Here is a 72,089-nt window from a genome sequence, read left to right as displayed (position 1 = left end):
CTAAGTGCATGAAACATTCTAAATCCTTTCTTATCATTTAAGTAATCTTCACAGCGTCTTTACCAGGAGGAGATTTCATCTCAGGAAACCACATTCTTTGCTCATCCCTAAGAAGCAATGCCTCATCTATTCATGCTTGATCATAAGATTGCAGCAATGCAGTCCCAACTTTAAGCCCCACTTCTAATTCTAGTTCTCTTTCTATTTCCACCACTTCTGCAGTTAATTCCTCCACTGCAGTCACTTCCTCCACTGCAGTCTCAAAGCCCCTCAAAGTCATCCACAAGGATGGGAATTGACGTCCAAACTTGCTAATGTTATTTTGACCTCCTCCCATGAATCAGAAATGTTCTCAATGGTGGATTTTTTCCAGAAGAGACATTTGATTTTTTGCCAGGTTTTTGTTTTGTTTTGTTTTGTTTTGTTTTGTTTTGTTTTTAATGAATAAAACCACTATGAACATTCACATACAAGTCTTTTTATGGATGTATGTTTTCATTTATCCAAGGCCTGCAAGTAAATAATTATGTATGCTTTCTTATGCTAATCCTTATCCTGATCCCCACAGAGGGGAGCCAAAAATAAGGAAGGATCACATCCACTGTCAAGATCTTGATTTCTAATAACCATTATCCAATAAAAAGAACCAAGTTTTCTTAGAGAAATGGCTGATTCTAAGATTGGAAAAGAAATATACAAGAAAAGCCTGAAGCATCTTGTAGTGTCAGAAGGTAAGGAAGTGTTCAATACACACGTGCAAACACACACACAGTGATTGAGATGTACCAAAAGGACATAAAAGCCAACATAAACAGTTCCCAATACTCAAATCTGCAATAATTTGAGCAAGAAAATAAAGTAGTATTGGATTATATTCAAAAGTATGAAATAAATATTTATGAATGCATATTGATATAAACAAGTGATTGAATAAGTTGAATAAATACATAGGTGGGAAAAAGTACATCTTCCATGTAAAAGAATGCTAAATAATTTATGTAAACAGTCTCCCCTCCAGAAGGTGTAGCATTCACTTCATGCTCTTTTTTAAAAAAAATATTTATTAATTTTGAAAGCAAGAGAGAGCCCAAGGAGAGGAGGGGCAAAAGAGAGGGGAACAGAGGATCTGAAGCAGGCTCCATGCTGACAGCAGCAAGCTCAGTGCAGGGATGTAGGGTTCAAACTCATGAACCCATGAGATTGTGACCTGAGCCAAAGTCAGATACTCAACCTACTGAGCCACCCAGGTACCCCATTAATATCACACTGTTAATTGTAAGCTGCACTGTTGTTTCTTTCCAAAGAGTAAAATATAGAAAAGGAAAGAAAAATAAAAAATTTACAGTGAAGAAACCTGACTAGCACTGCCTAAGCCAAGTGATGAAAATTCACACAAACAATGATAACTCATATTGATAACATGTACCTTTACTATTATGAAATGAAAATGGAACTTTACCCTTGTAGTCTTCCCTCAAAAACCCCATGACCACCCTTTAATGGTGAGGAACACATCAGACAAATCCTAACTGGGGGACATTTTACTAAACAACTGATCAGAGGGGAGGAGCCAAGATGGTGGAACAACATGGAAGTTTTTTTTGCGTCTTGTGTCCATGAAATACAGCCAGATCAACACGAAACTATCCTGCACACTTAGAAAACTGATTTGAGGATCAACACAACAATCTGCACAACCTGAACCACAGAAATCAGCAGGTATGTGGCCTGGACAGGCGAACTGGGGGAGAGAGAAGCCATGGAGGGCAGGGAGCTGTTTTGATTGTATAGAGGACAGAGATGGTGGGAGAGTACAGGAAAATCACCCCCCCAAAAGCAGCTGGAGAGAAAGTAGAAAAGTGAATAGAGTTGCAGGAACTGAACTGAAAAGGGAGAAAGGAGAAAGGGTTTCAATTCCACTAAGACTCTATAAACAGGAGGAGTGCAGAGTCTGAAACTCTGCAGCTCAATACCTAGTGGGTCTCTGGTGGGAAGGATGAGTCCCCAGGAGCAGAGTGAGGTCCAGGGGTCCTCCGGTCACAGGGGAGAGGTGGTTCTCCTACTAGGAGGATATTTGGTAGAGGATGGGCACCCACACCACAGGCAAAAGTGCCAGCAGACCCTGGAGAACAACCACATTCACTGGTGCTGGAAAAGGTCACTAAGGGTGAAGCCTAGTGCCAGATGTGTGCTGAGATTTTCCATAATCCCTGAAATGCTGCTGCTACACAGTCACATGAGCATTTTCTGAGATAGGCTGGCACCCAGCTGCAGCCTCTGGGCATCAGCAGCAGCACAGTCCCACAAATGTTCCTGGGTGCAGCCAGCATCTGGCCATTGCTTGTAAGACCCTCCCCCAGAAGGTCTGAGCAGGACAAAACCACACTCCCTCAGCAGTGAGGAGTTGGGAAACACAGCCATATCTGAGATGAAACTCAGGAGGGAGGTGCTGCCTGGCAACCTGATGGCTTGGTCATGGTCAGTGTAAAAGCAGGTAGTGGACAGAAGCCGAAGACAAAGGATGCGTGCATGATTGCTCATCCAGAACAGAGTTCTGATACTAGAGACTGGGTAGCTGGGTGATGCCATTTTCACCCCTCTCGCGCATGCACATACACAACTACAAGCACCACAACTATCCACCCCAGTAAGCAAAGCAGTGCCATCTAGTGGACAACAGAGCCATTACATGAAGCCCTGCCCAACTAGGCCAACCTTGATCTTCAAAAACACCACAAGTCTGTCTGGCTGCTTACTTTATGGACTATACATTGCTTCATAGTTTGACTTGTAGGGGAAAACATTGTAATTTAAATCATATTTCAGTCTGTTCACTGGTCCATCTATTCAATTTTCTTCTTTCTTTTTTTTCTTTTTCATTTATTTTCTTTTTCTTGAATACAGAAAGATAAAAAATTTATTTTTATTTTCAGTTTTTATTAAAAATATTTTCTTAATTTTTCTACTGTATTTTTAACTTTTTTGTAAATTTTTAAAATTCTATTTTATTTCCATCATTTCATTCTATTTCATTGTATTCATTTTTTTCAAATTTTCAAATGTTTTCCTTCCCCCTCCCCTTTTTTCTCTAATCTATCAATCTCCTTTCAACAAGCAGAACAGAACACACTTAGGATCTAGCATGATTTATTTTATTCTTTTGTGTGTGTGTTGTTTTTAATTTTATTTTTTTACCTTATTAATTCCTTTTATTCCTTCAAAATGATGAAACAAATGAATTCACCCCAAAAGAAAGAGCAGGAAGAAATAACAGCCAGGGACTTAATCAACACAGATACAAGTAAGATGTCTGACCCAGAATTCAGAATCACGATAATAAGAATACTAGCTGGGGTCAAAAATAGTTTAGAATCATTCTCTGAGGAGATAAAAGAAGTAAAAACTAGTTAGGATGAAATAAACAATGCCATAACTGAGCTGCAATCTTGAATGGATGCCATGGCAGCAAGGATGGTCGAGGCAGAATAGAGAATCGGCGATATAGAAGACAAACTTATGGAGAATAATGAAGCAGAAAAAGAGGGAGACTAAGGCAAAGGAGGACGATTTAAGAATTAGAGAAATTAGTGACTCATTAAAAAGGAACAACATCAGAATCATAAGGGTTCCAGAAGATGAAGAAAGAGAAAAAGGGGTAGAAGGGTTATGTGAGCAAATCATAGTGGAAAACTTTCCTAACCTGGGGAAAGACACAGACATCAAAATCCAGGAAGCACAGAGGACTCCCATTAGATTCAACATAAACCGACCATTAACAAGGCATATCATAGTCAAATTCACAAAATACTCAGAAAAGGAAAGTATCATGAAAGCAGGAAGGGAAAAACAGTCCTTCACCTACAAGGGAAGACAGATCAGGTTTGCAGCAGACCTATCCACAGAAACTTGGCAGGCCAGAAAGGAGTGGCAGGATATATTCAGTGTGCTGAAGCAGAAAAATATGAAGCCAAGAATTCTTTATCCAGCAAGCCTGTCATTCAGAATAGGAGAGATTAGAAGTTTCAAAGACAAACAAACATTAGAGTCATCTGTGACCACTAAACCAGCCCTTCAAGGAATTTTAAGGGGGACTCTCTGAGGGGAGAAAAGACAGAAAAGAAAACCAAAAGCAACAAAAACTGTAAAGGACCAGAGAACACCACCAGAAACTCCAACTCTACAAGAAACATAATGGCAATAAATTCATGTCTTTCAGTACTCACTCTAGACGTCAATGGACTAATTGCTCCAATCAAAAGACATAAGGTAACAGAATGGATAAGAAAACAAGATCTATCTCTATGCTGTTTACAAGAGAGCCACATTAGACCTAAAGACAACTTCAGATTGAAAGTAAGGGAATGGAGAACCATCTAGCATGCTGATGGTTGACAAAAGAAAGCCAGAGTAGCCATACTTATATCAGACAATCTAGACTTTAAAATAAAGACTGTCACAAGAAATGAAGAAGGGCATTATATCATAATTAAGGGGTCTATCCACCAAGAAGAACTAACAGTTGTAAACATTTATGCTCCAAATGTGAAAGCACCCAAATATATAAATCAATTAATCACAAACATAAAGAAACTCATTGATAATAATACCATAAGAGTAGGGGACTTCAACACCCCACTTACAATGATGGACAGATCATCTAAACAGAAAATCAACAAGGAAACAATGGCATTGAATGACACACTGACCAGATGGACTTAACAAATATATTCAGAACATTTCATCCTAAAGCAGGGGAATATACATTCTTCTCCAGTGCACATGGAACGTTCTCCAGAATAGATCACATACTAGAACACAAATAATCCCTCAACAAGTACAAAAAGATCAAGATCATACCGTGCATATTTTCAGGCCAAAATCCTGTGAAACATGAAATCAACCACAAGAAAATATTTGGAAAGATAACAAATACCTGGAGACTAAAGAACTTGGATAAGTCAAGAATGAATGGGCTAACCAAGAAGTTGAAGAGGAAATTAGAAAGTACATGGAAACCAATGAAAATGGTAACATCACAGCCCAAAATCTCTGGGACACAGCAAAGATGGTTATAAGAGGGAAGTATATACCAATCTAAGCCTTCCAGAAGAAGGAAGAAAGGTCTCAGATACACAACTTAATCTTACACCTTGAAGAGCTGGAAAAAGGACAGCAAATAAGACCCAAAACCAGCAGAAGACGGGAAATAATAAAGATTAGAAATCAATGCTATTGAAACCATAAAAAAACAAAAACAAAAACAGTAGAACAGATCAATGAAATCAGAAGGTTGTTCTTTGAAAGAATTAACAAAATTGATAAACCACTAGCCAGTTTGATCAAGAAGAAAAAGGAAAGGACCCAAATAAATAAAATCAAGAATGAAAGAGGAGAGATCACAACCAACAGAGAAGAAATACAAACAATAATAAGAGAATATTATGAGCAATTATATGCCAATAAAATGGGCAATCTGGAAGAAATAGACAAATTCCTAGAAACATGTAAATTACCAAAACTGAAACAGGAAGAAACAAAAAATGTAAACAGATAAACAACCAGTAAAAAAAAATTGAATTACTAATCCAAAATCTCCTGAAGAACGAGTCCAGGACCAGATGGCTTTCCAGGGGAATTCTACCAATCATTTAAGGAAGAGTTAACACCTATTCTCTTGAAGCTGTTCCAAAAATAGAAGTGGAAGGAAAATTTCTAAGCTCTTTCTGTGAAGCCTTGATTCCCAAACCAGACAGAGACCCCACTAAAAAGGAGAACTATAGACCACTATCCCTGATGAACATGGACACAAAAATCCTCAACAACATATTAGCCAATTGGATCCAACAATACATTAAAAACATTATTCACCATGACCAAGAGGGTTTTACCTGGGATGCAGGGCTGGTTCAATACCCACAAAACAATCAATGTGATTCATCACATCAATAAAAGAAAGGACAAGAACCATATGATCCTCTCAATAGATGCAGAGAAAGCATTTGACAAAATACAGCATCCTTTCTTGATAAAAACCATTAAGAAAGTAGGAATAGAAGGATCATACCTCGAGATCATAAAAGCCATATGTGAAAGATCCAACGCTAATATCATCTTCAATGGGAAAAACTGAGAGCTTTCCCCCTAAGGTCAGGAACAAGACAGGGATGTCCACCCTTGCCCCCGTTATTCAACATAGTATTGGAAGTCTTAGGCTCTGCAATCAGACAACACAAAGAAATAAAAGGCATCCATATCAGCCAGGAGGAGGTCAAACTTTCACTCTTCATACATGACATGATACTGTATTTGGAAAACCCAAAAGATTACACCAAAAAAACTGCTAGAACTGATCCATGAATTCAGCAAGTCTCAGGATATAAAATCAATGCACAGAAATTGGTTGCATTCCTATTTGCCAACAATGAAGCAACAGAAAGAGAAATCAAGGAATTGATCCCATTTACAATTGCACCAAAAACCATAAAATACCTAGGAATAAATTTAACCAAAGAGGTGAGAAATCTATACAATGAAAACTATAGAAACCTTATGAAAGAAATTGAAGAAGACACACAAAAAATGGGAAAATATACCATGCTCATTGATAGGAAGAACAAATATTGTTAAAATGTTGATACTACCCAAAGCTATCTACATATTCAAGGCAATCCCTATCAAAGTAACAACAGCATTCTTCACAGAGCTAGAACAAATAATCCTAAAATGTGTATGGAACCAGAAAAGACCCTGAATAGTCAAAGCAATCTTGAAAAAGGAAACCAAAGCAGGAGGCGTCACAATCCCAGACTTCAAGCTATACTACAAAGCTGTAATCATCAAGACAGTATGGTATTGGCAGAAGAACAGACACTCAGATCAATGAAACAGAATAGAGAACCCAGAAATGGACCCACAATTGTATGGGCAATTAATCTTTGACAAAACAGGAAAGAATATCCAATGGAATAAAGACAGTCTCTTCAACAAGTGGTGCTGGAAAAACTGGACAGTGGCATGCAGAAAAATGAACCTGGACCATTTTCTTACACTATACACAAAAATAAAGTCAAAATGGATGAAAGACCAATGTAAGGCAGGAAGTCATCAAATTCTTGAGGAGAAAGCAGGCAAAAACCTCTCTGACCACGGCCACAGCAACTTTTTACTCCACACGTCTCTGGAAGCAAGGGAAACAAAAGCAAAAATGAAGTACTGGGACTTAATCAAAATAAAAAGCATCTGCACAGCAAAGGAAGCAATCAGCAAAACTAAAAGGCAAACGATGGAATGGGAGAAGATATTTGCAAATGACATATCAGATAAAGTGTTAGTATCCAAAATCTATAAAGAACTTATCAAACTCCACACCCAAAAAACAAATAATCTAGTGAAGAAATGGGCAAAAGACATGAGTAGACACTTATCCAAGGAAGACATCCAGATGGCCAACTGACACATGAAAAAATGCTCAACATCACTCATCATCCAGGAAATACAAATCAAAACCATAATAAGATACCACCTCACCCCTGTCAGAATGGCTAATATTAACAACTCAGGAAACAATAGATGTTGGCGAGGAGGCAGAGAAAGAGGATCTCTTTTGCACTGCTGGTGGGAATGCAAACTGGTGCAGCCACTCTGGAAAACAGTATGGAGATTCCTCAAAAAATTAAAAATAGAACTACCCTATGGCTCAGCAATTGCACTGCTAGATATTTATCCAAGGGATACAGGTATCCTGTTTCTAAGAGACACAGGCACCCCCATGATTATAGCAGCACTATCAACAATAGCCAAAGTATGGAAAGAGCCCAAATGTCCATTGATGGATGAATGGATAAAGAAGATGTGGTATATTTATACAATGGAGTATTACTCAGCAATCAAAAAGAATGAAATCTTGCCATTTACAACTATGTGGATGGAAGTAGAGGGTATTATGCTAAGTGAAATTAGTCAGTAAAGAAAGACAAATATATGACTTCACTCATATGAGAACTTTAAGATAAAAAACTGATGAACATAAGGGAAGGGAAGCAAAAGGAATATAAAAACAAGGAAGGGGACAAAAACATAAAAGACTTAAATATGAAGAACAAACAGAGGGTTACTGGAGAGGTTGTGGGATAGGGAATGGGCTAAATGGATAAGGGGCATTAAGGAATCTACTCCTGAAATCATTGTTGCAATATATGCTAACTAACTTGGATGTAAATTTAAAAAAAAATTAAATTTTAAAAAAAGAAAAAAAAACTAAACAACTAATCAGTAGTTTTCAACACCAGCAAGGTCGTCAAAAACAAGGAATGTCTAGCACCTATAACAATCTATAAAAGTCCCAGGAGACATGATACTAAATGTAAGCAGTGTCCTAAAACCAAAATTTTTCAAAAGGATAGTAGACAAACACTAAGGAAATATGAATAAAGTATTTTAGTTAATAATATGTATCAATATTGCTTTGCTAATTGTAACAAGTGTAACACAGTGATATAAAATGTTTAATAGGGGAAACTGGGTATGGGTTTATAGAAACTCTGTACTATTTTACTGTTTTTTTTCTTTAAATCTAAAATTATTCTAAAATTAAAAATTTACTTAAAACATAAAGAAGGAAAAACTGGATATATTTTAAACTCCTTCTTTACCAATATATCTTCGTCACCTAAATGATAGGATAAATTTAGAAACTTAAAAAAAGTGTCATGAATCCCTTCCATTCAAGTACTGGGTTTGATTCACTTCGGATATAACTAGATTGGGGAGCCAGGGTGGCTCAGTCAGGTAAACGCCAGACTTTGGTTCAAGTCATGATCTCATGGTTCATGGGTTCAAACCCCACATCAAGCTTGATGCTGTCTGTCTGTCAGTGCAGAACCTGGAGCCTGCTTCAGATTCTGTGTCTCCCTCTGTCTCTCCCTCTCCCCTACTCACACTTTGTCTCTCTCTGTCTCTCAAAAAAGAATAACCATTAAAAATATGTTTAAAAAAACAAATATAATGAGATTGTAACAGAGGAAAAATATTTGTTGAATTAGTTAACTTCTTGAGTATCTGGTTTGAGGACTTGTCCCACATGCAATTCACCTTATTAAGGTTGATAGGTCCACAAAATAACAAGCAAGTCATAAAATCAAGCTCATGTCATAAAATTGCATACAATATGGAGAAGTGTTTTGCATTGCATTTAAGCAACTTTTTAAATGCTATTTTAAATTTTTTTTTTTTTAATGTTTTTTATTTATTTTTGGGACAGAGAGAGACAGAGCATGAACGGGGGAGGGGCAGAGAGAGAGGGAGACACAGAATCGGAAACAGGCTCCAGGCTCCGAGCCATCAGCCCAGAGCCCGACGCGGGGCTCGAACCCACGGACCGCGAGATCGTGACCTGGCTGAAGTCGGACGCTTAACCGACTGCGCCACCCAGGCGCCCCTTAAATGCTATTTTAAACAGTAAGTGTTGATTATGTTGAGAGGAAGATATTAATGTTGACCAACTTTGTAGGGCAAGTATTAGTCAAGGAGATATAAGAAGACATAGATATTGAGAGATTAAAAAATTTGAGGGGCAGCTGGGCAGCTCAGATGGTTGAGCATCTGACTTTTTTTTTTAAAGAAAATCAACCAGTTTTCCTTCTTTTTTTATTATTTATTTTTGAAGGAGAGAGAGAAAGAGACAGAGAGCAAGTGGGGGAGGGGCAGAGAGAGAGGGGACACAGAACCTGAAGCAGGCTCCAGACTCTGAGTTGTCAGCACACAGCCTGACCCGGGGCTCAAACTCTTGAGCCACGAAATCATGACCTGAGCCAAAGTCAGACACTTAACTGACTGTACCACCCAGGGGTGCCCTGAGCATTCGATTCTTGATTTAAACTCAGGTCATGATCTCATGGTCTTGAGATTGAGCTCCAGGTCAGGCTCCATGCTCTGACAGTGCTGAGCCTGCTTGGGATTCTCTATCTCTCTCTTTATGCCCCTCCCCTGCTTTCTCTCACTCTTTCTCTCTCTCTCAAAATAAACAAAAAAATTGGGGGCATCTGGGTGTCTCATTTGAGCATCCTAGACTCTTGATTTCAGCTCAGGTCATGATCTCAGGGTTTGTGAGATCAAGCTCCATCTGTGCACTGATTGTGTGGACCCTGCTTGGGATTCTGTCTTTCTCCTTCTTTCTGCCCCTCTTTTGTGTGAGCACATGCATGTGTGCACTCCCTCTCTTTCTCTCAAAATAAATAAATAAACTTAATAAGAACTGAAAAATGGAGAAAAGGAGACTGTCCCTTTACATTGCTTGAGAATAAGCAAGAAAATAAGTATGGTCTTTCCTTGTTCAGGAAGCAGGACTGAAAATTTGAGCCTCACATTATGCAAACAAGTTGAAAAGAGTGAAACAGTCTAGATCTGATACAAATTAGCAGTCTAGAAATAGTATTGGTCTTGAACAGAGAAGCAGCAGCAAGGAGCTGTGTTTAGAAAAAAATCTAGGGGCGCCTGGGTGGCGCAGTCGGTTAAGCGTCCGACTTCAGCCAGGTCACGATCTCTCGGCCCGTGAGTTCGAGCCCCGCGTCAGGCTCTGGGCTGATGGCTCGGAGCCTGGAGCCTGTTTCCGATTCTGTGTCTCCCTCTCTCTCTGCCCCTCCCCCCATTCATGCTATGTCTCTCTCTGTCCCAAAAATAAATAAAAAAACGTTAAAAAAAAAATTAAAAAAAAAAAAAAAAGAAAAAAATCTAGAAGATAGGCATTGGGTGTAGAGTGAGACAAGGTGGAAGATATCGGGAGGTTGCTAGGATACAGGACAAGTACGAAGGGAGAGGTCGAGGCAGATCTGACAGATGGCAATGCATAACTCAAGTGGAGATCACAGTGACTTGGAGCTAGTGATGGAAATACGGATGGCAGAAGACATATATATATTTACGTATAAAAAATACAGTAAGCCTGAGTAACTAGCAGAATGTTCATAACATTCTCCAATTTGTATAGTCATTGACTTCCTCATTCAAAGCAAATTATGTCAGAAATGTGAAAAAAAATGGGATGGATTGCTTCCTTAAGGGGGTAAGGTAATGAGTTCAGTTTGATTCCTTGACAAATCTTGAAAAATTAGCAAGGGTTTAAAGAAGAAGAGCTCAGAAATAGTTTTGAATCGTATAGTTTATTCCTAGAAGCTTCTTAAAGAAATACTTTGAAATGTGTAAGAAATTGTGGTTTCTCTCTCTTTGGCTCATGTTCTAAGGTTTACTGAATTCCTGTAAAGTAAAATGACTCGGAAATATGTCTTCTTTAAAAGTGATTAAGGCCACTAGATAGCAATGTGAGATGAGTTAGACTAGTGCTTAGCTTGTTAAATGAAATGTAAGTGAAACATGACCTAAATCTTCTCCAAGTTCATGACTGAGTTTGTCCATGTGTTATAGTTGTTTCTTTCATCTCCTGGGGCGTTTAACCCGATTTTTCTGCCCATAGCTTTAAATTCTTTTTTTTTCATTTGGATTTTCCCCCAAATTCATCACTGAGATGGCCTTAAAGGCAGGGCTTACTGTGCCAGGCCATGAAACTGGGTTATAGAATTGCAAAGAATGAGCACCTTGGGGGATATCATTCCTGACATTGTGACTCAGGGACAATGTTGTGTAGATGTTCAAGAGAAAGTATTTTTCGGCTTTTTCCTTGAAATTTATATCATCTTATGGAGGAATTAGATCAAAGACCATTAACTGAAGGAGAAATCTGAATTAGAATAAGTTGAAACAAATACTTATATATGTATACACACATATCCATAGGTAATGAGGTAATGAAACAATTTTCAGTAAGCAAAGAAGAGTATATAAATCCAAAGTGAATGTTGTTGATTTAGTCCAAGGGACAGATAAGGAATCATTTTTTTAAGTTATAATGTCCCTAAACTTTCAACGTAACGTCCCATATATCCAACAGGAAAAAATAAAGTTTTGTAACTGACTGAAATTTAGTACAATGTGAAAATTGAGACGATATGAGTCAGTGATGAAAAGGGGGGAACATAATGGTAGTTCTACGTGAGAGCAGTGCACAGTTACTTCACAGGTGCAAGGAGGAGGCTGGAGAAGGAGCCAGCCCTCTCCAGGGACAGACTTAGTGGTCTGGTGCTCAGTTTCGAGAACAGAGCACTGCTTCCCACCCTGAGTGTGCCTGGGAATCACGTGGGGCACCGGAGTGTCTGTCTGGTTCCGATGGTCACTGGAGGGCCCAAACTGCATTTCTAAGTCTTCCTCCCCCCACACGATGTGTTGCAGTAGCAGTCCATCAGGGCGCCGACCTCACTTAAATAGTCCCACCCTTGTAATTTTTGACCCTGTAAAACTAGGGGCAGAGTCCAACAGTCTGTACTTCTGACATGTTTCCAGGTGATGCTGGTCCAGGAAGCACACTTCCAGAACAACTGCTTCAAAATCTTAAGCAGACTATAAATCATGCAACTTCAGGTACATTATGTCACAATTATAAGTCTTAATTTCTCTATTGTAAAATAGGGAACATGATAGGATCTAATCTATTAGGGTTGATATGAGGATCTAGTGATCAGCTAGGAATCTGCCAACCACAGTCCACATCTGACCCATTGCCTATTTTGGTGCCAGTGTGAGCTAACAATGGTTTCTATAGTTTTGATGGGCTGCTTATAAGAAGAGGAAGAAGAGGGGAAGGAGGAAGTGAAGGGGGAAGAGGGGAAGAAGGGGATAGGAAGGGGAGAGGAAGGAAGGGGAAGAAGGAGAAGGGGAGGAAGGGGAGGGGGAAAGGAGGGAAGGGAGGAAAGGGAAGAAAAAAGGGAAGGAGGCGACAGGAGGAGTGAGAGGAGGAGGGAGAGGGGAGGGAGAGGAGAGGGAGAGGGGAGGGTGGAGGGAGGGTGAGGGGAGGGGAGGAGGGAGGGAGGAGGGAAGCAGCAGCAGCAACAGAGACTGCATGTGGCTACAGGCTAAAAAAATTTACTACTTGGGATTTGGAAAAAGAAATCATTGCCTCCTGAGTTACAGCTCATAAAGAATATAGAGACATCCATAATACTACCATCAATTCGTTATCAGTGATGAATGTTTGTTGTCATTACATTGAATCCCCTTTTACTTAAGTCTGTTTTTCCCATGTAACCCAAAGTGGAATATTTCCTGCTCACTTACACAGTTCATAAAGGCAGCCTATGGAAGGGGTAAACACTGATCTGGTAATAATCATAATGATAACAATAACAATGGTAGGAGTAATAATAGACGAGGAACTGAGGTGACTTGATTACTGTCCCTTTAACTGTTTGGATTAGGGAGTAAAAATATGTGTTTTTACATATCAAAAATGATGTTTCTGGGGCGCCTGGGTGGCTCAGTCGGTTAAGCGTCTGACTTCAGTTCAGGTCACAATCTCGCGGTCCGTGAGTTCGAGCCCCGCGTCGGGGCTCAGAGCCTGGAGCCTGCTTCCGATTCTGTGTCTCCCTCTCCCTCTGCCCCTCCCCCGTTCATGCTGTGTCTCTCTCTGTCTCAAAAATAAATAAATGTTAAAAAAAAATTTTAAAAATGATGTTTCTGCTGCAAAACAATTTTATCATCCCTCATTAGGAAAAGCCCTTCCAGCTCTTTGGAATTGTCCTCAGAGCCTTGGGACAGTCTTTGAAATATCCTCCATGATGGCATGTCTCTCTTTTCTGAAGGTGGAGGCATTATCATATTTAAAACATAGGAATTGCTTAAAACCAAGTTTGTTTCCAAATATCACATGAAGAAGATAAGGGAAGATCACATTAGGAAATGTGGGATAACATCTAGAAAACCAGGCAACTCCTAAAACATTTTTAAAAATGTTTCAGGCAATGACAGCTGACTAGCACTGTGCCTGGTGTCCCACTACGATGTCTCAGGAAGGACTGCTGTGATTGCAAGACAGAGGGACACCATTCTCTCATTCACTCATGCCTTCATTTAGCAAACACTTCATTAGCGTTCTCCAGAGAAACAGAGCATTTATTTTACAGGCAGACGTTTATTTTAAAGCATTGGTTTATATGGTTATGAAGGCTGGCAAGTCCAAAATCTGCACACAGTGCACAGGCAGACTAGAGACCCAGGGAAGAGCCTAGGGTATAGTTCAAGTCTGAGTGCTATCTGCTGGCAGAATTCTTTCTCACTGGGGGATGTCAGCCTTTTTTTCTATCAGGCCTTCAACTGCTTAAATAAGGCCCACCCACATTATGGAAGACAACCTGCTTTACTAAAAGTCCACCAATTTACTCATGGATCTCATCCAGATCCCCTCTCACAGAAACATCCAGAATAAAGTTTAACCAAATATCTGGGCACTAAGGTCCAGCCAAGTTGAGACATAAAACTAACCATCATAGAGACCCGACTTTTGCGAAATGTAAGTGAATGAATAAAACAGTCTCTTTCTCTGATGAGTTCACATCCTCAAATATTAAATTGTATTTTGTCTGAACTTTGGTGGCAGGTTTTGAACCCTTTTGACAGTCCAGGTAAAGCTATGAACTTCTTCTTTGCAGAATACACATACGCACAAACCTCTGCTTATAATTTCAGGCATGGTTATTGAAAGGGCAGGCCTATGCCGGCCGACTCCAACTTGTTCTGTGTTCTCCACCTTGAGTTACTATGTCCCCGACATGACCCCTTTTCTGGGAAAATCACAGAAACCTCAGACCGCGCCTCCTCCCCTTGAGTAACCTCCCGCTCACCCGTTCAAACTTCCTGATCAAAACACGCCCAGCGACCTGCGTAACAGGACTCCGACCCTTCCCCAGCCAATCGGCCGAGGCCACAGCCATTACCTCAACAACTGCCCCTAGACCCCTATAAAACCTTTGTGCTTTTGAAACTCGCTCTCTCTCCATGGTATCTCACCGCTGCGTCGGTGCAGGTAGGGGATTGAGCTCGAGCTAGCTCGAATAAAGGTTCTTTTGCTTTTGCATCGGACTCGGCTCCCTAGTGGTCTTTGGGGATCACGAATTCTGGGCATAACAGTTATATACACGGCCATCTTAAAGGGAGCTTTCTGTGAGTCACACGTCCCCACAGGTGCACGCTGTGATATGTGTGTTTGTGTTTCTATGCTCAGAGGGTTTGCTTCCTAGCCAGCTCTTGAAGATATAGTCTCAAACAGTCATGCATTTATTTTAGATACAGGCTAAACATTTCAATGACATTTATTATTGGGATTTTTAAAGGCTGTCAGATGAAGGATCTTTTAATAAATAAAGGATCTCTCTAGTAGATTTAATATTGTTAAAATCTCTGAATATCTGTCAAGTGAAAAGATGTTGTGACATTTTCTAATACTCTTATTTCATTTGAAACACAGCTCAGATGTGATTGTTTCTTGGTACTTGAGTCTGCAGCCTATGTATCTATAAAGGCACTTTTAACTCTTACTATGTTTTAGTCAAATGGTTATTGTTTAATTTCTCATAAAAAAGGTTTAACTGCGTACTCCATTTAACCATACTTTTAAAGAGCATACATATATTTATGAAATCATTGCCTCCTTAATTGATAAATATAACTATATTTCTTTTTATTATAAATATAAGAATATGTGCATGTCATTACTAACCTAAGCTTGTTGGCCAAATGGCTACTCCAGTTAAAATTCTATTCCAGTTAAAAATGCTTCTCATTAGACTGTCAGCTCTGAGGTCATAACAGAGAGAGTTCTGCTCATAAAACCCCAGTAGAAACAGAAACAATTCCTTTATGAACACTTCAGTGACTTCATTCCCTAGAGAAAATGCTGTTGTTTATTCCTTTCTTTTAGAAAAAAAATAAAAAAAGGATACAGTATTCTCTTTTGCTGTTGTTTGGTTGGTTGGTTGGTTGGTTTGGTTTCTTAAAAGGGTACAGGTTTGTTTGCACAGTGCTTTTAACAGTCTTAGCAGACAGACAGGGGTTATTGCAACAAAGTATCGATTTAGACAGCAATCTGTTCTTGTTCCCTGAATTGCGCTACTTCATGGTGTGTGCTCAGGCTACATCTTTGAGTGTTACTGGGGTCTGAGTCGGGGGGCATGCAAACCCAGAAGCCCCCAGAACAACTTGCATAGTCCCTGAGACAATGCATAGTCCTTGCTCCTCTCAACAGCTCCCCCCCTAGCGGCCAGTGAGTCTGGGTGCGCCTCCCCTGTATTCCCCGTCCAGAGCCTTTGCTTCTGCAGCCTCTTGGCTGAGCTGCTGAGGGTTAACCCCAGGAACAGAGATGGAAGATGCCAGTTGCTGCTTTTAGCCAATCACATGTTGAATATCAACTAATTAAACGTATTCGCTGTATTCTGAACTTGTTGCAATGAGAAGCTCACCTGAGTTGTTTTGCATTCTCTGGAGCAACACTGGAGAAACCACTCACATGGAAATACAGTCAACCTAGCTGGCTTACAGTGTATCAGCGTTTCCGGCCTGCAAACATCTGTGCCCCCGCACACCTCCACGCTTTCCTTCAGTCTCACTGCTCATTGTACTGCCTATGCCAACACATTCGAAAAAACAGTGACTCCAGTCCCGAGTAGCTGCGTTTGGAAATTGGAAGTTCTTGCCCCCAGATAAATCTGAGTCGAGACTGGCAAGTGTATTTCTTGTGCATACTCTGAAATGTGTCGTGGCTTTGAGAGAATGAGGGAAGAAAAATCCCAGCGGATTTAGCGGATTTAGGCCGGGGACCGCGCAAGAGAACTGAGCATGCCTTGCCCCTCAGGCTACTTTAATGGGTCAGCGGTCCTTTCTCCCTCTCAGAGGACGCTTTCCTCTAAGAAATCTGTGCCGCAGGAGCACAATGATGGCCAGCTCCTCAGGCATGCTTGGCGCCAGGGTGCAGAAGGAAACCCTGCAGACACACATTTGTGTCCCCAACCACCTCTACATCCACCCAGGGCTCATGGGTGGCTACAGCTGCTGTAAGACCTGTCCCCAGTACAAAGATTGGCCATGGCTTCTAGCAGTTTCTTTTTCTTTTATTTTAATTTTTTAAATGTTTTTTAATTTATTTATTTTGAGAGAGAGAGAGAGCATAGGGGAAGAGCAGAGAGAGAAAGAGGGAAAGAGCATACCAAGCAGGCTCTGTGCTGTCAACGCAGAGCCCTATTTTGGGCTCACATTCATAAACAGTGAGGTCATGACCTGCGCCAAAATCAAAAGTCAGAAGTTGAACAAACTGAGCCACCCAGGCGCCCCTAGAAGTTTATTTTTAGAACAGAGCTGAGGGTGTGTCTATCAAGTTGCCCTTTATCTAGCACTCTGTCAGCTTGGAGCTGTGTGCCAGTGAGGAACCCAAGAAAGGTTGCTGATGGATAAGCACATTGTGGAGAATAAGGAAGGGAGTCATCAGCCTCTCCCATGAACCAAGACTGTGGCCATCCTCCAGGAACCCCTTGAACTGGGTTGTCATTTACTGTCAGTGTGCTTAGCTCTGGGCCACCACCTGTATAAGAGGCCACAGCTGACAGTGCCATACCCATAACTGTCCCAGGGAGTGGGTCGACTGTTCCTAATATTTAGATGATTGTATACTGATGATTTAAGGAATGTTTGTAGTCTTACATATCATCATCCTGCCAAAGACACTAAATATGATGGATGTGTTTTTAAGTTGGCCAAGTTGGGTGTCTGTTTAGTTCAGTTAGAATTTATACCCTAGTTTGGAAAATATTTGGGTTTTTTTTTTGTTTTGTTTTGGTTTTTTTTTGGGACCGGGGCTTTGCTTTTGCTTTATTTTTGTTTGTTTGTTTGTTTGTTTGGTGGCAAACTATCTCTTCTGTATTGATAATAAGATTTTTTATGTAGCTTGACCTGAACATAATTTTGTTCTTATAAATTTTTCTTTTTTAGTTTACAAAGTTCTGTAATTTTTGGTTGGGAAGCAATCAAGTCAAAAGAAATGTGATTAGCCAGTGAGCTCACAAGAACAGCATAGCTTTGTCAACTTCAAAGAAAAAGAGAGTGAAAGAGAAATGGCTCAAATCACATTTTAGCCTCCAGAGTATTTGAAAAGTAACAGATGGAATTTACAGAGGGAAAATACCATCAGAGGCTATTTTTCCAATCATTTATATTTGTTGCCAGTGAACTCCTGAATAAATGCAGAGCTTTTGAGATGTCATGCATGAAAGAGTAATGCTGTGTTTTGGCTGAGCAGTTTGGAACAAAAGAATAGAAGAGAAAGAAGAACCCAGCAGCTGGGGTGACTGAGTTTCTGCCTGAGTTCATTCAGATGAATCACCCCATTGAGTGACATTCTTTGCCATCGTGGCCACTTGCCAGGCATCCTCGTAGGACTGAACGTGGTACTTGTGAGCACTTCTCATGGAGATCTACGTAGTTTTAGGTTTCTCAACCCAGGATACAAGTAATTGAAATGCTCTCCTTCTCAGTTCTAGATCTGAGTGTCAGTGACATGCACGCCTCCTGGGACAGGGTGCCCTGAGAAGATCCATAGAATCCAATACTAGCACATGATGTCCTCTTAAAGGCTCGCTCTAAGTCCATTTGCAATGCAGAAGCTTGCGGGCTCCCTCCCTTGACAAGGACAATGCAAAGCTGTCCAACCTGCAACCTGTGTGAAAACCACCTGGTTATTTTTGAGCCTTGTCAAAATTCAGATCCATTACACAGCAAGTGATCTATCAGATACTTTTAACTGTATTTCTGATTTGTTTAACCCTTTGTAACATGTCCTTCATAGTGCCAAACCCTTGCTGGCGAGAATAAAGTACATTTTAATTCACTGCCCTCAGTGCTGTAATAACTCATGTTACTAGCCTACATTTTGAAAGCATTTTATTGTTGGGAGTTTTCAAGCTATGTTATAATTCTTAAACAAATTACTGGTGGGAGTTAGGCAAGTGTGGAATAAATATCAAGCAGTTTTCGAAATATTTCCTTCTAACACATACTAGCTTTACATATTCTGAACTGAATGAATTTATCAACCAAGGCTGAATTCATGAAACGATTACAGTCCATATATTCATGTACTTTTCTCAAAATAAAAACATTAGTGTATACAAAGTAATGAATACATCTCAAGCATAAATTCTCAAATCTAGAAAATCCTACCTGCCTGGGTGACTGAAGACCACAGCTGTACTTGAAGCCTTGAATATTTTTTTCACAGAGCTCTGGGATGAGTCATGTACATCCCTCAACATGGAGATTCCCTCACATTAGCGAGCAAACCAACATCCCATGGAACAAAGCAAGGATTTCATTGCTTTTTTTCTTTCATTGTGTTCCCCAGAATTCTGGGATAAGTCAGGAGTAAGACCAAAGACTAAACAGTTCCATACACACGTCCAAGTCTAGATCCTGTGACCTACCTCAGGGAATGGCAGCCTATGCCAGAAAAGGGCCTTAAGACAAGCCTGTATGTTTCTCTTTCCTTTGAAATGTGGCACGAATAATTTCTAGTGTTCCTGAATTGCTGAGTGAGCAAATATTCCAAACTTTATTACTCTTCCTCTCACTCATCATGATATATATGTATATATAGAGAGGTAGATATATATGCACAAACATACACATAGATACACATTTACATATATATGCAGTCAATCTGTGTATGTGTGTGTGTGTATATATATATATATATATATATATATATACACTATACAAATCTGTATCTTGGTGTGTGTGTGTGTGTGTATACAGATTTACATATGTATCATATATATCATATGTGCAATATCATCATATATCATATTATATAAGGAATCATATATAATATGTACTATATATATAATCAAAGAGGCTGACCTAAAGCCCGTATGTATGTATACTATATATATATATATAAATATATATATATTTACATATGTACAAACATGCACATACAGACCTCATGTATACACATATACATATATACATTTATACACACACACACTCACACACACACACACACACACACACATACGTTAGAACATACATATGTTGAAAACATCTACAGCTGTAGAACCTGGTATCTGGCCCCCAACCCTCGACCACCCTCACTCACTACCAAAGATATTTTCGTTCATACCAGATAGTCAAGGTAGAGTTCCTGGAAGAAAAAGAGTATGAGCCAGCCCTTTAAGGAAGCAGTAACTCACATCAATGAAAAGAGGAGAGACAGAAGGGACATTTTTACAGCGCACATACCTGATAAAGGATTAATATGAGAATTATGAAGAATACTTAATAGCAAACAAAACAAGATTAAATTTAATTATGCAAAGTTCAAAAACATTCACAAGTGAAGTATATATTATAAAGGAGACAAAGTTAGAAAGAAAAGGAGTAATAATTTTAAAATCCAAGGGATGATTATCTTTGAAGAAGGATCAGAAAAGGAAGGGATTGTGCTATTAACGTTTTACAATTTGGAAATTGATCCCCTGAGTCAGAGGGGCTGACTCAAAGTCAGCACTTCACAAAGGCATAGTTAACAAAACAAAGGCGAGAATACTGATGGAAGCATTTGGGTGTAAATAGAATGGCTGGCCTCAAGAAGTGAGGACACCCAAAATAAGGTTTTTGGTTGTGTCTAAAGCTCAACTTGGCCACGTTTCCAAGATACAATGCAGTAACTTCGCCTCTCCTTGTGTATTCAAAGTAGCCAAAGTGATTGAAACATTCAAGCAAACTTCAAGAATTGTCACTTACACTCTGCTGTTGGAATTAATACAAACTCTCCCATGTGGTTTTTTTTGTTTGGTAAGAAAAAAAAAAAAAACCACTAGATATTCTGAAAAGATTTACTTACTTGATGTTTATCATCTTACTTGTAATCAATTGTGAGATGGATTCTGCATCACAATGCCATAAAGATGCGAGCTATAATTTTGCGCTTTCTTGTTTCAAAATAAGAAGTTAATTAAAAAATGTTATGCATGGGAAGTATGGCTCTTATCCCTTCTGAAAGATTTTACATACTACTTCCTTAGCTTCAAAACCAGCAAATAATTTTTTCAGTAGTCTTATTTCTTTGTTTTATTTTCTAGAAAGATAGAAATTTCCTGAGTGTGGTGTCAAGAGAATTGGTTAAAACAACAGTAAAACTTCTTTTCTTTTCAGCAGCTTAAAAATGTATTTTATCTTTGTTTCATTAACTGAAGATTATACCTGATTCTCTAATACCTTTTCATAGCACGTATTATGTATTCCCCATGTTCGCATGGACAGTGCAAGTTATTGGAAGCTTGTATGAGGCACAGGTTTACATGTCATCTGTGTGAATACTGTCATTGACAAGGCATAGAAAGACCCTTAAAAATTGCCATGCACATGAACCCCACCAGTCTACTCTACAAACGTATCATTAGGAGAGAATCAGAAATGTGATTAAAGACTTGTAAGCCAACATAGGTACTTATGTGCTAGCAAAAAATATGAACAGCTAAAATATGCACCAATAGGTGAATAACAAATAAGTTATAGTACATTCATACAAAGAAGCAGTTTATAGCCATTAAAAAGAGCCTTCAGGAAATATTTAATGACATGGAAAAGGCTGCTGGTATAATATAAAGTGAAACAAATTAGTAATCAAAACTCTGTGGACCTAATGATCCCAATTATGGCAAAACACATCTGCACAAGACAAAATGACAATACACTAAGTGAAATGTAATAAACTGGCAAAACTTTCTAGGTAATGGACTTATAGTGATTATGATCTTTCTTTTTTTTCCTATCACTTCCCAAACTTACATGAAGAGCATTGTTATTTTTCTTATAAAATCATTACTTTAAAAAACAGTTCCATGGATAGATAACACAAATTTCTGCCATATACTTAAAAGTAAGCATTAAATCTAAAGTAAAATTTAGTTTTTTGATTCATAAATCCTACATTTGTATTTCAAAACTTACTGTAACACGGTACTGGATAGAATCTGCTGTGTGTGTGTGTGTGTGTGTGTGTGTGTGTATGTGTGTATGTGATAGGTACGTGGGTGATAGAGAGAGAGGAGAGGGCCAAGAGACAGAAGAACAAAAGGCTGGTGACCCTAAGCTTTGAAAGCAACCTGACCTGGCGGCCAATTCTCATTCTATTGCTTGTTATCTCCGTGATTCCAGACAAGTTCTCATTTGTAAAGGGATAATCGCAGTTTTTAAGATTTTGTAACTGCCATGTGAGGTCTTTAGTAGAACACCCAGTTCAAGGTAACTTTGCAGCTGTTGAGACCATCACTCTGATTAGGAGAGGCCAGGGCCTATCTAGTGCCCAACTCCTCATCACGAGGGACACGACAAGGTGGGTGTCAGTACAGGCACCACCTCCTCCAGTCACCAGTATATTGGTAGTGTTCTCATAGCACTCTCTTTTCCTCCTGCTTGACTTTCTCCAGGGACAAGCTGTGGTTGAGCTGGACCTGTTGGGCTGGGTTGGTGTGGAAGAAGATATGGTGGCCAGGACAAGCCCCATGGGCAATTCCTAAAGGAAAGGTCCTCCCCAGTTCCAGTGATTGTAGTAGGAGCCAGACAAGCCACACGGCACCAAACAGCACAAAACTTAGAGGTGAGATTTTACAGGCACCTAGGAACTTGTGGGATCACAGGCTAGCTTTAGAAACACCCTAAAACAGTAGATTTCTCCATGAATGAATGAAGCAGCCCAATTAATCAGCATTTTCAGTCACATGACCTAAAATACAAGTTACACTAGCATACAGATAAAAAGCAGTGTTTCGTTAATTTGAAGCCCACATAGTGGAATAATATCTCATTTGTTATGTGATCCTATATGCAGAACATCAATTATCCAAACACACAGCTAAGACCTAGGATATGGACGCATACAAACTCCAAGCAGGACAAAAAGGTTTCCACAAAATTCCAAAGCCATGCATGGATGTTGATGCACTTTATCGCCAACTCCCATGCTATGTTCCATCAGAAGAATCGGGATTCTGATGAGGTGGATGCTGCTGTGTGCTGGCAGAGCCCTGCAGGTTGGATGCCCCCACTGCCGGATGAGGACAGAGCTCAGGTAGCCCTCTGCTCATAGCTGGAGGGCCTTGCTCAGGGTCAGGCAGCATCCAATGTGTGGTTGATGAAAAAGTATAGATGCCCAGTGCCCTCCACCGAAATGGCATTAACTGAGATCCATGCTGCTCCCTCTGAGGCCCTTGATGTGACTATGCTCACTCCCCGCTTCAGGCTCTGCTCCATCAATGCCTTCACTCTCCCGCACACTTTGATTCAGCTGCACTCCTCAATAAACTCCCTGCCATGGAGCTGTCCTAGCCTGGGACACCTGACCCATGGCATCTGATTCCTACTCCATGTGAAATTATAAGTAGCATATTAGAATGGCTACACTGGTACTTCTGGAAGCAGGAGAGGTCACCGAGAATCCTGGTGGGTAAGAGCAGAACAATAATTAATACAAGCGATGAAAAATGTATGTACAATATTTAAAAAATTGATGCCATCTTGTGCAGTTACAAATAGATCTATATAACCCAATATTCCCTAAGGAACTCTTTATTCATAATAAATGAGTCTGAGATATAAAGAAATGATTCATTTATGTTTGAAAAAGTAAGGAACTGTGTGATACTCTTTGTTTACATTCTTGTCAGAAAGTAGTTTATGAAAGATGTGCAGGGCAAGGCAACACTCTAGTATAGCTTTAAAAAAGATAATGATTTCCAAAGGATACTAGGTTAAATGGATATTTGTATGGAATATCTAATAGGTGTGACTAACTCCTACCTCTCAGCGTACACAAAGATTAATGCCAGATGGATTAAAGATCCACATATGAAAGAAAAAATACAGCTTTTTGAAAAAATCCTAAAAGGACTTCTTCATGACTTTGGGAAGACAAAAAAAAACTGCTAACTAGAGAGCACGAGATGTACTAATCATAAAAGAAAAAAATACAGTATATTAGACCACATTAACATAAATAACTTGGATTCACCAAAAGTCATCATAGAGAGAATGATAGAGTAAGCCATACATATTTGACCAAGAACTCCTACCCACAAAATATAAAGAGGGCCTACAAATCAATAAGAAATAGGAACCCAAGATAAGGTTATCCAAGTAGCCACTAAGTGTATGAAAAAATGCTCAATTACATTAGTGATTAGTGAAATGGGAATTAAAACCACTATATAATAGCAAAAAAAATTTAGAAAGACAAAAAGTACTAATTATTAAGGATGTAACTCTCAGACACTTCTAGATCCAGCATAAATTGGTCACTGTTGGATCATTTTGTCCAACAAAATGGAAACTCTTTGTCAGTGTCTACTAAGGCTGAACTCTTTCATACTCCGTGACTCAAAATTCTACCCTTATGTTAGTACCCCTAAGGTTGTGTACATGTTTTCATCAAAAGACATGTCATAGTGTAACTAATTGTAATAGCCAGAAACTGGAAATTACCTGAATATCCATCACCGGTGGGTTGGGTGAAGAGATTGTGGCATATTCGTACAATAGAATACCATAATACTATGTGAATAAAACCAGTATGGGTCAATCTCATAAACATAGCAGTAAGCGAAATAAGCCAGACAGACTAGAATATAAACATTAATAAAATACAAGCATTTGTAGTTCATAAAAATTATAAAGATAAATAAAGCTAATATAAACTGTTGGATGTCAGAATTGTGGTCCTCTCGGTGGGAAGTAGTGATTAAAAGGGGCCCAAGGAGGGTTTCTGGAATTACTGGGGATGTTCTGTTTCTTGAGGTGCTGTTTACATGGGGACATTATATTTGTGAGGATTTCTTTATGATATGTGCAATTTTCTGCATACTGTATACTTCAGTAAAAGGTTAAGAATGCAATGGCCCATAAATTATTAGAATTTGATTTCTGCAAAACTCATTTAGAATGAGATGTTCCAGTAATTTAGGTGGTATTAGATCAAGAAAGAAGGAAGGACTGGACGAGGGAGGGTGGGAGGTTGACTGAGATCAGCACTTGCCCTCCCCTCTTCTTCACTGCTCCCAACAATGGCTTTCTTTGTGTGTAGTTTGGAAGGTCATTGAAGGACAAATGTCAGAAGTACAGTTTCAGAGAAAGCCTGGTACGAGCCAGGCAGGCTTATCTGCTTTAGTTTGCACAAAAAAACTAAAAATATTATCATTTTAAAAAATAGAGAAAATTCATGTATTATACACAATACGAAATGACCTAAATACCACACTAAATGCTTCATGTCTGTTAAGATTTCCTTTTTTTTTTTTTCCTAACAAATTCAAGTTTGAGCTTCAGGAACCTGTGTTTGAAGAATGTGCACAAATGCTTGTGTTTTTGTGTGTGCATAGTGTGCCTGTGTGTGTGCCTGTGCCTGTGTGTATACCCGTGTGTGTGTGTGTGTGTGTGTGTGTGCATGCATGTGCCTGTATGTGCCTATGCCTATGTGTGTGCATATGTGTGCCTGTGGGTGTGCCTGTGCCTGTGTGTGTGTGCATATGTGTCCCTGTGTGTGTACACCTGTGTGCCTGTGCCTACGCGTATGCATGTGTGTCTGTGTGCATGCATGTGCCTCTGTGTGTGCCTATGCCTATGTGTGTGCATATGTGTGCCTGTTTGTGTGCATATGTGTGTCTATGTGTGTCTGTGTATGCACGTGCCTGTGTGTGCATATGTGTGTCTGTGTGTTCCTGTGCCTATGTGTATACACGTGTTTCCGTGTGCATGCACGTGCCAATGTGTGTGTGCCTGTGCCCGTGTGTGGGCATATGTATGACTATGTGTGCATGTGCCTGTGTGTGCATATGTGTATCTGTATGTGCATATATGTTTCTACGTGTGTGCATGTGCCTGTGTGTGTGCATATGTGTGTTTGTGTATGTGCACGGTCCCAGTGTGTGCATGTGTGCCTATGTGTGTGCATGTACCTTTGTGTGAAATTTTTCTTTGAAGACACTGGGATCAAAATACCTCCATTTTCTATTTTTCATTTTTGTTTAGATGACCCACCGGGGATGGATGAGTTTTCTGTTGCTGGCATTTTGTATAAATTTCGAGTGGATGTTTCTTTACAATGTCTTGCTGGCACGGGTATTCTCGTTCGATAGGGCATAGTCAGCCAGGTCTGTAGCATGTAGCACAGCCATTCAGTATTGAAAGCATTCATCAGGAGAGGCAGACAGAACATGTTCATGGCTGAATTCCCCGTAGCCATTCCCCACATTTGTAGAAGTGTAGATTTGTCAGAATCGTCATGCACATCAGGACTTTAGAAAGCTTAGCTTTGGAGCAAGAAAATAGGTGTGGTGTGATGTTTAAGAATGAAAAATGGAAAATCAATTTTCCCAGAATCCTGAGCAGTGCTGCAATGAATGAGGAGGGAGAGGGTCTGCTGCAGGTTGGAAGCTGTCCTGGTGGGAACCGTCCTAGCAGAAACCGACAGCAACACCAGCTTAAAAAATGCTTACCCCTCTGTGTCCTCCCTGCACCCATGCTGCCAGAGTGGGCTTGCTCACTTTTGCTTTCCTCACTGAAACTTCCATCCTGAAGTCCCTCCAGACACTTGGCACACACAGCTCAGACCAAAGAGGCCACTCAGTCCCTCTAAACAGTCCCTGGACTGCACTGGATATTTTTCAACTAAATATCTCCCTGTCAAAAAACACACCCTGATGTATGTGCATGTTTTATTTTTAACAGCAAGGGGCTTTCTTTTTTTTTTTTGAAAGTTCTCTGAGAAAGGGGGTAATAAAAATCCACTCAAGATAATACAAAGACAATTGCCTCTCAGTTTCCCAAGATCCCATCTGGGCTGAGACAGTTGGAACTAAATCTTGGAAAGAGAAGCCTCCAAATGCTTCTCCCCACAATAGCTGGTCACTGTCATTCATTCCCCCTGCAGGAGAGACTGGTTCTGTTCACAGGTGTGTGCAATGGAGAGGCTTGCACACCTCTTCAGATACAGGGTGCCTGTCCACCCTGTAGGTGAGGAAAATGATCCCCCTGCAAGTGCCCACTCTCAGTGGCACAGTTGGTGACCTCTCTATTGTCCAATTCACAGTGTGGACCAAAAGGAGACTCTCATGTAATCGACATTTTACACACATTGCAACATCTTAATTTTATGGTGAAAGAGTTCTCTAGACTCAGAAATTTATTTTGGTATCTATTGAGCTAATTAAGGTTTCCAGTTGGTCTTGTTTCATTACAATGGCCACTACCAAGGGTACTCAGGCTATCGAGTCACATGGAAGAAAGTACGAGAGGCAATCTTTCTCCAGACCCTCAAAAGTCAATGTCATCTTTTTCCCAGTGATGTACCTCTAGAAGACGAATTCCAGACTATTGACAGCAACCTTACGATGTGAGAGCACTTTGCTATTTACAAAGATTTTTCAGGTACTTCCTTCCTCTCTTCATCTTCCAGTGTAGGTAACAAAACCATTATCCCTACTTTGCAGATGTTAAAATTGAGGCTTACGAAGGGTTGATCTGTTGAAAGTCACATGGAAGAGCAAAACTCCAACCCAGACTTCTATTGTAACTCGGGTGTTTTTATTTCCAATATACCAGGTTTCCTCATGGCAGCAGAAGTGTGGAGACAGAAAAATAAAACCATTCTGTTTCCTAAAGTTCCTTTCACTGTTCCAGTATGAAGAAAGGTATTTGATCAATAAAGTTGTTAAAAATTAAAAAGATCCCTGCTGGTTGAGTAGATGTATCTTTGAGAGAATGTGTTAATCTTCACTTCATTTTTTAAAAGCAGGATATATTTATATACATATAATCTCCATACTTCTCCCATGTCTTTTACTTACAGTAAGCAATGTTCATAAAACTTCCATCAAGATACCACTCCAAATTGGTTCACAACACTCTTAGGTAAGCAGATTTTAAAAAGGAAAGCGTTATTGTTGAAGAGAGCAAGATAAGGTGAAAAAGGAATTAATTAGGGAAAAAAATAGAATGAACAATGGAAAATGACCACAGGCAACAGCAACTCTTGGGATCTTGAATTTCTCTCAACTTTCAGGTAGAAGACAAGGCTTCTTTTTGTTCTCATTTTGTTTTTCTTGCTGAAGACAAGAAAAGGTGGCACTTGACTGTATACAAAGTGGATCCTGAATTGTTTCACCCCAAATAACCCCATACAAACATTTCAAGTGAATTACAACAGCTAATCTGAAGGTGGGTTATTGCTTCTCTTAAACCTGATCTGTTTTATTGCTCAGCTCCTCCAACTTCAGAGAAAGTCTTTCTTGAAAAGGGAGAGCAAAGAAGGCACAGGAAGGGGAGGAGAGGAAGGGAGGGAGAATTAATCAGATTCAGAAGTAATCCTATAAAGTAGCACACTGGCTTTTTTATTGCTTCACTCTATTCTATATTAAATCTCTAAATGCAGTATTTAAACCTTTTTTTTCTCTTAAAAAAGAATTCAGCATAGTGATTCAACTGACAGGAAAATGCTTTCTATTTTATTCATTTTATACTCTGGTGAAAAATTATAGGGAGGACCCCCGTCTTTCTTAGCTTTCAAGAAACTTAGAGCTCAAATGACAGAGATAATTTTTTCATGATTGTATAATAAAAATTGAATCCATTATCATAACCTTGTGGCGTTGCAAGAGTCTATACTGACTTTTGTCAGTACAAGAACATAATGTGTTTGGTGCCTCTTTAGGGCTAAAATGCATTTTTCTATATTATAAATCTTTGACTATTACCAGTCTTTATGTAGAAAGAATTCTGGTGTCATGTTTAGTGAATTAGAAAATGGGATTATGATGGGGCGCCTGGGTGGCTCAGTCGGTTAAGAGTCTGACTTCAACTCAGGTCATAATCTCACAGTTGGTGGGTTCGAGCCCCACGTCAGGCTCTGTGCTGACAGCTCAGAGCCTGAAGCCTGTTTCATATTCTGTGTCTCCCTCTCTCTCTGCCCCTCCCCTGTTCATGCTCTGTCTCTGTCTCAAAAATAAATAAACATTAAAAAAAAAAGAAAATAAGATTATGAGAGTACTAAATGTGGTTAGGGGAGAATTGATTTCAGAATAGGTACATAGTGCATTAGCTAGTCTCTGGAGTGGAAGTAGGTGACCCCTGACTTGCAGTTTCGCCAATGTCTGAGGAGCAAATGTTCCACCCGTGGCAGATTTCAAGCTGCTAGGCTGGTATCACTGCATGCGGAGACAAGAAGAGATGTGTAGACAACCATCCCTCTATAGCGTTTCCACCATGCATATGCAATAAATAGGAATAATCTCAAGAGGCGAGATATTAGCACAATGTAAAATCATGAGGAAGTCATGTTTTTTTTTAGCATTTATTACTTTTTAATAAAATCCATTTCATTGTAGGCTTATGTAATTTAAATTTTAATAATGGCTGTGTTTAACACTGGGCTCACAAAATTTCTGAACATTTTATAAGCCCTCTCATGATCCACTAAGAGCTGGCTGTAGACACTGCTAATTGCAGAATGTGTGTAGAAAACAAACAAAATATATGCTTGAACTTATTACTTGAGAAGTTCTATCAAGCCTCCACCCTTGACAATTGCATTTAGTTGTTGGGAGATACAAAGATGGGTGAGAAATGGCTTCTGGCCTCAGGAAGCTCAAGATATAGAGGACAGGAGAGGCCTGGGAGACTCCGTCAGTTAAGCAGCTGGCTCTTGATTTTGGTTCAGGTTGTGATCTCACAGTTTGTGGGTTCTCAGCCCCATGTTGGGATCTGCACTGACAGCGTGGAGCCGGATTGGGATTCTCTCTCTCTCTCTCTCTCTCTCTCTCTCTCTCTGCCTCTCCCCAGCTCTCTCTCTCTCTCTTTCTCTCTCTCTCTATCTCAAGATAAGTAAATAAATTTTAAATAAAAATACCTAGGGTTGTCTGGGTGGCTCAGTTGGTCAATCATCCAACTTTGGCTCAGGTCCATGATCTCACGGTTCATGAGTTCAAGCCTTACATCAGGCTCTGTGCTGACAGCTCGGAGCCTGGAGCCTGCTTCAGATTCTGTGTCTCCCTCTCTCTCTGCCCCTCTCCTGCTTGTTCTCTCTCTCTCTCTCTCTCTCTCTCTCTCTCTCTGTGTATGTTTCTCTCTTTCTCTCTCTCTCTCTCTCTCTCAAAAATAAACAAACATTAAAAAAATTTTTTTAAAAAGTTGTAGAGGCGAGGACAGGCAGTGCCAGGGAAGATTTGGATAAGTGCCATAGATAGACCAGGGACATACACATAGTACCTGGCAAGGACCCACCTTAACAGGGGAGCTTTGAGAAGGACATTACAGGTAGTCTTTAAGGGGTGAACAGGATGATAGTTCAGACAGAGAAAAGGGAAAAAAAAAGACATTCTTTGCAGGAAACACAACAAATGCAAGATCAGAGATAACACTTTTCTCAATTTTTTCCCAAGCATGAAGACTATGGTTAAGATCATAGCTGGATGTGACTTTTAGATTTTTTACATACTAGCCAGGTTTGACATCGACTTAATCACTCTTTCTTCTGAAAAAGTGTAACTAATAAAGGGCTGTCTTTAGAATTCAGTACTTGCTTGGCATTTGAGATGCACTCAACAACCATGGCAGAAGGAAGAGGAGAGAAAGCAGAAGCAGGAGAGGGCAGGAAAAGGTAATTGCTTATAAGGAGCAGGTTGCTCAAGTCTGATCTCTTTCAACAATAAATGTTTAGTTGGTGTTTGTTATTATTTGGTGGGGCGGGATGGAAAGGAACAATAGAGCTCCCTCCTTTCAGTTCTCAAGTTGGTTAGAAGTTCAAAGACTTCAGATATGAAACTTTAGCTGCCTGTTTTCAAATATGCCCCATCCTGCTAGAATCCCAACCTAGTTGGATTTCTCACAGTTTTCTTTAGGGGCATAAACTAATGTTTGAGGCAACTCTTCTGAAAAGAGATGTTTAATATTCACATGTGTTTTCTTAGACAGTCTGGAAGATCTCCAGATCTTTGAGTTTCTTGGGTTTCTTTGAGCTCTTTTCCAAGGAGACATTAAATGATCTCCAGTCCAATTTGAACCTGAGAGTGGAATATCATTAGCATGTTACAACTTGGCTCCTGGTAAGTATTGCAAATCACTCTCAGCCTATACTATTGCTTTGCCAATTTGTCACTTGGGTACAACTGCATGAGTTTACTTGTACATCAATGCAACAAAAAGTTCTTGTGTTGATTTTAACAAGGACCAGCCAAATTAGATGAAGAGTGATGAGCAGAACTTGGTTCTAATTGCTTGGAAGCAGCCATGATGATCCATTTCAGGATGCATATTATAGAAGGGTTCCCTGTTCATGTGGTCAAGACACTGAATCACTGAAGTGCCGTTTAAGAGTTCACATCCTAAAGATGTTTGCATCTTAAAATAAGCAAATGGCATTTTGAGTGTACGGTGTTTTGTTAAATCTGAGAAATGCCTTTCATTTGACAAAGTAACAGAAATGTAAAGACTGTTATTCTAGAAACAGGAATGCCTTCGAGATTGAAGTTCTCCTTATGGGAAGTCATTGCCTTTGGCATAATGTTCCATACTCTTAAAAGAAAAATATCTTTTTTATACTTTTCAACACGGGATACAGCATTCCAAACATTTTTAAATTGGTATTCTATCTTAATTTCTGTGTCAAAACCTTGTACAGAATTTTAATGTCATGGGTAATTTTAGGCTAATGATTATCACATCATAAATACAAAGTTATAGAATTGAACTGTGTGTATACATATATATTTTTTCTCTTGCAAACATCGTTATTATACATGTTTTTCTCCAATTTTATTAAGCTGTAATTAACATCATAATTGTGTAAGTCTAAGGTATACAGTGTGATAACAATACACATACTCTGCAAAATGTTTACCACAATAAAGTTAGTTAATATATCCTTCACCTTGCATAGTTACCATGGTGTTGTTGTTATGGTGAGAACCTTATAAACTTTCAAGTGTACAATACAGTATTCTTAACTCACATACTGTATATTAGATCTCTGGAATTTGCTCAACTTCCATGTGAAAGTCTATACACTTTGACCACCATTTCCCCATTCCCCCCACTCTCCAGCCCCTGGCAAGCACCAGTCTACTCTATGTTTTTATGTATTTAAATTTATTTTTGATTCCATGTAGAAAGATAGTAGGCAGTATTTATCTTTCTCTAGAGGCTTATTTCACTTAGTGAAATGTATTCAAGGTCCAACCATGTTCTCACAAATGGCAGGATTTCCTTCTTTTTAATGGGTGAATAATATTCTTATGAGATATATATGTATATTTCATTATATGTAATATGAAATACATATGGAAAATATATATACTTCACATATATATATATATATATATATAGATAGATAGATAGATAGATATAGATCTTGGTGTATGGCCATTTTAATGTGCCATTGAAATTGAAATATGAAATAATATGAAATACATATGGAAAATATATATATTTCACATATATATATATAGATCTTGGTGTATGCCATTTTAATGTGCCATTGAAATTGATTTGTTGTTTGAATTTAATTTTGTTGAGTTTTTTTATGTCTATATTCATCAAGGATACTTACCTGTAGTTCTTTTTTTGTAGTATCCTCATCTGGATTTGTTATCAGAGTAATACTGGCCTCTTAAAATGAGTTTGGAAGTATTCTGTCTTCTTCAAATTTTTGTAATGGTTTGGAAAAAATTATGTTAATTTTTTTGTCTTTTCAAGAAAATAAATACTTTTATTAGCATGGTAATTTTTTTATTACACCTGGAAAGGTTTTGACCTCATACACTTGTCAGGTCAGCTACTGAAATGAATTTATAGCAAGACAACTTATGAAGTTCAAAAATACCCAGTCCCTGTGCACATTAGGGTCCAATGCAGACAGTCCTCCTGTCATTCTCCAGCCCCTCAAGAGCCTTTGCAAATATCTCTTCCTATGCCCAGAATCCCCTGAAATGCATCATGGTATTACATCAATTTGTACAGAATACCAAGATCAAGTCTCCTATTCTAGGAGTTGGGCTAAGTTGGGCTGTCCAAAAAAAATGACCAGACAGGTTACATCAGATAGTGTGTCACATAAAATTTAAATTTTCAACAAATCACATCTCTCTTTCTTTGTTGCAGACATTGATAGCAAAATTCTGGAGAAGTGGGAGAGAATATGGCCCTTCGATGTCCTCGAGCTGGCAGAGCTGGAGGAGGTGAAAGTGCTGGAGCCTGAGGAAGATTTCCAACAGCTCCTGCTGCCAGTCATCAATGAGATGCTGGATGACAATGTGGCTCTCACCCAGGAGTGGGGGAGAGCATACATGCAGAAGCAGCAAACTATGGCAGATGGACAATATGCTCATCCAAATAAAAACACAGGTGGAGGGGAGGCCTCAGAGGAGAGCACCCTGAATCATCTTCAGAATCCAAATGATGGAGTCAAAGGCAGAGTGACCAAAAGGAATAAGAAGGCCGAGGAGAAGGCCAAGGAGCCCATGAAGATGGCAGAGATGTTGGTGGAGCTGGTCCAGTGCATAGAGAGAGGTGAATCATCCTGAAGGAAGGCCGGTGGTTTACAGCCAATGGGTTCTGGCCAGCCAATGGAGATTGGTCCAGCTGAGTTTGGACAGCCCAAAAGCTGAAACCAGAGGGCTTTTGTTCTCTCTCTCTCTCTCTCTCTCTCTCTCTCTGCCTCTCTCTGTCTCTCTCTTTTTCCTCTGTATACACTCTGCTCTCACCTACACCACATTTATGCAATTCTCTGTGTTTGGTTGATGACCTCAGTGTAATTTTTGACTGTTAAATGTTTTGGTTTGGAAAAGTAACTTGTATTTGGAAAATGCTCTCACATGAGAATTAGGGCCTAGAAGGTAAGCTCTTGGAGCAATCACAATTGTTCCTGGGCTTTGGTTATTTCTAAATTCTCAGGTGCTTTGCTCTTTGTTGTGTGACTTGATAGCTCCCTGGAACTTTGAGTGATACATGACACTCAGAGTTGGAGTTTTCCACTTCTAGAGGTGCTAAAGAAGCTGTGTTACTTCTAAAATATTACTTCATGCAGCAACTGCTAAAGAAGCTGAAGAAGGGACTAGACTTCATCTGGGAATATGAATGGGGCTAATGAATCAGAAGGGGTGGAGTATGGTAGTGTCTGTATTTCTGGACTTTAATTTCTGTGTGAGACCAGATGTTAATTCTTTTTTTTTATAAGTTTGGTAGAATTCACCCATAAAGTCATCTGGTCCTAGGCTTTTCTTTGTTGGGAGACTTTGATTACTAATTTAGTTTCCTTTCTTGTTAATTCAGATTTTCCATTTCTTTGTAATTCGGATATAGCAGATCATATATTCCTAAGAATTTATCAGCTTTTTCAAGATTATCTAATTTGTTGGCATATAATTGCTTTAGTATTCTTTTATGAATTTTTGTATTTCTGTGGTATCAGCTGTTATGTCTCCTCACTTATTTCAGATTTTTTGTCCTCTTTATTTTTTTTTCTTGTACTATACCCAAAGGTTTTCCAACTTTGTTTCTTTTCAAAAAAGCCCACTTTATCTTTGTTAATCTTTTCTTTTTAATTTTAAATTTACTTATTTAAATCCAAGTTAGTTAACATACAGTGTACTATTCATTTCAGGATAGAACCCAGTAGTTCATCTCTTACGTATGATGCCCAGTGCTCATCCCAACAAGTGCTCTCCTTAATGCCCCTTGACCATTTAGCCCATCCCCACACCCAAAACCCCTCAATCAACCCTCAATTTGTTCTCTGTATTTAAAAGTCTCTTACAGTTTGCCTCCCTCTCTGTTTTTATCTTATTTTCCTTCCCTTCCCCCATGTTCACCTGTTATGTTTTTTAAATTCCACATATGAATGAAATCATTTAATATTTTTCTTTCTCTGACTGACTTATTCAACTTAGCATAATACATTCCAGTTCCATCCATATTGTTTCAAATGGCAAGACTTTGTTCTTTTTGATTGCTGAGTAGTATTCCATTGTGTGTGTGTGTGTATACATATATACCACATCTTTGTCCATGCATCAGTCGATAGACATTCAAACTCTTCCATAATTTGGCTATTGTTGATAACACTGCTATAACATTGGGATGCATGTTCCCCTTCAAATCAGCATTTTGGTATTCTTTGGACAAATACCTAGTATTACAATCGCTGGGTTGTAGGGTAGTTCTATTTTTAATTTTTTGAGGAACCTCCATACTATTAATCCTTTCTCCTTGTTATCTATTCTTTATTTATGTGCACAGATAATTGTTATCTCCCTCCTTCTACTAATTTTGGGCTAGTTTTTCTTGTTTTTCTCATTCTTTGGAGTATAGGTGAGGTTGTTTATTTGAGAACTTCCTTATTTTTAATATAGGAATTTATTACTAAAACTTCCTTCTTAGCACTGCTTTTGTAGCATCTCCAAAGTTTTAGTATGTTGTGTTTCCATTTGTTTCAAGATACTTTATTTTTCCTCTTGGTTTTATTGTTGGCCCATTGGTTGTTCAGGAATATGTTGTTGAATTTTCAAATATTTGTTAATATTCCAGTTTTCCTCCTGTTACTGATTTCTAGTTTCATACCACTGTGGTCAAGAAAGATACTTGGTATGATTTCAATCTTTTTTAAATTATTTTTTTAATGCTTATTTATTTTTTGAGAGAGAGAGAGAGAGAATGAGTGGAAGAAGGGCAGACAGAGAGAAAGAGACAAAGATCTGAAGCAGGCTCCATGCTCTGAGCTGTCAGCTCAGAGCCGACATGGGGTTCAAATACACAAAGTGTGAAATCATGACTTGAGCTGAAATCGAGTGCTTAACTGACTGAGCCACCCAGGTGCCCTTAGTTTTTTTAATGTTTATTTATTTTTGAGAGTGATTTCAACCTTTTAAAAATTGGGTTGTATTTGTTGAAAGTTCTAATCATGAAAGGATATATATGTTTTGTGCTCTAATATATGACCTATCTTGGAGAATGTTCCATGTGTGATTAGGAAGAATGTATATCCTGTAGCTGTCGAATAGAGTGTTCTGTATATGTTCCAAAGTGAAGTTCAAGTCCATGGGGGACTTGTTGTCTTTTAACCCTTACACTAGAGTTAAGTGCTTAACACACTACCACATTACAGTATTAGAGTGTTCTGAATCTGACAATACACTATATACTTTTACCACTGTGTTGTATACTTTCATGTTTTAAAGTTACAGTAGCATCTTTTATTTCAATTTGAATAATTCTTTTTAGCTTTTCTTCTTAGCTTTCTGAGGGGCTAATTTCCCTCAGTTTTTCTTTGTGAGGTGAAGTCTTTACCTTACTGTTACTTCTGAAGTACAGTTTTGCTGGAGAAAGCGCTCTTGGCTGACAGCTTTTCCCTTCAGTACATTGTATATACCACCCATTCTCTCCTGGCCTGGGAGGTTTTTGCTGAGAAATATGCTGACCTCATTGAGGTTTCCTTGTATGAGATAACTGTTTTCTCTTAGTGTTTCTAAGATTCTCTCTTCATTTTTGATTTTAGACAGCTTTATTATATAATGTGTCTTGTCGAATATTGTTTCAGTTTGACATTTTGGGGTAACTATTAGCTTTGTGAACTTGAATGTCTTATCTCTTTCTAGATTTGGGAAGTTTTCAGCCATTATTTTTTTAAAATAAATTTTCTACACTTCTCCTTCTAGGACTCCAGTGATGTGTAGGTTAATAGTATACCTGAAGTCCTGTAAGCTTTCTTCATCCCTTTGTATTTTTTCTTTTTGCTTTTCTGACTGAATAATTTTAAGCAATCTATCTTCGGGCTCACTGGTTCTTTCTTCTCCTCAATCTAGTTGGCTGTTGAAGTTCTGTTGCATCCTTCAGTCATTGTATTCCACTGCTCCTAAATTCCTGTTCAGTTATTTTTTATATTCCTATCCTTTTCAAGCTTCTAATTTTGTTCTCTTATAGTTTTTCTGATTCCATTATATTTTAATTATTTTTATTTTTAGGTAATCTCCACACCCACTGGGGGCTTGAATTCCCAACTCTGAGATTAAGAGTCACATGCTTCACTACTGAGCCAGCTGGGTGTCCCATGATTCCATTGAATTTTATCCAATCTCATTCATATATATATATATATATATATATATATATATATATATATATCTGAGAATCTTAATTTGGGGGCATATTTTTTGGAAAATATAAATTTTTTTGTGTGGCAATTGCTGTATCTCTATTTCTTTGGGATTAAGTACTAGAAGCTTCCTATGTCCCTTGGATAGAATCCTATTTTCTTAATTCTCATTGATCCTTGTAATTCTGCTAAGTTGTCTGCACATTGGAAGAGGGAATTGCCTCTTTCAGACTTTACTGACTGACTTTGGTAAGGACAGACCTGCCCCTGAGGTTGGGGGCAGGCCAGAGCACACCATGACTCTGTGTCCAGTGGTGTTCATCATCAAGTGCAGTGATATATGGCTGCTCCAGGTCCAGAGGGCATGGTGACTTGTTGGCTCAGGCCACCGGAATCCACAGCATCAGCAACTGCATGGTCCTTGAAGAACGCTGCAGCAGATCCATGGAGGCCACAAAAGGTTGGTGGTATCCTCAGCAGCACCTCCAGGCTTAGTGGTCAGGGACCAAGGCAGACAGTGGTAGTGACTGGAGCTAGTGATATGCACACACTGGACTAGAAAGAACAGCTGTAAGTGCTCTTATAATGGCAGAGGCTGGTTTCACACATACATAGAGTGGTGGAGACCAGAGCAAGCAGCCAGTGTAGGAATGAACTGGAGGCACACTGGCAGTTGTGAGGCCCTTGGCCATCAGTTTGCAATACCGTGGCTGCTAGTTCTTGCCATGTGTGTACAGAAGCCCTGGATGGTGTTGGGAGACAAGTCAGGGGCATGCAGGTACACAGCTGGAGGGAGCAGCTCAAGATGAACTCAGTGGTGCAAGCTAGTGACAGGAGATAGGGTCGGATCCAGGCCCACAAACTGCTGTGGCGGCTACAACTGTCAGCATGCTCTCCTGTGTCTGTGCAGTCTCCCCAGGGGCATGTGCATAGCAGTGGAGGCCAGTGACAGGGTCTCACATGGACATGCAAGTGCACAACTCAAGGAGTAGCTACAGGTGAGCCCAATGTTACAGGTTAGTGACAGGCAATAACGCTAAATCTGGGCCCCAAACAGCCAAGGGAGCCTGCTCTATTGGTGTGCACTTCCATGGCTCAGAATCTTGCCAGACGTGTGCACATGGCAGTGGAGTTTAGTGTATCAAGCCAATAGCATGAAAGTGTGCAACTGTAGGTGCTAAACCAAAACACACTCAAAGTAGTGGGGGTCAGCCACAGGGCTCCAGGCTTGCTGCCAGTGTGCATCCTTGGTCTAAAGAGGAGGGTTGTGAGAGGAAGTAGGGAGGGACACAGGTAACTGATACATGCAAATGAGAGTAGGCATGGGGATAAAACTGGTGAAATCTGCAAGGAGTGTGCCTAGGCTGTACTGGTCTTTGATTACGTTAGTGCCAAAAGCTGCTGGGACTCGCTGTGAAGCAGGTCACCAGGAATCATGGTCACTTCTGTTGTATGGCTGATCCTGGTAGTCCCTGCTTTTCTTCCTTGTTCCCAACTGCCTATGTCTCAGCTTTGCGGGTCTCTGGGAGGGGTGAAACTGAAGCAGGTTCTTCATGAGATGCCCCCCTAAGTCTGGGGAAGCTGACTGCTTATTCTGTCTTCTCTTCCCCAGAGACGGGACTCTTTCTAGCTGGTGAGTCACTGAGCAGTGTCGGCTTGGGGGACAAGATGACAAAGGCGAAAAGAGGCTGCTCTTCCTTCCTTTTTGTGCAGTTACTCCCAATTTTTATTCCATTTGGCTGCTGAAGTTTCCTTATTAGACTCCAGAGCTCTCCGAGAGCTGTTTTTGTTGATGAATAGCTGTCCAGTGTTTTATCTTTGTGGGGAGTTGGAAGCTGGGGTCTCCTCCTCTGCCATATGGTTATATCGCTCCTATATATTTTTAAATATTCTTTTTTGTTTTGTGTAAGAGATAAACAGTTAATTTTAAATACAGAATTAATTTTTTAAAGCCATGCCATCTAATATAAAATATAAGATGTGGTACAAGTTACCATAAACTTTTCCTCCCAGGTCTTTGTCTAATTGGTTGACAAATTTTGGCAATGATTTTCAGTATTTTTGTTCAAACTATCTGACAGCTTTAGATATGGACAAATCACCTACACTTCAATCACCACACCCAGAGGAGCTATAGGCTGGAGATGAGAGAAGGGAACGTTTATGTCTGTACGGAAAGAAACTGGCTTGAGAAACACAAATGGATAGGAGGCAATATATAGCAATGTCAAAGACAGCCATCAGGTAACCAGGCCCCAGATAATGATATAGAAAGGAAAAAAACACATCTCTAAACAGACAGAATTGGAGAGAAATAAAGAGAGGGAAAAACTGAAAAACATGGCCACTTCAACTATTTGTCTGTACAATAATCACTAGCCATATGTACCTACTAAAATTTAAATTAATTAAAAATAAATTGAATTGAAAATTCATTTCCTTAGTCACATTTGCCCCATTTCAAGTGCTCAATAACCATACTGGCTACTGGCTTTTACAGTAGACAGTGCAGATATAGACTATTTCCTTCATTGTAGAAATAATGAACACAGGTCATGAACTGCATTGGACTCTATTCCAAAACTAACATATTCATATATGTGTAATATGTGTACACACACACACACACACATATATATATATATATATATATATATATATATATATATATACAATGGGCACCTACTGTGCACATTTCTCTTGGTAGTTTCGTAGGTGAGAGATGGATGAGGAAGTATTGGTTGGGACTCTGGGCATTGCTTCATGGTCTCACACTAAAATAATTATGGGGAGGAGTCTATATTGCTAAGCAATGGCAAAATCATTTTGAGAGTGCAGCATGGAAAGAAATCTCCTTGCCTTCACACAGATGAAACAGAAATTTATCCTGCAAAACGTTTCCTGTCAGGAGGCTGCAATCCCACATATAAAAGTCAGCATGGAAGGAAGCAAAGCCTTCCCTAGTAACTAATCAATAAGACTCAGTACTCAAAGCAGGTAAGAAGCAAGATCTGGAAGAAAAGGCCTGAGGCCTGAACCACAAATCAGTCATTCTACCATATATGATAAGAGATTGAGTAGCTCACAACTAACTGAAGAAGATCCAGAGGGTTAAGACAGCCCTGAGCAGAGATCTGGCTAAGATCTCTCAAGCACATAGTGTACACCCTTTATCATTAAAGTTAGAAATCTGTGCATTGAATGGCAAACAGTTATTACAAGGTGTGAGTTCAATCATTCTCTTTTTTTAAATGTTTATTTAATTTTGAGAGAGAGAGAGAGAGAGAGAGAGAATGTACTCACATGAGTGGAGGAGGGGCAGAGGGAGAGGGAAGAGAGAGAATCCTAAACAGGCTCCACACTGTCAGCACAGAGCTTGAAGCATGGCTCAATCTCACGTCCATGAGACATGACCTGAGCTGAAATCAAGAGTTAGATGCTCAACTGACTGAGCTACCCAGGCGCCCCGAGTTAAGTCATTCTATAGTAGAGTTTCTCAACTCATCTTGTACATCAGTATCAAACCAGAGCTTTTGAGTACCCCCTGCCTAAGCCATACCCAAGCCAAGCCCATTTACATCAGACTCTCTGGGTGGGACTCAGGCATCAGCCTTTTTTAAAACTCCCTAGATGATTAGAACATGCAGCTGAAATTGAGAAGGGATACCTATAGAAACTGACATGAAAAAACCTCTAGAGACATTTATAGAAAGAGGCAAGTCAAGGACTTATGGTTTCCAGTCCTCCTTAAAACCTTGGAAATCATTATTCCCATCCTCCCAAGAAAAATGCTGAGGAAATTGAAAAGAATTCTTCTTAGATTCATCAGAGAATTAATGTCACAGGGCAAAGTGTCACCCCAAACTGAAGATGGACACAGAGTCACAACCCACTGGGAACAAAAAGTCGCTGGTGCCTTCAGGGGTGAGTGACTAATTGCTGAGACTCAGCTCCAGTCGGCCTGGCAGATTAAAACCCTGGGGGGCCCAATCTGAGGAGGGGGTGTTGCTGGATGTTGAGAATTTTACCTCCAGGAGCCCCAACGTTTTGAAGGGTGAAGATCTGAAAATCAGGAGAAAACCTTCTCCTGCTTCCGGATGTAGGAAGGGAAAAGTAATTTTTCTGAAACCTACCCAGAGCACTCAGCTCCGTTTCACAGAGCTTGTCCTCAGGGAAATTATCTTACCGGATCCTAGCTGATTGGAATCTTATTAGAGACTAACCATCTTGGATGATGGACTATGGAGAGTGGGTGTGGCTGATGAGAAAAAGCGAGTGTGAAGGGATGAAGCCTGAATTCTGGTTTCACTGTCTGTAACTGCTGGAGCAGTGGGGCATTTGGACACATGGTGCTTCCTGGGGCAGATGTGGCTTGCCTGGGAAAGCTGGGCACATCACCCTCAGTCTGATCAATTGCCAGATAAATCTCAGCCGATAAATATATCCAACTCGGAGGTGGCAATAACACTCTAGCCTGAGATATGCGGTTAAGGATTTTGGAGAAGGTAGAGTCTGACCTTGATCCTGAATCCTATGTTATCCTGCCTTTCAACCGAGAGCATCTTCCTAAAGACAGTGATTCCATCGAAGGTGAATGGTCAGGACAGAGAGGTGTGCTGAGCCTCATCAAGTGCACCCTCTCTCACGCCACGTGAGAAACAGGGACAGCCACTTCCTGCAGTTGGGAGTGTTGAGGAAAGTACAATGTCAGGAGAAACTCAGGTGAGGGGACAGGAGCTGCAGGATGGGGAAGGAAGCATGGGAACTTGTGTGTGATTCTGTGCTCAGAGTCCTCCTGGAGGTCATGAGAAACCACTAGTGATATCTTTTTTGTTGGAAATTACATACAAAAGAGCAGCCAACATAACCAAAACAGCAGCTTATTTCATCATTTCGGTGGTAATCCATGAGCTAAAGACCAGGGGCTATGGTCCCCAGCAGGAAAGTTTCCCACTGACTCTTTAATTGTACAGGCTGCTTCTCCTTTCAAAAATAAAACCATAGGCAGTCTCTGCTGCTAGTTTATAGATGCTTCACGGGGCAGTAGGACCTGGACCTACCATGTCGTTATGTTGTTTGGTTTGTATTTTTGTGATGGCAGTCACCTCCAGGATGTCACTTAAACTCCAGCCTCCTGGTTAGGAGCCTTTCACCTATAAACTATGAACTTCCACTGAATGAATGAATGAAACAATTATAGGTAGAGAGAAGTTTCATTGTATGTATACATATACATATATGTATATACATATATATATACAAATATATGCAATATATATTTGTATATACATATATATGCAAAAAATAAGCATCAACTTTGTTCACCACCAACAGATGGTAATAGTCGTCACTTGTGCAGAATGACTTTGAACTACACCTTTTGTTCCCAAGTGAAAGTTTCTATATTGAATATTCAGTAAATATTTACTGACAAATTATTTCACTACATCAATCTTGCCCTTTCCGTGTATAAATAGGCAACTAGAGTCCTAAGGTCTCTTGGTTTTTAATTTTTATTCTCCAATGTATCAAAATCTGTTTTAATTATTTTCCAGTAATTAACTGATCTCACCCTATGTTGATCTTCATTGGGCAGTGCCTTCTAAGACGTGGTCCAGGTGCCCTGGCCCTCCTTTAGTGCTCTATAGACCTGCATGTGGGACCAGTATTGGCCCTCTCTTACCTGCGGGCCTGTCAATTGTCTTGGTTCTTCACCTGACTGTTGCTATCTGACTCCATTCATTACCTTGCTTAAAGGTCACAACTGCTACAGCTCCCCATATCCTGTCCCTTCCCAGTCCTTACCCCTGCTTTCCTTTTCTCTGAGCACTTTTCATGACTTGGAAACCCAATACGTGTGTGTTTTCTTGATCACTGTGGTTTTGTCCACTAGAATATAAACTTTAAGAAAACATAGGCTTTGTCAGTTTGCTTCACTACTGCATTCCCATAGCCTAGAAGAGTACCTAGTATAGGGTAAACCATCAACATTTAAAAGAACTAAAGAATGCTCAAGGAGCTTCCTTACTAAGCAAAAAATATTATTTTATATGCAAATAATCAATTTTTAATTTATCTTACTTATTATGATTGAGTCAGCCAAAGTTGGAGGTGTCTTTTTTCAGAAAGGCCACAGATTTGGCCTTTGTTAAACTCATCAGAATAAAGACAGGAAGCTGCTGCTGGTGAAGACTTGACCTACTTGTAGTTGAGCATGGGAGTTTATAAAATAATTCCCAAGGGGACAAACAGAGGTGACCTGCAAATGAAGCTCAGGTCTGACATGGAACCCACACTGGGTGAAATTTCAGAAAAGAAAAAAACCTTACCTGTCACACTCCTATTTTGGCCAACTTGGTTACTACTATGCGGCAGGTATTTTCCTCCTGGAAGAGTGAACTGATCAAAATAAATTGTCACATTCTGATTATTCAGGGTCATTGCATAGTATCCATAAAGAAGAGGAAAACAAGGATGGGGCTCAGTAAAATTCAATGAAGTGTGCTTTATTTGCATAATGTTTCCCAATGTCTCACGGGACTACACTGAAGAGCAGTTTGCATGGTTGGACAGTTAGAGTGTCTTAAGAGTATTCTACTGTATTCTAGAGTGTGCAATGAAGGACACCAGGGCTAGATAATCTATAGGTTGTATGGCTTATATGTTTTATGACTATGGCCATCTCACAGTCCAGGTCAAATACCAAGGGGACTTTGCTGTTTGTAATGGCAAAAATTTATTAATATTTTCTGAACACAAGATTAGGAAAAGTCTTGTATTTTCTACAAGGTAACTGTGGAAATGAGGGGTTATATTAAATACATAAAACTAAGAGATTTTCAAATATATAAAACTGTATTTTTCAAACCAAAGATATGGAAATTAGGGAGATGTGTTTCAATACCCATGTCACTGAGCAAGGTGTTACTGGCACGTGAAGAAGTGACAACCATACCTGAAGGTATTAATGAGCTCAGTAATTGATCACTGCCATCGTCATCATCATTTCCTTCTTTTACATTTCATCTTCACCAGAAAGGAAGAAATCGACTAACAGAGGGCATATTTCACAGCAAAAACCTCATTGTGTAAAATCTGTAAGGTCCAGGTGGCAAGCCTACCTTTTGAACCTTGTTTGGTCTAAATTTTAGCCTGATTTTACTTAGAAACATCTCTTTCCCTTTTCCTCTTTTGATCATATCACAAAAATGCTGACTCCTACTTTTTAAAAATTTTTACTTATTTTTATTTTAGAGAGAGAGACAGGGTGAGTGGGAGAGAAGTGCAGAGGGAGAGAGAGAAAGCATCCTAAGCAGGCTCCACACTCAGCATAGAGCCCGACGTGAGACTCGATCTCATGACCCTGGGATAATGACCTGAGCTGTAATCAAGAGTCAAGAAACCAGCTGAGCCACCCAGGTGCCGCTAACTCATACTTTCAATAAACACTTCCCAATAGCAAATTTTCATTGCTCTACCAGTGTCCAGGAGGTTTGGCCAAATAAAGGTGTGGTAGTTCACCATGGCTTTAGCTTCTGCTGGGTGATGAAAGCTTTTAGATTCTAGTGATTCCATCTTTGCCTTTGTCCTTCCAGCATTAGGTCATAGCAATGTTTGGCTGTTGCCAACTTCTGGTGGCAGTTCCATCCTCTTTCTGGCACCTCAGCACTTCCAGTACCTGTGACCAATTCCACACCTTAAATTCCATCCATTTAGAGTACATAGAGAGGGGCACCTGGGTGGCTCAGTCAGTTGAGCACTGGACTCTTGGTCTCTGCTCAGGTCATGATCTCACAGGTTCATGGGATTAAGCCCTGCATCAAGCTTAACGGTTGACAGCATGGTGCCTGCTTTGGATTTTCTCTCACTGCCCTTCCCCTGCACATTCTCTCTCTTTCTCTCTCTCAAAATAAATAAATGAACTTTAAATAAAATAAAATACATAAAGAAGTTTCTCCTTTCTTTTTCTGCTTGAAAAGTGATGCGCACTTGAGTGATGCACACTGAAAGTTCATATACCTAGGGACATTATAAACTATAACCCAGATAACCTAGCACAATATCTGAAACAGCCAGATATAAATTCTACAAGATAACTTTTACAATAGGATCACACATCTATGGAGTTTTATTCTCTACAATGTACATTTACATATATTATGATTTTATCCTTCTAATTATTATTTGAAGTATGGAAAGTAGACACTATTTTTTATCATTTTACAGTTAAAGAAATCAAGTATAGACAGGTTCAATGATTTTCCCAATTATGGAATGATTGGTGGAAAATGAATGGTGGAAAAAACCATACCTCTAACACACATTTTTTCAATAGCAAATTCAGGATGTATGATGCAGATTATACTGAAATTTGACATGGGTGATGGTGGGCTAAAATTTGTGCCAAGAGGACATGGTGATATAGAAGGAAAACAAACCAAGGAAGTGGAGCTTCTGCATTCAGAGTTACTTTCTCTGGGGCTTCATCTGTGTACTTAATTACCTTGCAACAGGAAGAGGTATGTTGATGCTTCACTAGGAGATATAATGCCAGCCATGGGTCCAAGAGCCATGGGAATTCCACTTCTTCTCTGCTGTGGATGGAGACTCTGACTCAGTATCTTCTGATTGTGCTATCATGGAACTCCCCAACAGCTGTGTGTTCTAAGCAAGTTACAAATAACTTTTTGATACTCATTTTGTTGGTCTATTACATCTGCCCCATAACTGTTCTCATGACTTTTTAAAGCTGAGTTGGAAATATTCAACCAATTAGTAGTCATTTTTTAAGTTTATTTATTTTGAGAGAGGGAGAGAGAGACAGAGAGAGTGAGCATGTATGAGTGGGGGAGGGGAAGAGAAAGGGAGAAAGAGAATCCCAAGCAGTCTCCATGCTGTCAGTGCAGAGGCTGATGTGAGGCTCGATCTCAGGAACTGTGAGATTATGACCTGAGCCAAAATCCAGAGCCAGATGCTCAGCCAAATGAGCCCCCCAGGCACCCCCAGTTAATAATCATTTTAACAGAAGCAGTGGTTTATGATGTATTTTTACCTAACATCATGATCCAAGAAGCCAGCAACAGGAATAGAGATATTATTGTCTGTATCTAATAAAGGAGGAAATGGGCTCAGAATGACTTACTCACCTTACTGCATGAGTGCCAGGGCAAGAACGTGATCCCAGACCACCTGACCCTAACAACGGTGCTCTATTCTGTGATGGAAATATTCCCAGAGAAAGTTAGCATTGAGTAATACAAAATCTCTTCTTCAGCTTTGTAAGCAAACCATAGACATGCCTATAGCATGATCTAAAATAAAAAATCCAGCCTATATTTTGAAACCCTATGAATTTTCAATGTTACACAAATAAGTAAACAGTTAAGTTCACAGAATTTTAAAGCCTAAAGAGACCCTCACATGTTGAAACAAATGTTCTCCTTTTTAAAAATTTATTTATTTATTTTGAGAGAGAGAGAGAGAGAACAAGCACGGGTGGGGGAGGGACAGACAGAGAGGGAGAGAGAGAATCCCAAACAGGCTCCACACTGTCAGCACACAGCCTGACATGGGGCTCAAACTCACAAACCATAATATCATGACCTGAGCCGAGATCAAGAGTTAGACGCTTAACCAACTGAGTCACCCAGGCGCCCCTGAATGTTCCCCTTATCTGAATCTTTTTGGTGGCAGGCAGACAGTTAAATATGTATAGATAATGGTCAGAAATTTCCCCCTTCCAGATCACATGCTTTATTTCCTCATGTCCGATCCTGACCACTTCTAGCCTGGTGCTGTTGTTGGCAGGTGAATAAAAACACTTCATGCAGTCTCAAGTAATCCTCTCATAAAACAGTGTAATTTGACCCAGTGCTAATGTCCATTAGGGTATTACCAGAACATCTTGAGCCAAAACTAACTTCTCCATCTGTTTTCCGAGATCTGAAACATTGTTAACCAAAACAAATCATTTTATTTCATACTCTTAGGTCCCGGTGTAAACCCTAACACCTCTGGCAAAGGTTTAAAGCATGACCTTCTTCCTGTGCTCTTTAAGGCTTTCTGGGTTCCCTTTCCAGCGTCACCTTCCACTGAACACCCCCCTGTGTGTCCTTCTGACTCTTGGCTGCTGAAGGTCTACCAGGAAGTCCCCATCCCCTGACTGTTATCCACTGAGTCACTAAGTCCTCTTGCACCCTCCATCAGCTGTGCTCTGGGCTGTGAGTGTTCTTTGTCTCACTACAATTATTCCTAAATTCACACATACAGCATGAGACTCGATTCAACGTCCAAAGCCTACCTCTAAATGCTGCTTTCTCCATGAGGTCTTCTGAGATTTTTTTTCCTCTGTATCTGAGGTTTTCCATAATGATCTACCACCATCAAGTTTCCTTATGCAATGTAATTTACCGCTTTGAACATTAGATTTTTTCTTTTCTTTTCTTTTCTTTCTGTTAAATGAAGAGGTTGGACTAAGTCACTAGTTCTGAAAGTTGGTGGCAAATCAGTTGGATGTGAAGAGTTCATTGACAGTCAAAACTTCTAATCCCTCCTGACTCCTAATGAACCCAAATTCTTCGAGGAATACAAGGGAAGAAAGGGAAATAAGACATGAGAAGCCTCACACATAATAAATTATTTATTCTTACACAGCCTGTCTTACAACATTTGGAAAAATATAAGGGGCCTAAGATAAACTCAAACCTAAGCATGCTAGTTTTATTATTATTATTATTATTATTATTATTAACTTGATTGGAATTATTGACAGAACTAGATCCAACACTGTTATAATTGCTTGGTTGTATGGAGTTGATTTAAATTGGATATTTTCTTGTAATATTACCTTAACTACTCAAAATGTCCTAAGGACATTAAAATAAAGCAAAAGACAACATATAGACATGAGGAAGAAAGCACTCTTTCCAACACAAAATCTTGTCCAGATCCTGACAGCAAAAGATCGTGAGCATTTTTGACATGCCGACATTCCAGTCTGATGGGGAAGCTGTACCCTCGGTGTTCCAAACTGTAACCTACAAATTATATTGCTGCCCCAGGCAGACAAGGTCACAGGTAAGACCATTTACCCAATGAAAACAATTTAATACCAAAATGGTAAAATGCAGATATTGATTTTTTTGCAATGCAAAGTAGTACAGATCCTTGTGCCTTCTTAAATGACAGCTTATTTTTTCTGGAAGACTAAGAAATCATAAAGGTGAAGAGCATGGATGATTTTTTGCCACCCTAAACCCCCAAAATCAAAAGGAAAGAATGGGAAGTAGTCAGTTTACCTGCTGCTGTGATGAAGTCTGTTTCCAAACCGGTTTTGTGGCAGCACTGCTCACTGGTAATCAAGGCGCTTCATGATTTAATGTACCTTGATTAGCATAGCAATTTGCTATACCTTCCTCAAAAAGCGCTAATCAATTTTAGCAACTGGTAGAGTGAAAACACCACACAAATTGCTCTCCTGGCCCCAAATTGCTAATCAATTTTGAAAACCTAAATCAATCTGCATTTTATACTGTCATTCCTCACTTGACATTTTTAATATCTCTTGCGACTCCGAATTCGGAGGAATGAGTTTTCATGGCAAATAATGAACAGAAATGATATTACATTTTGGCTTAAAGATTGTCATTTTTTGCTCCCAACATATACGCCTCTCGCTTGTAAAGCATTGGTGTGTGTGTGTGTGTGTGTGTGTGCAAGAGAGAGCAAGTTATTTTAATAATCAAGGCACTGATGAAGTAGCTGTGCTTCCCTTCCTCATTTCAAAAAGGAAATTGCTACATTTATAAAAATTTGGGGTAAACTATATGAATGAGATGCTGGTGCATTATTAATTGAATGGTGAGAATATTAAAGCCACAGCATTTTAGAATCAGGAAGGGGTTGTAGGAACCATCCCTTGGCTACAGAGGTCATCACAGAGGTATTCAGCACCTGCCTCCAAGCCTCCTGGATCCAGACCCAGGCTAATGGCCTCTACCATGCATGAAAGTTGTCCTCAAGTACCACGTTAGTAGGTATGAAATTACTGCCAAGAGGAACCGAGAGGCTTCTAATGCACCACATTAGCCATATGCCCTGCAAAACTGCTCCTCTTAGGTGATTTCAAGATGCACTGATCTCATTCAACCCGTCAAAATGTTTGCAATATTTTAAATGGGGTAAACCTGTTTCCTAAATTGAGATTTCTTTGTTTCAGATAGGAGTAGATTAGGTTTTTTTTTTCCTCCCTTGCTTAGCAATTGAATTAAATCAGCAACCATCTGGATCCTCCAGCAATAACACATTTATTACAGAAAGATTGGGACATCTTTTTGGAAATGAGGTCTGAAGACCAAAGTTATGCATGTAACAGTTCATTTGTTAGCAGAGTCTGGAGATAAAAAGTACTCTGAGATTCTCTGCTTACTTATAAAGATCTGAATATCAAATTTCAAATTACAAATTGTTGTGCCTCAGCGTAACAGCTGTGGATTACTGACTCAGGGCAAGAAGACAGCACTGGGAAGACCAAGACAAGCCAGGGATGGAAAACAAGGAATGAGCAGACCATTAGGTCAAGGATTCCAAGGCACCCAAAACCCAAGATGTCACCCTGAAGTTAGGCAACATGCAAGTTCCAGACACTGGGGTGGGACAATGTGTTGCAAACCAGGCTGGCCAGTGTGTCAATGTAAGGAAATAAAAGCTGCAGAGAGATGGTGATACTTGGGATCCTCTAAACATGTAGACCAGAGTTAATTAAGCATTTTTTTTTCTTTTCATGAGCATCTCAAGTGAATGATGATTTTGTTTTTCCTTAAAATGAGTTTTCAGTGAACTATGCTTCAGTTAAAAATAAAAATTAAAAATTAAAATAAATAAATAAAGGGAGATAATTCCATTTTCATTCTTCAGGGGTATTTTCCCTTTAAAGAATTCTAGGTTGGCAGCCATTTCTTTCAGCAGGAAAGACTATTTCACTGCCTCTGGCTTTTTACTATTTCTGTGGAGAAGACAATGCTCTGTCTGGTTCTGAGGGTAAGCAGATATTTACAGTCCTAGTTAATCTCATCCAAGGTACTTTCTAGTTGCCAAGGGGAGAATAGTAACTTCACAGTGGAGACATTTCAGACACCATGATAGTTAAGAGATTGAGATTACTATCTCTAGAAGAGGGCAAATTGGTATTCTAAATCTCCTGACATGATGTCGAGTAAATGATACAGCATCCCCTCTGTGGTATTCTAACCTAAAAGGCAAAACGTGGATCGAATCATGAGGAAACAGCCAACAGACCTAAACTGAAAATACTCCAAATAACTGCCCTCTTCTTTAAGATAGTGGCATGAAATGTACCAGAAATGGAATAACTTGTCCACATCAAAAGAGATTTAAGAAGATGAGGAGACATGATGGTCAGGTGGAACATGTGGTCGAGAACTTTCTTCACCATAAAGCACGTTACTAGGATACTTGGTAAAGTTTAAAGAATTTTGAGAGTAGATAATAGGATCGCATCAATGCCACTTTCCTAGTTTTTAGTAATTGTACTTCCATTTGTAAGAGAATGTCTTTGCTTGAAAGTCACACTGATATATTCAGAGAAAAATGGACAATATGCCAATAATAAACTGACTGTCAAAAGAATTTTTATAGATTATTTGTGTATGTGTCATGAGTGGGAAGGAGAGAGAGACAAAGAGAGCAGAATAAAGCAAATGTGATAAAATGTAAATATTTGAGGAATCTTCCAGACTATATGGAGATTATTTGTAGTCTTCTTGCAATTATCCTTTAGGTCTAATGTAAAAAGCTCAGATAATAATAAAATTAGAAAAACAATAAAAAGAATAACAAATTAGAGATCTTTGAAGATATCACTTTTTTTAAGCTATAGTAAAACTGCTACACCTTACTCATTGATAGAGACATAAGTAAAATCTTCAAAGAGATAAACTTGTGAGTATACATCTTAGAATACTAATTATCTATAATAATAATATATGGAGGGCTTAGAACAGATATGGAATTAAAATAGACTGCAAGTATAGCATAAAGCCTCATACCAATATACACAAAATTAAAGACTTCTAAATTACTTTTTCAAGAAAGGTAAGAGTACATGGTTGCATTAGATTTCATAATTCAAGGATGCATTCTATTATCTTGAGTAACAACTAAAAGAATAATAATAATAATAATAATAATAATAATAAATTGACTTAAGTACCAAAGCATGAATAAGCAAAGAAAAAGAAAAAGAGAAATGTAAAACTAACAGGACAAATGAAAAACAAATAGCAAAATGGGAAACTGACATGTCACATGTCATTAATTGAAAATAGATTAACTGTTGCAATTCAAAGAAAAAATTATCAGAAGATTTTTTTTCATTCGAGCATAGTTGACATACAATGTAATATTAGTTTCAGGTGTGCAACATAGTGATTCTACAGTCTTATATATTATGCAGGGCTCACCATGTAAGTGTAGTTACCACCTGTCACCATGCAAAGTGATTACAGCATTATTGAGTATATTCCCCATGCTGTACTTTTCATCCCCGTGACTTTTTTATTTTATGACTGCAAGTTTGTACCTCCTAGTCCTCTTCACCTAATTCTCTCATCTGGCACCACCAGTTTTTCTCTGTACTTATGAATCTATTTCTTTTTTTTACTTGTTTGTTCTTTTGTTTTGTTTTTTAGATTCCATATGTAAGTGAAATTATATGGTATTTGTCTTTTTCTTCTGACCTATTTCACTTAGCATAATACCTTCTGGGTCCATCCATATTGTCACAAATGGCAAGATTTCACCTTTTTTATGCCTGAATAATATTTCATGTGGATATATATATATATATATATATATATATCCACACACATACACATATATATAGATACATATATATGAAGTTGTGCAAACATTGAGTATAAAAGGCTGGTAGGATATACTGCCTAAAAGAATGTAGGTAGATATAAGAATGCCAGGTTTTTAGGCAAAATGTGTAATAGTTAAACACATGTATTTGACAATGATAAAAGTTTTATTAATAAGAAGATAAAACAATTCTAAATTTTATGCATCCAATAACATAGCCTCAAATATATAAAACCAAAAATTAACAAATATAAAAAGATAAATAGATAAATATACAAGCACTCAGTAATGTCTCAGTAATGTGTATAGAACAAAAGCAGACCTAAAAAAGTCACTAAGAGATTTTGCAAAATTATATACAGAATTTGAACTTCAAGATTGATAAACTTGGCCTAATTGACATTTACAGAATACTACAGTTGTTTATTCCAACACTTTTTAAGCACCCACAGAAAACAGATATTGACAATTTACAGATATGTAAATATCTCAGATATATGAAGGGTGGAAATAGTAAAGTATATAACTGACTTCAGTACAGGTTAAAGATGAACAACAAAATGCAAAATCATTTTATCTCATATATTTGGGAAATCACATATGTTTGGAAAATAATAAATTTCTAAGTAACCTATAGTTCAAAAAATAAATAACAAAATATAGTAAATATTCTGAACTAATTAATAATTCAAATAAAATATATTAATACGTACAATGCATCCAAACCATTCTCAGATGGAAATTATAACTTTCAAACAAGTATTAAAAAATAAATGCTGAAAATAAATAAGTATCCATTTCAAACATGTTAAAAAAATTCACAATTAAAAATACATTACAAAAGCAGAAGGAATAAAATTGTAGATATGAAAATAAATTGATAAAATAATAAACATACAATAAACAGAATAAACAAAGCTTAAAGTTATTTCCCTGAGAAGGTTAATAAGAATAAATCCCTGATGAAACAAGTCAAGGAAAAAAAAAAAAAGCAAAGCTTCAAAAAGCTTCCAGCACTGAGGAAGAAGGAGACATCACTACACATCTCAAAAACAATCAAAAGTCATAAGAATATGCAATAAACTGTTTTATGCCAACAACATTTAAAATTTAGATGAAATAACCAAATTCCTAGAATAAAGAAGTATATCAAAAGTGACACAAGAAATAGAAAATAATAATTATTTTATATTTATTAAAGTAGTGAGCCCACACTCCCCCACAAAATAATCTCTAGGCTTTAAAGGCTTGCATCACTGGTAAATAATATTAATATTTAATGCAAATATAACACAAATCATATGTAAACTCTCCTAGAATACAAAAATGAGGAAATAGTTTCCAACTTGTTTTATGAGGTCAACATAATTTTGATATCAAACTCTGATAAGGTCCTTCTCTTGTTTCTTTGCTCTATCCTGGTTTTTTTGCACATTGTACCCATGCTTCAACGTCTAGTTGAAATCCTACAAGCTCCAAAATGAAACCTACCACATGCAACTACTCCAGACCATGCTGACTTTAGGGTAATTTTTGAAAATTGTGTCCAATTCATATCATGTTAGAACTCTCAAGGGACTTTGAGATCATTTCATGAAGTCCTAGTAAGTCTCAAGGAAGAACCAGAAAATAGATTTTCAAATTCATGTTGTTTTTACTACAATACCAACGGTTACCCTTAGACAGGCCAAAGCCAACATGAGCAGGTGGGAAAAGAGTGCAAGGGTTTAGTTGTTGTCTGAATTTTGAGTGCTCTTTGATGGTTTCTTCAAACAGTTTTACATGGCATCACGAAGAAACACTTTCACCACTTAATCTTGTAATGCTCTTTTATGCACATCTAAAGACCAACACAAAGATCTTAACCGAAAACATTAATATTTCGAAACTGGTTCTGTCTTTTTTGTTGTATTTGCGATTTTTTTTTTATTATCAGGAAGGAACTAGCTTTTACTAAGCCCTTACTAAGTGTGGAGAAGTCCTGCAAACCTGGTAGAGTGCTTAACAACTTACATGCCTCCATTTACTTAATCCTAACTATAGTTATACCTATACCTCAGGTATCCCAGCCCACGGTGCTGGCAGAAAACTGGTGAACCCTCACATGAGTGGTTAAAGAGACAATGAAGGAGCAATTTGCCAAGGTGCCGTTAAGATTAAGGGGACAGGGGCGCCTGGGTGGCTCAGTCGGTTAAGCGTCCGCCTTCAGCTCAGGTTACGATCTTGCAGTCCGTGAGTTCGAGCCCCGCGTCGGGCTCTGGGCTGATGGCTCAGAGCCTGGAGCCTGCTTCCCATTCTGTGTCTCCCTCTCTCTCTGCCCCTCCCCCGTTCATGCTCTGTCTCTCTCTGTCTCAAAAATAAATAAATGTTAAAAAAAAATTTTAAAAAAAAGATTAAGGGGACAAAGATGGGTGGGTGAAACATTCAGGCACTAGATCTAAAAGGCCAAGTAGAGGGGTAATGTCACTAGAACTTGAACTTGACCAGGCATTTCAGAATCCAAGGCCATGATGCCTTTTGCCTGGCTGACTGAGCAAAAGTCTTATTCTTCAAGTGTGTTTTGCTTTCCCATGAGATAAAGCCTTGGTAAAGCAAGTTGTGTGTCCTTTTATCTTTTATTCAGGACTTAATAGAAACAGTTGATACTCAAAAGGTACAAAAAGCATTGCATCTCTTAAGCAGCATTGATTATGATACAACACTGAGTGTGTGAATGTGACTGTGGGCAGACTGAGACCAGACTGACAAACTCACATCAATAAAAACAAGCATTTCCTGTTGCAGTAGCTGCAGAATTCACCATATTGTGCCTTTTTTCCCTCTGAGTTATAATAAAGCAAGAGTGCTATTTTTGCACACTAGGAAATAAAACCTCTGTCAATTAGAAAAAAAAAATTGAGCAGTGGTTTCTAGAAAACCCACTTATTGTGCAGAAGAGTGGGATCAAGAGGCCATAGTCACATTGGCCACAGATACGTGAACAGAAAAAAAAGAGTTCTTATTTTTAGCCATATTTTCCAGTATTTCAGATGATTCTCATAAGGTACATCAGCTGGAGCATTCCTTTTTTTAAACAAATGTGGTGAAAAAACAAACAAACAAAAAAACCCAGCTGATGCTAATAGCAAATGCCTTTTTTAATGTACCATTTACAACTCTGCTTATTTTCCAACTAGAATGATTGCATGTAATCAGGATATTGCAATTCCACACGGCCAGTGACTCCTGGCTGGAGTCTTGTTGGCCAAGTTCTTGGTGGAGGTGCACTCAGTGGAAGCAGGGTTTCTGCTGGAAAGGCTAAGGGACCTTGTGATTCCAGATAGACACTATTTCATTTTCAGCTGCAGATCCACCAAGGCACGGATCAGGCAGACATCAGCTTTACATTAAGATGTGGCAGCTTTCCATGAACGTGCTGCCACCAGTAGGGAGCAGAGTGGGTGGGAGGGGAAGATTCCAGGCCTTTTACCCAAGACCTAGACACTTCCATTCCTTTCAGGTCCTTGAACAAGGCACTCTCCTGGTGGACCCTCTGGGAACCTTGGGTTTACAGCCAGCAAGGTCAGTACGTACTTGCTGAATGAACGAATGAATGAATGGGAGGCAAAAGTGGAGATGATGGATCAGGCATGGCATTGAAGAGCCATTGATTTCAGAGCCTGTTCCGTTCCTCACCTTCGTGCTTCCCAGAAGGCGGCCAGCACTTCTAAATCACATTATACACAGAATACTTGCATGAGAGGATGCTGACTTCCAGGTTTCCACAAAGACACATGAAATCTATTTGCTAACGTGTGTTCTGGCATCTCTCCCGCGCCCTGGGAAAGAGCTAGGTTTCAGTAGCCTTCCTGTCTCTCTGGCTGCTTTCTTTCTCTCCCACCCTGCTACCTCTTCTGATTCTACCCAGGCCAGGCCACTACCTCCAGGGGTCAAAATCACTGTCATAGGGTTCTGGCTGGACTGTCAGCTCATGCCCTTGCCTCCTACAGCCTATGCTCTACTTGACGGCAGGAAGCCTATTAAAACATAAACAAGCTCATGTCATGCTCCTGCTCTAGCCATCCCATGGGTCCCTGTTCCTCTTAGAGAAAAGTCAAAGTCCTCATGATGACTACAAGAGTCCATATGGCCAGGCCACTGGCTATACCCCGACTTAACTTCCTATGATGCTGCCATTGTACATACTTCTCCAGCCAGGCTGGCCTGCTTACTGCACCTGAACACCCGATTTACCTCCACCTCAGGCCCGGTGCACAGGACAACAGCCTCACTCATGCCCTCCCCCCCTTGAAGTATACGCTCAAACTTGACCTGTTCAGTGAAGTGCACTTTGACCCCCCCCCCCGTTTAATTGACAACATGCACCTTCCTGAATTTCTAAATCCTTCTTACCCTATCTCCCTTCCTTTTTCAATATCATTTATCATATCCTAATGCATTATATAATTAACTTATTTTTTTTTCTCCCTCATCTCTTCTCCATTCTCCTTAGCCTCTAGAATATAAAGTCCATAAAAGCAAGGACTTCAGCCTGGTGGTTTACTGAGGTATCTCCAGACCCTACAACAATGCATAGCCTGTGAGCAGTGCCTTATGTATCTTTGTGAGGTGAATGAACAATTAAGAAGAATAATAATTATTAACTCTCTTCAGTATGTTAAGAATAAGAGGAATGTCTATACCACTTGCAGCTTGAACCACAGATTGGTGAAGTCCATGGGCTTGGTACTTGGTAAAGCATGCCAGCATAGGTTGGCTAAATAACAATGGGAAAGACCACTTCCTGCAACCGAACATCTGATCAACAAGTCATTGGGACACCTGGGTGGCTCAGTTATTTGAGCATCTGACTTCTGCTCAGGTCATGATCTCACTGTTTGTGAGTTTGAGCCCCACTTCAGGCACTGTGCTGACAGCTCAGAGCCTGGAGCCTGCTTCGGATTCTGTGTCTCCCTCTCTTTCTGCCCCTCCCCTGTTCATACTCTGTGTGTGTCTATCTCAAAAATAAATATTAAAAAAAACAAGTCAATAATAATTTATGATTCAAGAGAAAATATCCCCAGTGGTTATTAATCAGATGCAATTTTGTACCTTAGGGACGTATGGCCATATCTGGAGATATTTTCTTGGTTGTCACACTGGTGGTGGTAGTGTTATGGCATCTAAATGATAGAGGTCATCCATGCTGCTCAAAATCTTAAATTTCATGGGGAAGCCCCCACGACAAAGAGAGACCCACCCCCAATGTCATTATCCTGAAGCTGAGAACCTAACGTTCCAATACATGGTGAGTATTTCCATGTTCATTAAATATGTTTATTCATTTACATGGAATTTATTTTATTTCATTTTATTTATTTATGTACTTATTTATTTATGTATTTATGTATTTATTTATTATTTTGAGAGAAAGAGCAGGGGAAGGGCAGAGGCAGAGTGAGGCAATCTTAAGCAGACTCTATGCTCAGCATGGACCCCAATACAAGGCTCAATCCCACAACCCTGGAATTATGACCTGAGCCTAAATCAAGAGTCAGAGGCTCAACCAACTGAGCCACCAAGGTGCCCCTAGTGGAATTTTATATGTGATAAGTTAATACTTCATTTAATCTAAAATGTAAATGATTCACAAAAACAGTTTTTTAAGCCCAGCCTGTACTCTCCAAAAGAAGGTTCAGAGGCAACCATTTTCAATAAACCAGAATGTATTACACTTCTCCTAGAATAAATTGTTTTTCTTCCTCAAAGCGGTGCTAAAAATCATTTCAAGGCTACATATTTATATTTACACGATATATAAGTATGTGAGATATGAGACAAGTTAGAAAATATAAAAGCAAATGACTGAAGAAATAGTTTCCTGTGGGTACATTTATTACACAAGTGTTCATTTATTCATACTATATTTTTAATACTATTTTTTAATTCATGTGTGAAGTTTGATTTTAAAATCTTCCAGGGATGCCAGGGTAGCTCAGTCTGTTAAATGTCTGATTCTTGATATCGGCTCAGGTCACGTTGTCACAGTCTGTAGGATCAAGCCCCATGTCAGGCTCTGTACTGACCATGCAGAACATGCTTGGGATTCTCTCTCTCCCTCTCTCTCTGCTCCTCCTTCACTTGCTCTCTCTCTCAAAATAAATAAACATTTTTAAAAGTTTAAATTAAAAAATAATAAAATCTTTCAGGTTATTGAAAATGGCTTCAAATGCCTTACTAGCTTCAGTGAATTTTTCAGAAATCTCACAATAGCCATCAATTTCATAATACTTGAGGTCTAGGACAATTCCTTTTTTAGTAAAATCTCTGCCAAAAGAAGGTAATGTTTTCATAAAAGTTAGGAAAGAGGGTGGGAATGTATTCAATATTCTGGGGTTTGTGTAAGATTTTTAGAACCCGCAGCCCTGCACGTGATGAAATTGCTCTCTCCATAACAGAAAGCTCAAATGTGTTACGTGCAAACCTAAACTGGTCCTTGCATCTCCAAAACATGGTTATTTAACATTTCTCTTTAAATCTGTTTATTTCCTCCATATTTCCTGCTTCCTTTTTTGCATTTTTCTTTTTAGACATTGAGGTTTCCCAAAATAAAAGAAACACATTGAGAATAGGCTTATGTTGCATTTAGTCTAATTATGCACAGAGATTTTCCATTTCAACAAGCTTCGTTTATATTCAACTGCCAACTACTCTGTAAAGGAAGAAAAGGGAGATTTTGCCAATCGGTTGGGTTTACCAACACCCCCACTCTAAAAGTGCATGAAGACCTCAAATATTTGTGTGTGCCTGGGTGTGCATGAACACCTGTGTTTTCCTTCCTGCCAAAAAGCACAAAGGTAGGCCTACTGGAAGGCCTGGGGACATGCGACATAAAACCATGGCTTTCGCAGGCACTACTTGGTCCAGTATCAATATGAACCATGAAGATTTAGTGTAAATGACTTGCTAACATACATTAACTTAGCAGCCTTCAGGAACACCAGTTTCCAGTACAATCTATGTGATTAAACTTTTCCATTTTCCCTGCTTGTATGCATAGAAGCAAATTCAATAGGGTTGCTATAAATGGAGCCAGAGCTTTCACACAGCAGAACTGGAAAGTCACACTGAAAATCGAGAAGCGGAGCCGCCCCCAGACAGGGCGTAACATGCGGATTCTGCTCAGACTATTTCCAGATGACGCGAGTGGGCTCACATCTGCTGAATATTCACTTGCTACACAGTGGGTACCAAGATAAATACTTTGGAAATAAGAAAGCCACATGATAGGAGATTGGTAGGAGCTCCAAGCCAGGCCAGCCTTCAGGCACATGGAACAGCCTTATGGGGGGTGGGGGGGGCACTGTCATTATGCAGAGGTGGAGAACCTGAATCTACGATTCAGAGATTCAATTGAATGGTTAAGATTCTATGCCCAAACTTAGCTTCAAAAGAACTAGCTCAACCTCTTGCCCCCTCTCCCTTAGCCCGTGTTACACTCAAATGAGAAGTTTCATAAAAAGAAAAAAAAATTGTTTTCCCTCAGAATGGGCTTCTTGTGGTTCACACTGAGGCACCTTTGGGTCACAGGATGTGCAAACTATACCAGAAGACCCCATGTTTCAGGATGTAGAGGGAAACAACCATGAAAGCATCCGTCACCCTAAACATGGGGTCTCTGCCCCCCATCCTCCCTACCCCACATGAGAATAAATAGAAAAATTATGACAGTACTGTGGTTTGCATTTAGCCCATAACGGTGGGGTGTCAGGGCATTTGGGCAGGAACTTTGATATTTTCTTTCAGATTTATATCTCACAGAGGTTAAAATGAATCTTTGGTTTTTGCTGGGTTGAAAACAAAAGCCTCCATTCTTTTTTTTTTTTTTCAATATATGAAGTTTACTGTCAAATTGGTTTCCATACAACACCCAGTGCTCATCCCGAAAGGTGCCCTCCTCAATACCCATTACCCACCCTCCCCTCCCTCCCACCCCCATCAACCCTCAGTTTGTTCTCAGTTTTTTTTTTTTAATTTTTTTTTTAACATTTATTTATTTTTGAGAAACAGAGTGAGACAAAGTGTGAGCCGGGGAGGGGCAGAGAGAGAAGGAGACACAGAATCTGAAGCAGGCTCCAGGCTCTGAGCAAGCGGTCAGCACAGAGCCTGATGCGGGGCTCGAACCCACAAACCGTGAGATCATGACCTGAGCTGAAGTCAGACGGTCAACCGACTGAGCCACCCAGGTGCCCCTGTTCTCAGTTTTTAAGAGTCTCTTATGCTTTGGCTCTCTCCCACTCTAACCTCTTTTTTTTTTCCTTCCCTCCCCCATGGGTTTCTATTAAATTTCTCAGGATCCACATAAGAGTGAAAACATATGGTATCTGTCTTTCTCTGTATGGCTTATTTCACTTAGCATCACACTCTCCAGTTCCATCCATGTTGCTACAAAGGGCCATATCTCATTCTTTCTCATTGCCACGTAGCACTCCATTATGTATATAAACCACAATTTCTTTATCCATTCATCAGTTGATGGACATTTAGGCTCTTTCCATAATTTAAAAGCCTCCATTCTTAAATTCAGTGATCTTTTATTTGAATCTTCTCAGAAACTGTTGGACATTGCAGCTGGAGGGAAGTGTACCTCCTCGATGTCACTAAGGAGTGTGTGCATCCTGGTTAATGTGTGCCAACTGTATTGGTTCAGTTTCTCCAAACAGTTTTTGTGTTAGACATTAAAGTTACGATCAGAGAACTGAGTACAGAAAGCAGGGTTTAAAATAATTTTTCCATTGTTCCAAAACCATCTCTTCAGAAAAAGTTAGTGCTGAAATAGGACCGGATAATAAAGGATGCATCTATGTAACAGCTCCTACTGCCATTCCCCAAACCCATATAAACGCTTCACTGATTAGAATGGATCATTGAAAAGGAAATATTTCCTCAGTCTGGAAGTAAAAAAAAAAAAAAAAAGAATTATACACTCAGCAATTCAGGCAGGATTGGGTTTGCTACAATATAATGGATTTGCATGCAGACACTCAAGGGGCTCCTATAAGATACACATTTATTACCCTCACTCATAAGTGAGATCTGAAGAGAGGAAGCCAAAACTGTTAGACACTCTTATATGATGACACTTCATAAGCCGGGATGGCTGCTTACGCTCCAGCCATCATGCCCACCTTCTAGTCTGCAGGAAGGAGAAAGCAGAAAAAAATGACATGCTCATTCTTCTTAAAGATCACTTCTGAGAAAATGCGCATTTCATTCTCTTACATTTTGGTGACCAGAAATTAAGTACATGGCCACATTCAGATGCAAGGAGGTGCGGATAGGTTGGGCTTACATAGGCTCACCAGGTGCTACACTAAAATCTAGTGTTCTGATATTAAAGAAGGAGAGGAAAATAGGTGGTCAGGTAGGTGTACTCAGCAATTATTTTCATTTCGGTGCTATACCCTTAGGACAAACTACTCACCTACAGATCCAGTTCCAGCAGGAATCAGAGGGATTGAAGCTGGTCTAGCAATAATTCTGATGACTGGGCCCTGAAAGTTTGTATTCCCTTAATGAATCTTCACACCCTATGCATGGGTTTCCATCTTCAATGTGTCTTATTCCCCATGTCTCTCCCGGTCTAAGATTTTGCCTTCCCTGAGTGGTTCTTTCCTTCCTCTCTTCCTCTTGCTTGCCCACCCCTCTCACCATCTAGGAACTAGAACCTGGATCTTGACCCAGCCTTCTTCCAAGGCCAAACCCAACCCAGGGTGCCATTTCCTCTGGTCTAGACCACCACTTTTTTACCTCAGTTCTGTCTTACAATAAGAGAGAGCTTCTCCCGTCCTCTGTAGAAATCTGCAGAAGATCTGTCCCCTCAAATGGATTGGGCTTTGAGCCTCAACTCAGCCCATCCTCTTGCAGTTGACTGGGCCTGGTGGAGCCCCTCCTGAGATATTAACAGTATGACCAATTTGTGCAGAGCAAGTGCAGTTTAGATTCCTGTCTCATGGACCAAAGGCAACTCCCATTTAGGAATAGTGGCAACTCTCCAGAGCCATCAAAGGCTGTATCTTGGAAACCTTCACCTTGAAAAGCCATTCCAGTAGTCACTGCTGACAGAAGCACCCTTTCAACCACACTTGCAAGTCTCATGAGGGTCTGAGGACTTGAGGTAGACATTTGTCTCAGCAACTCCTTGGAGCATAAAGCCAGAGAACTGCCAAAATAATGTGACGGACACCACTTAGTGACACAGATAACATCCGGGAGAAGCTAGCCAGAAGGATCTCACTCATGCAGTTAAGTGTTAGTGCTACCATTAACCAAAATATGTCTGGCCCAGAGATCCAATCTGCTACAGAGAAGAGTCAGACTGGTTGATAATATTTGTTTTGGCCATAAGAAAGCTTCTTAATTTCTCTTTTAAAAATTCTTACATGTTATTTATTCTTACATGTTATTTTACATGCTTTGAAAGTTTTGCATATTTCATATGTAATTTTACCCTACAGCTTATTCATCTCCAAGGAAAAGCCTTATATCAGGCCTCCAGCATTGATTACTCCAATTAAAGCCATAACCTGGTCATCAGTCTTTCAGGTTTGGGCAGTGCGCTTCCAATCAAGCCTTTACAGGAAATGTGGTTCGAAAGGTCAACTGAACCCTGTCACTGCCTTGCTTAAAGTCTTCAGTGGTTTCCCACTGACTTATGAATGAAGGTCAAATTCCTCAGCATGACACCAGTCACAAGATGGCTTGACAGGTCCTCTACTTCAATGCTGGCCCTTCGCCTGTGTGTGTGTGTGTGTGTGTGTGTGTGTATGTGTGTGTGTACACACACATGCACACGCACACCCTGAAACTAACACCAGCCATCCTGAAGGTCTTTCAGCTCATCCACATTCTTTCTCTTACCCCTGACCCTATATATGCATTCCTCCACCTGCCATTAACCTACTTCCTATTACTGGTTATCTTCTGTCTCCTTCATTCTCCAATCTCAGCTCTTCTAGAAAAGCTCTCCTGACCTCAGGGTCTGGAAGGGGAACCTCTTCCCTACAACGCCATAGAACCTGTGCTTCCCTCTCTGCTCTGAGCTACTGTCTCCACTATTGTGTGGGAAATGTTTAAGGATCAGTACTTTGTCCATTACCTACATATTTTGTATCAGTTATCTATCGTCCCCAGGTAACGCTACGTATCAAACAACCTAAAAATGTGCAGCGGTGTACAGCATTAGACATGCATTTTGTTCATGAATCCAGGGTTGGCTGGGCAGTTCTGCAGGTGGCTGGGCTTGTTTACACAGGACACTCAGTGGGAAGGGCACATAAGAGCTGGCTGGCTAGGATTGCCTTAGCTAGGAGGATGCGTCTCTGCTCCATTGGACCATCCTCCAGCAGTCTAGCTAGGGTGGTTCTCCTGGTGGAAGCGAAGTTCTAGAAATAGAAAGCAAAATCACAGAAGGCCTCCTGGAACCCAGCCTCAGAACTAGAAAATGATTTCTGCTGCATTCTTTTGGCCACAACAAGGCCCAAGGCCAATCCAGATTAATAGATTCTACCTCTTGATGAGAGGAGCTGAAAAGTCACTTTATAAAGGTCCTGCATCTGGGGAGGCCATCAATCAGGGCCATCAGTTCATTCAATCTGACTTCTTTCACAGTGCCTGCTCCATGCTTGGCTATGCATCAATGAATCAAGTGTGAGGAAAACTCAAATAAATGTCTTAAGGTTTAAATGTCACCAGTGATATTAATATGTCAGCTGAGTCTGGCAAGCTGATACCAGTGAACTTGGCTGGGCAAGCTGGAGCCAGACAGCAGGCATACACAGAATGCACCCCCACCCACTCTAGGGAGCCAGGATGAGAAATGAGGATCTCCCACAGTGGGTGGGCTCCTTAGCATTGTTATATATTAATCATGTTTCTTTTTATTTTCTGAATTTATGATGCTTTGGTTTCTTGGAGCTTTGAGGACTCAGGGAAGGATTGCCCCTCTCGGTGTTAGCTAATTCCTAGAGGCTGTGTCCACACTTTTGCTGTGCAAACCTATCCATATTCTTACTTGTCTCCTTTTATCAGGCTCCTGAAGTCTGGACACCATCTTCTTGCCCTAAATCACCCCAAAGCCAGGTGTCAGACAACTAGATACCATACATATACTCCAGAGCCTGCTGAGATTATTCAAACTATCCAATACCAAACCTGCTTACCTGATCTTGCCCATTCCACACCATCCTTTTCTCTTTGCTGCTTGGCCAACCTGGTGCTTCCCCATGTGGCCCCACATGGCGTGGTGTGTATCCTCCTCTTGGGATCTGTGAGTAACAAACTTTTTAGTGGCAGTATCTCCTGTTCTGCTGGCCTCGCCGCCCCTGAATAAAAGCAAAAATCTCAGGTATATTTTACAGCAATCTCAATACCTGCCCCTCAGAGAGCTTGGGCACAGGGAAGGTAAAGAAAGGGAACCAGTGGGGTTGACCAGGAAATGCTCTATTACAAAGTTCTCCTGAGCCTGAGGGAAAAGGTAATGTGTACAGTCCTCTCCCGTGCTTCTTTCACCTGCTTCTCCTCTGTCTCCCTTTCCTCTGCCCCCTTTCCTCTGCTTATTTATAGTCCTCATTTCTACAACAGGAATGATCATTGTCTTATTTCAAGCATTGTGATCACCTAGCAACACATCCATCAAAATGCAGTGAGGTTTCACATCATCCATTCTCCTCTCCCTTCTCACCCCTACAGCTCACTTGCCTCAGTTTCCCTTCTCCACCCTCATCCCAAGTCCTTGTGTTATGCTTTTTCTAGTGTTTCTCCCTGAGGTTACAATTTACATTTTGAAGGAAATCTGGATGACCTGTGGATCGCAGTTCAATAACAAAACTTTAAGTAACAGATGTGACCCTTATTGCCAGCGGCCTCTCCAGTTTGCATGAACACCCAAGGAACCCCACCGATCTCCTAACTGCCCCTAGAAAGCCAGCGCCACAGCTCTGGTTGAGAGGCAAAGCACCTCTGACTTCCTGACAAGTCTTTCTCCTTAAACTAAGATAACTGGCCAGTCTCGTTCTGTAAGGTCACTAGTTAGTTGCCCACTGTTTAGTCACTTGGGTTATTTCAAAACAACTCTCTGCTTCCTTGCTCTAGCAGCAAATCTGTGTAGAAAGCTGAGATGCCCAAGAGGGAAAGGAAGTGGCAAATACAAGCGTGGGCATCTTCCTATTCTGTGGCCTTATCTCCACTGCCTCTGCCTGGCTCCTCTTCTCCTCCACCCTTCTGCATCTCTCTTGTGTCCTCCTTTGTTTCTCGCCTCTCCGCTGCCCGCCCCTGCTCCCACTGGGACATGGAAAATATTCCTTCAGTATTGATTTTTCTGATTTCACTTTGAATTTTTCAAAAATAACATTATGGAGAAACCAAGGGATTAAAAAAAACCACACTATCTAAAAAAAGGGTAGATTTGTTGCCCTCATTCTTATCCAGGGATGACTCCAGTATAGCAGCGATTTGGTCTGGCAAGCCACTTGCCAAGCTCCCCGGCCTGGTGGTTTCTCTCTGAAGCTTCATTGTTGGCCAGTGTACTGGAGCCTGTTCCAAACTGCTCTGGAGGGGCTCTGCGGCTGGGTCTGTTAGGATTCCCAATCCCACCATAACCTGCTTTCTTGTCCTCTTTCTGAGTGTTTCTGCCTGGCTCCATACCTTTTCCCCATACTGTTCACTTTGGCTCAGGCATGCAGCTCTATTAGCACCTGTGAATCCTGCCCTGGTTCCCAATGCGCTGGAGAGAGAGGGTCTCTGCCCTGGGGCTCCTCCACTCACTTATGGGTCTTCCATTCATCCTGCATTCCCCTCTTCATCTACTTACTCCACCTGACCTGTCTAACTGGTTGTCTCTGGTTGGGTGTTCAAACTGGATTTTTCCTGGATTTTATTTTGTCTACTCTATTCTATTCTATCCTATCCTATCCTATTTTAGTCTTATTTTACTTTATTTTTAAAAATTTTATAATGTTTTTATTTTTAAAAAATTAAGATGTTTGTTTTTGAAAGAGAGAGAGAGAGAGAGAGAGAGAGAGCATGAATGGGGGGAGGGGCAGAGAGACAAGGAGACAGAGGATCTGAAGCAGGCTCTGTGTTGACAGCAGTGAGCCTGATGTGGGTGGGGCTCAAACTCATGAACTGTGAGATCATTACCTGAGCCAAAGTCAGCACTTAACCAACTGAGCCACGCAGGCACCGCTATTTTATTTTATTTTATTTTATTTTATTTTATTTTATTTTATTATAGCTAGTATAGTAGAGGGGGGAAAAAGCCCTTGTATTTATAACCACAACTCTCTCTTCTATCATCCATTACAAAGAAGCATCATCACCCACTAGAGTAGGGACTGGTTTTTGGTTTAGCCAATACATGGATGAGTCACATACTTAGGAAAAAAAAAAATGAGATTTGGGACATAGCTCATAAAGTGAGGAAATAAGAACAATTTGATCAGCATAATAAAAGTAATCAGTTGAGGTTTTTGGGAATAAGGGAAAAAATTGGAAAATCTCTTCAAGAAAATGGAAGGTTTAATGGGATTAATGGGATTTTGGTGAGCAAAAATGACCAGGAGGAATTTTAGGGATGCAGGATTTTGTTGGTCCTTTCATTTGATGCTCATGGATGTTCATGGAGCCAGTGTTCTCTGTTGTGAGCCAATGTGCTCTGCGGATAAAAGAAAAAAAAGGAATTATTATTTTTTTCTTAAACGTTGGGTTGATTGCAGAATTACAGAGCAGCAAGGAGAAGTAGCTGTAGAAAGGAGTGGCAATGAGAAAAGCAGGACAGGAGATGCACCTCAGCCAAATCTGTAGAGTCAGTCTGGGAAGCCTGCAGAACAAGCAGGCTTCTCTGCACCTTCCACTGAAGCATCTACTGAACCTTCCACTGCACCTTCCACTGTGGCCTCTACTAACCCTCCCATTGCTCCTTCCACTGTGGCTTCTACTAAACCTCCCACTGTGCCTTCCACTGCAGCTTCCACTGTACTTCCCACTACAGCTTCCACTGCAGCTTCCACTGTACTTCCCACTGCAGCTTCCATTGCACCTTCCACTGAAGCTTCTACTAAACTTCCCAGTGTTCCTTCCACTGCAGCTTCCATTGAACCTCCCACTGTACCTTCCACTGCAACTTCCACTGCAACTTCCACTGAACTTCCCACTGTAACTTCCACTGTACCTTCCACTGTGGCTTCCACTGTACCTTCCACTGCGGCTTTCACTGTACCTCCCACTGCAGCTTCCACTACCTCCAGTGCAGCTTCCACTGTACCTTCCACTGCAGCTTCCACTGAACCTCCCACTGAAACTTCTACTGCAGCTTCTACTGAACCTTCCTCTTCATTTTCCACTGCAGCTTCCACTATACCTTCCACTGTATTTTCCACTGTACCTTTCACTGCACTTTCTATGACAGCTTCCACTGCAACCTTCCACTGCACCTTCCACTGTACCTTCCACTGCAGCTTCTATTGAACCTTCCACTGCAGCCTCTACTGAAGCAGCTACTGAACCTTCCACTGCGGCATCCACTGTGGCATCTGCGGCCTCCAATATAACTTTCACTGTGGCTGCTGGGCCAGAACTCTTCACACCACTGCTGGAGCCAACACTGATCTGTTCTTGAAATCTGGATGTTGCTGTGGTTGCAGCCTTCACCACCCACCACCATAAGCGCTTCTCTCCCTCCCCACTTCTCTGAGTCATTTGCCCCTAGTCCAAACTCCATGGGGTTGCCTCTCAAGCCAAGCCTACTTCACAGGTATTGGCCCTAAGTCATGAGAGCCTGGAAAGCCAACATCTCACACTTTCACCTGCTCTGGTGGTAGGTGAGCCCGCCTGCAACACTCATGAGGTCAAGGTTGCCTCTTAGGCAGGGAAGGAAATTAGATGCTGGGAGAGCAAGATAGGCAGAAATGCCTCATGCAGCAGTGAGTGTGAGCCCTGTGTGCTGCTTGCACCAGCAGTGAGACACACAGGGGAGGGACTACCAGCCACAAGTACTGGAGTGGCCTGATAATTTATCATCCAAACTATGAGATGTTTGTGATCATTCAAATATAATACTACTGGTATATTTATTTATTGACTGATTACTTGGTCTTATATTATTATATTGACCTAAGTAATAGTTTTGCTCTAAGTCTGTTTTTAATTTATTTGTGAATGTGTGAATATGAGCATAATAAGCAAAGTTTTAAAAACTGTATAGTGTTTATCTGAATTATATATATGTACACACACACACACACACACACATACACACATTTTGAAACATGGTCAATATTTTACTGGGTTTCTGTGCTGTATATCTCTCCTGTATCATGTCATCGTTATTTTTCTGGAGTTCACAATTTCAATACCACCTTAATTTTTAAGTGTTTTTTCTCAAAATTATCTGCAAGATTTTCTTATAGACTTATGGTTAATATATTTGAATTCGGTTGACTTGTCTTTGAAATTAGTCGACTTGTCTTTGGAGACAATAATATTTTTAAAGGAGAAAATAGTCAGTCCTCAGATATTTAATAAATTCAGATCAAATTCCACCAAATGGAGGATATTTTCAATTAGAATCATTTGGGTATCAAAAAGAATACTCCATTCAATAAGTCATTTTAAATATTACTTAATATTTAAATAGTTTTCTTCTAAATATTTTAAAAAGACAAAACTCATATGAAATTTATCTCTATTATGTTTTGGAATATTATGTCCAATTTTGATGAATTGTAGATCTCACTTTTATTATAGGCTAGATCAGAACATAAGATTTCCTATTAAAAATATGACTATCAAAATATTCTTCCTATAACTCCAGGTATTCCAAAGGTATCAAATACTAAATTCATTTCTTGTGTCCTCTGTGATTTATCATCATTTGATTTCTTCTCTTCTGCTTTTGTAGGAATAAACTATATTATCTTCCTATTTGCAAATTTTGTTCTTAATAATGGAGATTTACTAAAAGCTTTGAAAGCTGAAGTTTTTTGGTGATTCATTTGTTGAATTATTTAATTAAAAATTTCCACGCAGTTTTGAACAAAGTTCATCCAAAATTTAGAGGACTTGTTTACAAAAAGTGTTCAAAATACTGTGGAACACTTAGGTTGATTTCAAAGTATTCCTTTGTATTGTCTTCAGTTTCATCACTATTTTATAGTTTTCAGAGTACAGGTCTTTCATCTTTGGTTACTTTTATTCCTAGGTGTCTTAGTATTTTTGGTGCAATTGTAAACAGGATTGATTCCTTGATATCTCTGTCTGCTGTTTCACTATTCACTTATAGAAATGCAACTGATTTCTGTGGATTGATTTTGTGCCTGCGACTTTACTGAATCCTTGTATCAGTTCTAGCATTTCTTTGACATCAGCTGTAGCAACTTTTTCTAAATATGTCTTATGGTGCAAAGGAAACAAAAGCAAAAATAAACTATGGACTACATCAAAATAAAAAGCTTCTGCAGGGCCTCCTGGGTGGCTCAGTTGGTTAAGCATCTGACTTCTGCTCAGGTCATGATCTCGCAGTCTGTGAGTTTGAGCCCCACGTCAGGCTCTGTGCTGACAGCGCAGAGCCTGGAACCTGCTTTGGATTCTGTGTCCTCCTCTCTCTCTGTCCCTCCCCACCTCATGCTCTGTCTTGCTCTGTCTCTCAAAAATAAATGTTAAATTTTTTTTTAATAAATAAAATCTTCTGCAGAATGAAGGAAATAATCAACAAAGCTAAAAGGCAACCTGCAAAATGGGAGAAGATATTTGCAAATAACCTATTTAATAAAGGGTTAGTATCCAAACTATGTAAAGAACTTTCAAAACTCAACACCAAAAAAACCACATAACTGAATTTAAAAATGAGCAGAAGACCTGAACAGACATTTCTCCAAAGAAGACATAAAGATGACCAACAGACACATGAAAAGATGTTCATTAGGGAAATGCAAATCAAAACTACAATGAGGGGTGCCTGGGATACTCAGTTGGTTAAGCATCTAACTCTTGATTTCAGCTCAGGTAATGATCTCACAGTTCGTGGGCTTGAGCCCCACATGGGGCTCTGCTAAATAAACTAAAAAAAACAAAAAGCAAAAAACAAAAACAAAAAACTACAGTGAGATCACTTCGTACCTGTGAGAATGGCTAAAATCAACAACACATGAAACAACAGGTATTGGTGAGGATGTGGGGAGAAAAGGAACATTCATGCACTATTGGTAGGAATGCAAACTTGTGCAGCCACTGTGGAAAACAGTATGAAGTTTCCTCAAAAACTTAAAAATAGAACTACCCCTCAATCCAGCAACCAGGGTACTGGGTATTTACCCAAAGAATATCAAAACATGGGGCGCCTGGGTGGCGCAGTCGGTTAAGCGTCCGACTTCAGCCAGGTCACGATCTCGCGGTCCGTGAGTTCGAGCCCCGCGTCAGGCTCTGGGCTGATGGCTCGGAGCCTGGAGCCTGTTTCGGATTCTGTGTCTCCCTCTCTCTCTGCCCCTCCCCCGTTCATGCTCTGTCTCTCTCTGTCCCAAAAATAAAAAAAAAAAAAAAACGTTGAAAAAAAAAATTAAAAAAAAAAAAATAATATCAAAACATTAGTTCAAATGGATACATGCATCCCTATGTTTATAACAGGATTATTTTCAATAGCCAAATTATGGAAGCAGGCCAAGTATGCACTGATTGATGAGTGGATAAAAAAGAAGTGGTATATGTATACAATGCAATATTATTCATCCATAAAGAAGAATGAAATCTTGCTGTTTGCAACAACATGGATGGAGGTAGAGAGTATTATGCTAAGTGAAATAAGTCAGTCAGAGAAAGACAAACACCATATGATTTCACTCATATGTAGAATTTAATAAACAAAACAAATGAGCAAAGGGAAAAAAAGAGCGAGAAAGAGAGAAACAAATGAAGAAACAGACTCTTAATTATAGAGAATGAATTGATGGTTAGTAGAGCAGAGAGAGGTGGAGGAGAGTTAAAAAAAAAAAAGGAATCTTTTGTAAAGGTTCGAGCAGTTCTAAAATATTATTTATAATGTCCAGCAAAGAGAGAAATCTCAACTACAAGGCTAAAGTTTTATTTGTTTATTTTTACTCAACAAGAGTTTTATCAGAAAAAAAAGTTGGGTTCAGATGCACATACATAAAGGTGTACAAATTTTGACACAAAGGACTTATAAATTTTTATCTGTTTCAATTGGTAGAATAATGCACCCTGCTTACACCACTCTCCTTGCACAGAATAATGCACCACTCAACATTATGAACTATGTTTGCGCCACAGCTCATGTCAAGTACGGTACATGTCTGTTTTATGGGATTTTATTTATTTATTTATTTATTTATTCATTTATTTATTTATTTATTTTTTACAGAAGCTCTACACCTAGTATGAAGTCCAACATGGGCTTGAACTCACAACCCTGAGATCAAGACCAGAGTAGGCCCTGAGATGAAGACATGAGCTGAGAACAAGAGTTGGATGCTTAACCGACTGAGACACCAGGTGCCCCTGCTCTGTGGGTTTTTTAATTTAGTTAAGAACATTGTTTGTTTGATACTTCAGCCCAGTAAAATTTATATTCATAATGTAATCACAAAAGCAAATAATTTTATCTTCAAAGTTCAATTTTACTTGAATTTGTATTAGCCTTCACAAATTATGCCAGGTATTTTATCTTTCACAGGAAAAGACGTGTAAAACTTTAGTTTCATAAATCAGATAAAAAACAACTAAACAATTTTTGGCTTTACCTTAGTTTATATTTGAAGCATCTGATACGCTAATTGAAAAGAGGAATAACTAAACTGTTTGCCAGGTTCTTTCCTACTAACACATCACTAGCAATCAGCTCATAGCATCATGCACAGAGCCTTGCAGTGAAAAACATACACAATTAATTTAGAACAACAGACATTTTGATCTAAATGAAAAGCCGTGTTTCACTGAGTACGAAGCAGGACACCTTCTGCAACTGCACTCATTTGAACATTGTCTTTGGTGCCTTTCATAAAATGACTCCTAACTAAAGAGATAGGAGCTGATGTTTCATTACCAGATGTGTGTCTTCTGGTTTTCAAACGTCTATGAAATCACTGCATTCCTATGGTGAAGG

At 39.6% G+C, this 72,089-nt stretch overlaps 1 long non-coding RNA gene and 1 pseudogene across 1 annotated transcript; one reads left to right on the top strand and one right to left on the bottom strand.

Annotated features, from left to right (window-relative positions):
* The first annotated feature begins 22,858 nt into the window (after positions 1-22,858).
* Positions 22,859-33,491, top strand: LOC131486330 (MORF4 family-associated protein 1-like; annotated as a pseudogene).
* Positions 33,492-44,506: 11,015 nt separating this feature from the next.
* LOC131486228 (uncharacterized) lies at positions 44,507-45,647 on the bottom strand. The gene is made up of 2 exons (XR_009249252.1): positions 45,561-45,647; positions 44,507-44,735 (listed from the first exon to the last, which is right to left on the bottom strand). It is a non-coding gene; the product is annotated as an uncharacterized LOC131486228 (long non-coding RNA).
* Between the last annotated feature and the right edge of the window lie 26,442 nt (positions 45,648-72,089).

This window comes from Neofelis nebulosa, chromosome 9 (assembly GCF_028018385.1).
Source record: "Neofelis nebulosa isolate mNeoNeb1 chromosome 9, mNeoNeb1.pri, whole genome shotgun sequence".
Lineage (NCBI taxonomy): Eukaryota > Metazoa > Chordata > Mammalia > Carnivora > Felidae > Neofelis > Neofelis nebulosa.
Note: the sequence above shows the minus strand (reverse complement) of the source record. Positions and strands in the feature narration are given on the sequence as shown.